At 38.9% G+C, this 60,948-nt stretch overlaps 2 protein-coding genes across 4 annotated transcripts; both read right to left on the bottom strand.

The window, feature by feature from the left end:
- Positions 1-4,326: 4,326 nt before the first annotated feature.
- Positions 4,327-29,861, bottom strand: LOC142856435 (uncharacterized). Its single transcript, XM_075983891.1, has 4 exons — positions 28,316-29,861; positions 10,871-10,997; positions 10,616-10,676; positions 4,327-9,507 (listed from the first exon to the last, which is right to left on the bottom strand). The coding sequence occupies exons 1-4, from the start codon at positions 28,349-28,351 to the stop codon at positions 8,058-8,060; spliced, it is 1,674 nt and encodes a 557-aa protein (XP_075840006.1). The 5' UTR covers positions 28,352-29,861; the 3' UTR covers positions 4,327-8,057.
- Positions 29,862-37,653: 7,792 nt separating this feature from the next.
- Positions 37,654-60,745, bottom strand: LOC142856432 (uncharacterized). Of its 3 annotated transcripts, none has more exons than XM_075983888.1 (5): positions 59,808-59,935; positions 47,509-47,735; positions 42,666-42,792; positions 42,407-42,467; positions 37,794-41,268 (listed from the first exon to the last, which is right to left on the bottom strand). In XM_075983888.1, exons 2-5 carry the CDS (start codon positions 47,557-47,559, stop codon positions 39,435-39,437), a joined length of 2,073 nt encoding a protein of 690 aa, XP_075840003.1. In that variant the 5' UTR covers positions 47,560-47,735; positions 59,808-59,935; the 3' UTR covers positions 37,794-39,434. The 3 variants fall into 3 exon arrangements, with proteins under 3 accessions (XP_075840002.1, XP_075840003.1, XP_075840004.1); XM_075983889.1 differs by having other exon boundaries at positions 47,509-47,820; positions 59,808-59,931; XM_075983887.1 differs by lacking the exon at positions 47,509-47,735 and having other exon boundaries at positions 37,654-41,268; positions 59,808-60,745.
- Between the last annotated feature and the right edge of the window lie 203 nt (positions 60,746-60,948).

Raw genomic sequence — 60,948 nt, forward strand, 5'->3', positions numbered from 1 at the left:
AGAATATCTTCACCAACCCCGCAACAAAGGCCTGATCTCCAAAATATATAAAGAACTTAAGAAACTAGACATTAAAATTCTAATTAACACAATTAAAAAATGGGGTACTGAAGTGAACAGAGAATTCTTAACAGAAGTTCAAATGGCCAAAAGATACTTAAGGTCATGTTCAACCTCCTTAGCAATTAGGGAAATGCAAATCAAAATAACTTTGAGATACTATCTTGCATATGTCAGAATGGCTAAAATAAAAAACACCAATGATAGCCTTTGTTGGAGAGGTTGTGGAGAAAGGGGTACACTCAATCATTGCTGGCAGGAATGCAAACTTTTGCAACCACTTTGGAAATCTGTGTTGCAGTTTCTCAGTAAATTGGGAATCAACCTACCTCCAGATCCAGCAATAGCACTCTTGGGAATATACCCAAGAGATGCCCAATCATACTACAAAAGCATTTGTTCAACTATGTTCATAGCAGCATTATTTGTAATAGCCAGAACCTAGAAACAACCTAGATGCCCCTCAATGGAAAAATGGATAAAGAAAGTATAAAACATATACACATTAAAGTACTACTCAGTGGTAAAAATACAATGACAACTTGAATTTTGCATGTAAATGGATAGAAATAGAAAACACTATCCTAAGTAAGATAACCCAGACCCAAAAAGATGAATATGGTATATACTCACTCATTCGTGGATTCTAGCCATAAACAAATAACATTGAGCCTATAGTTTGTGACCTAGAGAAGCTTAAATAATGCAGTGAACCCAATGAAAAACATATTTAGATCCTCCTGGAAATTGGAAGCAGACAAGATCGCTGGGCAAAAGTTGGGAGCATGCAACTTCCCTAGCGATCAGGGAAATGCAAATCAAGACAACTCTAAGATACCATCTTACACCTGTCAGAATGGCTAAAATAAAAAACACCAATGATAGCCTTTGCTGGAGAGGTTGTGGAGAAAGGGGGACACTCACCCATTGCTGGTGGGAATGCAAACTTGTGCAACCACTCTGGAAAGCAGTGTTTCAGTTTCTCAGGAAATTCGGAATCAACCTACCCCTGGATCCAGCAATACCACTCTTGGGAATATACTCAAGAGAGGCCCTATCATACAACAAAAGTATATGTTCAACTATGTTCATGGCAGCATTGTTTGTAATAGCCAGAACCTGGAAACAACCTAGATGCCCTTCAACGGAAGAATGGATGAAGAAAGTATGGAATATATACATATTAGAGTATTACTCAGCAGTAAAAAACAAGGACTTCTTGAATTTTGCATACAAATGGATGGAAATAGAAAACACTATCCTGAATGAGGTAAGCCAGACCCAAAAAGAGGAACATGGGATGTACTCACTCATATTTGGTTTCTAGCCATAAATATAGGACAATGAGCTTATAATGCATGTTCCTAGAGAAGCTAAGTAAGAAGGTGAGCCCAAAGACAAACACATAGTCATCCTCATGAATATTAACCTTCATCAGGTGATGAAAGGAGACAGAGACAGAGGAGCACGGGACAGAAATCTCAAGGTCCAAATCAGGAGCAGAAGGAGACGGAGCACGAGCAAGGACCTCAGGACCGTGAGGGGTGCACCCACACACTAAGACAATGGGGATGTTCTATCGGGAACTCACCAAGGCCAGCTGGCCTGGGTCTGAAAAAGCATGGGATAAATCCGGACTAGCTGAACATAGAGGACAATGAGGAATACTGAGAACTCAAGAACAATCGCAGTGGGTTTTTGATCCTACTGCACGTACTGGGTTTGGGGGAGCCTAGGCAGTTTGGATGCTCACCTTTGGAGACCTGGATAGAGGTGGGTGGTCCTCATCTTCGAGCAGATGAGGGAGGGTGACTTGATCGGGGGAGGGGGAGGGAAATGGGAGGAGGATGAGGGGGGGAGGCAGAAATCCTTAATAAATAAATAAATAAAAAATAAACAGAAAAAAAAAGAATAAAAAAAAGTTGGGAGCATGGAGGGTGGAGTGGGGGTAAGGGGAGAGAGGGGGAGAGAGAAGGGAGAAGGGAAGGATTGGGGAGAATTTGAGGGAGTGGGAGGGTTGAGATGGAGGAAGGACTGATATAGGAGCGGGGGAAAAAGATATCTTAATGAAGGGAGCCATTTTAAGGTTAGCAATAGACTTGGTTCTAGAGGGAACCTCAGGTATCCATAAAGATATCCCCAGCTAGGTCCTTGTCAGCAGAGGAGAGAATGCCTGAAGTGGCCTTCTCCCATAGTCACACTGAATATCTCGAATATCACCATAGAACCTTCGTCCAGCGATGGATGGAGATAGAGACAGAGATCAACATCAGAGCACTGGACTGAGCTAACAAGGTCCAGTTGAAGAGCAGAAGGAGGGAGAAGTTGAGCAAGGAAGTCAGGGCCACGAGGGATTGGTCCACTCACTGATACAGTGTGCCTGTTCTAATGGGGGCTCACCAAATCCAGTTGGACTGGGACTGAACGAGCATGTGATTAAATTGGACTCTGCATGTTGCTGACAATGGGGGCTAACTGAGAAGCCATTAATAAAGGCACTGGGACTTGTTTCTACTCCATGTACTGGCTTTTTGAGGCCATAGTCTGTTTGGATGCACAACTTCCTAGGCCTGGATAAAGTGAAGAGGGCCTTGGACTTCCCAGAGGGTAGGGTCTCTCTTAAGACTGGAGAAGGAAGGAGGCTGAGTGGGGAAGTGGGGGAGATGGGAGGAGGCGAGGAAGTGGGAATTTTTTAATGGAAATATAAAAAAAACTAAACAAGCAGCCTCCTACAGCAAATTGGCATGCCAACATGGGGCTGAATACATCCACATAAAACCTGAGAAAGCTTGGAAAGAATTCTAGAAGAACAGAGTTAAGCACATCTTCTTGGTAGGAAGCATTTGGGGGGGGGCTCTGTTTGCTAACAGCATCCATGGTTTCTCAATAGGGGGTTCCTCGTCCATGCTGTCAGCATGACGTCTGGCTCTTTCAGGAGGACAAGCACTTCAATGAGGTTTGTGGGCAGCATGGGCCAAATGGTTACCAAATCTGTGGTGGTGAGCTTCTGGAAGTAACAGGGGCAGTGAATGAAACTCCACCATGTTGAACTGATCAAAGCCAAAAGGAAAATCAGCCTTAGTCCTAGCCAAGCTGGTTTGCAATTTAAGTGGTCCTGGTCACAAAAGGATTATAGATATGCCATAAAGACAGACTCAGATTTTAAAAATACCTTTTAAAGGGTCACAGTCTTGAATAAATGCTAGTAGGCTTAGAAGAGGGAAGAAAAAAGTATAGAGAGCTATAAAAAGTAAATAGTTTTTTAAAGTAAAACAAAATCTTTAAATTGACAGAGTCAATTTGTACAAAAATTAATACAGTAAGAAAAATAAGCCACATAAAGTGTGATATACACAGAGAGTATGGATTATGTATATAATTGTGTGCTTTGAATTTTTTACTGTGATTGAGCTAAGTACAGAGAGAAATTTCATTGTACAGGCTGCTAAGCTAAACAAATATATATATGGCATCTTGACATCAAAATTTTGTTCTAAGTATATGTTGCTTTGAAAGTGATGTTCTGCATTTGTTTCCACAGATGTTAGAAAGCTGTGGACTCCTCACCAGCTAATATGGTTTGATGAACCAAGAACTCATGAAAGGTCACCTCGTACACTCCCTAAATTGTCTCAACAAAAAGCAACAGTTTGGAGAGATCTATGCACAAACTCCAAAATATTGATTATAAATGTTGTTTACATTTAAAGGGGGATATGATACAGAGATCAACATTTTGCATTGATATAGGTTTTGATCTATTTATAAACATTTTAGGTCTATTTTGTTATATGTATATTTCTGCTCTTCATTAAAGTATTGTGTTTGTGCGCTCATTTAAAAATGTAATGCATAATTAAGAAATATAGGTTAATAGTCATCCATAATAGCCAAGCTTGTAGTCATGTTAGTTAGGTTTTCTAGATATATAGAGATATATTTCAGCTAGATAGGTTTTCTTTAAACCTTTCAGAGACCCTCAAAATATTGCATTTAGAATGTTTAAGATCTTAGCCTTTTCATGACAATGAGACACATCTGCTCCTGGCAGCACGAATCTAAGTCAAGAGGATGATGAGCATCAAAGGTCATTAAGGAGTTTTCTAGTCATTTGGGCAAGAAACTGCTCTTGCCTGAAATACATGATAGTCTGCTGTATGAACTGGACATGACCCACAGAAAAATGGCTACTGAACTTGCCTAAAGGCGAGACGGCTCAGAAACAAGTCCTGGGTGGCCAGGAAACAAACAAGCAGCCTCCTCAACAGAGGACATAGACATTTATTCAAAAGGTTACAGCTCAATCCTTTTATACAAAGTTCTCAAAAATATGTCAGAGAAAATACAGACTCATTTACAAATATCAAAACTATATATCCAACAAACAATAAGGCAACTCATCTTGATCTCTCACTTGATATAAAAATTATGTCAAAATGGATCAATTATATATTGGTCTAACAATTAAAATATTAATTGATAGAAGAAAAAAGTTAAACCCTTTATACCTGTAACACCAGCTTCACACCTCAGGCTCAGAGAACAATTCAGAAGAGTGTGTGGAAGAGCAATGAAACCAGGATGTCCTCTCTGAGAGTGTGTCTTATAAAAAGGAAAGAACTACGATCATAAAAATTCAACAATATGGCTTCTTAAGAAGACCTGAATGATGACAAAAAAAATAGATATACCAATTGGGATGGTGGAGCTCTTGTAGAACCCTGCCACTAGGTGAAGAGCTATCAGTAATTTTTAACTGTCCAGAGTGAGAAAAGTAGTTTTTTCTAGAGATGAACCCCATAATTTATTCTCCAGTGCAAAGTAGTGAGCAATTAAGTATACATATATGAGCCCACTAATGGCCTCAACAGCCATATTTATACATACAGTTTGAAAAAAGGTATCGGTGATGAGTACGACTGAATTGAGTAAAGAAAATGTGCCCCTAACCTGTTTATACTTCTAAGATTGTGCAACACACATATTCCTAGGTAATGTCAAGGAACACATAAAAATAAATTTTGAGCTATTAAAAAATATTGCCACATACCAATGCTCTTTCCTTTTAGCCCCAAGAAACTTGTATATTCTTTGTAGAAAAATACAACCTCATTCAGGCAGGACGCACCTTGGGACCCTGACCCTTGCTGAGTCCTTAGAGAAATGTGTCAGTTCAGTAACTGTGCCCAGGTACCACAGATTTCCATGTCCTGTCTTGAGGTCTTCTCCATTGACTGACCATACCCTTAAAGGAGTCATTTGTCATCAGGACACAGCATGGCCATGTGTTTTCCCAACCATGAGGTTGCTGTTGTGCTAGCTCCCAGATAAGAAATGACATCTGTGTGTATTTGCTTAGCTATGGTCAGTGCTGTTGAGCTTTTAAAATAATGAGTACTTTAGGAATGTTAGTGATTTGTAAGTATTTGTTTTCTATTTTTAATGCCAGGTGTCTGTCACACGTGATGTGAAGACAAACCAGACTCCATCTTTTCTCTTTGTATTTCTGGGAAAACATGATGAAAACTTGACAGACTAGTGAGGAAACTGAGTGTTTATTAGCTTGGTATCATCAGAAGCAAGAGAAACCTCCCACGCACTACTTGGGAGATAAAGACCCTTCAAAATCAGTGGCAGTGGATCTGGCACAGACTATTCTTGTGGGTTCCCTCGCATACTATCTTGTACACCTGGCCACACTTATGTTCATTTCAGGGTTCACTAGTTAGCCCCACATTGTGGCACTATATGTTAGTGACCATCCTACGTTGGGCACCATATATTGGGAACTGGCCTAAACAAAAACACCTCTTACTAGGGTACAGGCATGGGGATTTAGATATATTAGTTAAAAATTTCATATTTTTCAATAACAAAAATTAATGAAAGAGAAGCCATAAAAAATACTGGGAGAGCATTCCAATGAATATTGAAACTGTCCATGTTTAATTTTCCATAAACTACTATACCCCAATACAAAAGCAAGGAGAATGTTAAAAAAAAAAAAGAAAAACTTCTTTAACATGATACATAGGACAACTTGAAGAGTCAATTGTTTTAACACTTTGAGGCATCAAGTCATTAGCATTATGTTGCTTAGGTACTAAAACCACTCTAGCCCAAGTATCCCAAAGGCAACCACTTGGCAGGTAACCTCATATTACAAAAAAAAAAAAAAGGAGAGAGAGAGAGAGAGAGAGAGAGAGAGAGAGAGAGAGAGAGAGAGAGAGAGAGAGAGAGAACGTTTAGATTATTCTGAATATCTGTTAGGATAAAAACAGGCTCTAATTTTGGGCCTTCACAAGCAGTTGAGAGGGAGCCTTCATGTGTCTATAGCAATTTGATATAGAATTACATCGAAACAGGGTATGAGTAAACTATTGAATTCTCAGTGAGTGAAATGAACACATGGTAATTCACAGAGTATGTGTTCTCCAGTTTGTACTGTGACTTGATAATGAATTACATCAAGACAGAGTATGAAGAGAATATTAAGGAGTTCTCAGTGTGTGAATACATGCTAATCCTCAGATTATGTGTTCTCCAGTATGTGTTCATTTTTTCTTTTATAGACTTTTGACAGGCAAAGGTTTGACCACAATGAGTACATTCATTGGGTTTCTGGCCAATACAGGTTCCTTAATGTATTCAAAAGCTATTGTGACATAAAAGGCTGTAACACACTAAATATATTCATAGAATTTCTCTCCAGTATGTGTTCTTTTATGCCTTTGAAGACCATTGATATATGCAAATGATTTACCACACTGATTACATTCATGTCTTTCTCTAGGTATGTGTTCTTTTATGCATTTCAAGATGACTGGGGCATGCAAAAGCTTTACATTATTGATTACATACATAGGGTTTCTCTCCAGTAAGAGTACTTTTATATATTTGATGATAACTACCACATGCAAACTTTTATCACACAGATTATATTTATAGGTTCTCTCTCCATATAAGGAGATGGCTGTGGCATGCCAAAGACTTTACCACACTGAGTATGTTCATAGGGTTCCTATCAAGTATGTGCTCTTTTGTGCATCAGAAAGTGACCATGACATTCAAGGCTTTACCATCTGATTACATTCATAGGGTTTCTCTCTAGTATGTGGTCTTTTATGCATTTGAAAATGACAGTGACATGAAAAGGCATTACAACACTGAATACATTCATAGTGATTTTCTCAAGTATGTATTATTTTATGCCTTTGGAGAACGCTGCAATATCAAAGGCTTTATTACATTAATTACATTTATAGGGTTTCTCTCCAGTATGCCTTTGAAGACAAATGAGATATGCAAAGTCTTTACTACATTGATTTTATTCATGGGGTTTCTCTCTATTATGTGTTCTTTTGGTTTTGAAGATGACTGTGACTTACAAAAGATTTTACCACAATAATTACATTCAAAGGATTTTTCTCAAGTATGTGTTTTGTGCCTTTGAACATCAATGTGAGATGCAAAGACTTTACCATACTGATTACATTTATAGGGTTTCTCTCCTGTATGTGTTCTTTTATGCCTTTGAAGACAAATGAGATATGCAAAGTCTTTACTACGTTGATTTTATTCATGGGGTTTCTCTCTATTATGTGTTCTTTTGGTTTTGAAGATGACTGTGACTTACAAAAGATTTTACCACAATAATTACATTCAAAGGATTTTTCTCAAGTATGTGTTTTGTGCCTTTGAACATCAATGTGAGATGCAAAGACTTTACCATACTGATTACATTTATAGGGTTTCTCTCCTGTATGTGTTCTTTTATGCCTTTGAAGATGATTATTACTTACAAAGGCTTTACCACACTGATTACACATACAGGGTCTCTGTCCAGTATGTATTCAGAGATTATTCTTATATACAAAGGATTTACTACACTGAGTGCATTCATAGGGTTTTTCTACAGTTTGTGTTCTTTTATGAGTGAGAAGATAATCCTGACTGTTAAAGGCTTTGCCACACTGATTATATTCATAGGGTTTCTATCAAGTATGTGTTTTTATATGCCTTTGTAGAGTACTGATACATGCAAAGACTTTATAACACTGAACACATTGATAGGATTTCTCTCCAGTATGTGTTTTTTTATGCCTTTGAAGAACACTGCGATATGTAAAGGCTTTATCACACTGAGTACATTTATAGGGTTTCTCTCCAGTATGTGTTATTTCATGAATGTGAAGATGACTCTGACTTGCAAAGCATTTACCACACTGAGTACATTCATAGGGTTTCTCTCCAGTATGTGTTCTTTTATGCATTTGAAGATGACTGTTACATGTAAAGGCTTTACCACACTGATTACATTCATAGGGTTTCTCTCCAGTATGCATTCTTTTATGTATTCGGAGACTACCGTAATATACAAAGGCTTTACTACACTGATTACATTCGTAGGGTTTCTCTCCAGTATGGGTTCTTTTATGTATTTCAAGATTACTGTGACGGGCAAAGGCTTTACCACACTGATTACATTCATAGGGTTTCTCTCCAGTATGTGTTCTTATATGTCTATGGAGAGTACTGATACCTGAAAAGGCTCTGCCACACTGAGTACATTCATACGGTTTTTCTCCAGTATGTGTTCTTTTATGAATTTGAAGATGACTGTGACATGCAAAGGCTTTACCACATTGATCACATTCATAAGGTTTCTCTCCAGTATGTGTTCTTTCATGTATTTGGAGACTATTGTAACATACAAAGGCTTTACCACACTGATTACATTCATAGGGTTTCTCTCCAGTATGTATTCTTTTATGTATTTCAAGATTTCGGTGACTGGCAAACGCTTTACCACACTGATTGCATTCATAGGGTTTCTCTCCAGTATGGGTTCTTATATGAGTATGAAAAGTACTGATATATGCAAAGGCTTTACCACACTGAGTACATTCATAAGGTTTTTCTCCAGTATGTGTTCTTTTATGCATTTGAAGATGACTGTGCCTTGCAAAGGTTTTACCACACTGATTACATTCATAGGGTTTCTCTCCAGTATGCATTCTTTCATGTATTCGGAGACTATTGTAACATACAAAGACTTTACCACACTGAGTACATTCAAAGGGTTTCTCTCCAGTATGTATTCTTTTATGTATTTCAAGATTACTATTACGGGAAAAGGTTTTACCACACTGATTACATTCATAGGGCTTCTCTCCAGTATGCGTTCTTATATGTCTATGAAGAGTACTGATACATGCAAAGGCTTTACCACACTGAGTACATTCATAAGGTTTTTCTCCAGTATGTGTTCTTTTATGCATTTGAAGATGACTGTGACGTGCAAAGGTTTTACCACACTGATTACATTCATAGGATTTCTCTTCAGTATGTGTTCTTTTCTGCCTTTGAAGATGACTGTCATATGCAATGGCTTTAATACTTTGAGGGTCTACATAAGATTTCCCTCCAGTTTGACATTTTTCATGCCTGCAAGAATAATGGCAAATGAAAAAGTGTTATCACATTTAATACACTGTTGAATCTTTATAACTATATCAAATAATTTTTAAATTTGTTCCACATTTAAAGAGGAATTAGATCTTAAGTTTTTATCACTGTGTTTATACTCATGCAGTTTCCATTTACTAAGGATGTTTTACAACTTTCAAGATACCTTTGATAATAAAATCCTTTATTACATGAGCCACATTTACATAATTATTTTTATACAAAATTTTCCACATATTTAAAGAGAATTGGAAAAGCTCAGATCTTTAATATCCTTATTGCATTTATCAATTTCCCTATACTATTAAAGAAACTACATTTGGTAAGTGAGCTAGGACAAACAGAAGTATTACTTATGTCTGTTACTCATGAGGATTTTCTATAATGTGCATTTTTTGATGTATTAATGTTGAAAGAGTCAATTACTTGAATACTTGACTGATATTCCATAAGCATTCTTAACATAGGGACTGCTATATGTCTTCTAATTATTCTGAGAAGTATGTCTTTCCATATCCCTATGCTCATTAAAGCTTGTATTCAGCATGACATATGATATACCTGGTCAAGGAAAAATGTCACATGGTTTGATCCTCTGTCATCATAGACTTGTGGTACAGAGATTAAGGTTTCTCCATAACTGCCCCTTCATTCTTGACTCTAATTGTACCCTCAATAAACTTAGCATAATCACATCAAGTATATAAATCACACAAGCTTCAACATGGACAATTTGCATGTTAGAAAGTCTTGGAGACATACTTATCACCACTTCAGTGTTTATAATTTTTGTAATATGAGTGGTATAGAAGAAATTGATTGAAATTTTACAGCATAGATCTCATGATGCTATGACTAAATTGGTGATATCTGTTAAGACAGTTTCCTTAGCTTCTTTCTTAAAAGTGTGGCTTTCAAATGCAATTCATCCAGCTGAAACTGAGGTATATGGATTTATGACAATATAATTATCATTCATGCACTCATATAAAGTATCATTATTTATTATGTTGTTTTTGTTTAAAACTTCCATTACATACCACAGTTTCTATAGAGGAACATTTATTAGCTTGCACATGAAAATTACCTTTCATATCTTCTAGACCATGGAGAATGCTTTTCAATATTATGGTCTTCCCAACTGTATCCTAAAATATAATATCAGAAAATATATATAATATTCAAAATTATGCAAAATGTTAGTTGCTATCTTCTCTGAACCTTAGAACCATGCCTCATTTATTCACCCCATTGCTTTTCTTTCTTTATCAAATTGGAGAACATAAATAACCAATGAACTGTTGTCCCCTTATTTGAAACATAAAAGAAAATTCAGTCTTACCTATAGTAGTGAGGTTCCTGTAGGTCTCCAACATAACATCTTCGTAGAGATTCTTCTGGAAAGGATGCAGCAAAGTCCATTCTTCCCAAGTGAAATCAATATACACATCATCAAAGGTCACTGCATTCTAAAATTTCCAGTGCATATGTACAATAGAAAGCATGATGACAACATTGTAAATATATAATTCTTTGACAGTATACTCACATAATTCTGGGACTTCCCCACAATTATTCCATATCATAGACATTATGATTTAGTTACCAAATAACTTTTGAAAGAAGCTAAATAGGAGGTTCACCACTATTATTTTTTTTTAGCCCTTGAATGGGATATCACCTGCAAGAGAAATGCCTATAAACAAACATGGAGAGACAAGTAAACAGATCAGCAGTACAGAGGACACGTAGGAAAAATCTGTATGACCAACTAATAAGTGCCTACAAAAACAAGCAACAAAATGGGTAAACTGGGTACATTGGATCATGCCTCTAATTCCAGGACTCAGAAGGCAGAGACCTCTGAATTGAATGCCTGACAAGTCTATTCAATCATGTCTAGGAAAGTCAGAATTATATACTAAGAACCTATTATCTATGTATAAATCAGCCAAAAAAAAAACCACTAAAAGAACAAACAAAAATCATAGAAAAAAAAACAAGAAGTGTTTGGTAAAGTTCCTATACAGAACTGTGCATTCACTCCAGGCTTGTATTCATCTTACAAAAACCTGAAGTGTGCCAGTTTAAACTCTAACATTAATAAAATTTTACTAAAAGGCACTGTATATTTTAAAAGTTAAAAATTGAGACATGAAAACCTTAGCAATATAAATGTTATCACAAGTAATCAAAACAGGGTAGGAGAGAGGGCACAAACTAAGGAGAAGTCGCTAGCTTGCATATAGGTGGGCTCAATTGTCAGTACGTTTTTTTTTTTTATTTTCAATTACAGGCAGAAAGAAGGTGATGCCAATCCAATGAATCAGAAGGCTAAGGCATTATTGTCATAAATACATGCCATTTGGGGAAACAAAATGATACCTTCTTCCAAATTTTACATTCAAGATAAGGGGGAATCTCAGTACAATAGCATATGTTTGACAGAGACAAAACCATCGATCAGTAATATAAAAGCAAAAGAAAGGAATGTTAGCCCACCTTTAGTCACAGCACTTGGGATACAGTCAGAGGAGCTGAGACTAAGGCCAGAGTGGTGTGCAGAACTATTTTTCAGTACAGCTAGGGCTACATGGATAAATACTGTCTCCAAAAAATTACAAACAAGAAGATTCAAACAGAAGGTTACTAAACTGCTTTATCACAGAATATCATTATTCTGTATTATTTATACTGACTTTTATGTAACACTACTATAATGGTGGTGAAGGCATGACAGCACAAGAAAGAAAGTTACTGATTAATATCAAACATAGCACAGTACACAGAGAACAGGAAATAGATTGAAGCAATAGGGACTCATATCACATTCCCCATGAGGAATTTCATCCAGAAAGTCTCCTCCTACTAATGATTTCACAAGCAATCAGCAGAAAGTCCCTGAGAAATGATACACGCTCAAATGCATCTTCCTGTTTGGGGAGGTTTTTAATTTAATCAACAACATTTTGACCCAAGTCATTAAAGGCTCAAGGTCATCCATGAAGAATATGCTTTAGTTACTTCAATGATCTTTATAGTCGGCAAAAGCCCCTACAAAGTTTAAATGCCCAAGTCTTTTGTGAAACTGAAGACAATCACTTGGTAGTGACATCTTCTAAAAGAAAAAAATGTGTTACATCTTTCTAACATACAATGGCAGAGTACCACTCACATTCCAAAAGAGAAAAATGGAAATATAGTGAGGGAAGATTGGACCAAGGCAAGACTGAAGCACCACAGAACAAACTTCAAATCCTGATGCTCTATCTCAGATGCATGCAACTTCAATTTCAAAGGACTGCGATAGCCCTATCCATGTAACTTCTCATACATCTCTCTCTTTGATTACCTTCAATCTATGTAGATAGCTTGCTCTCCATGGAAGATGTCTCATTGCTTAGGTATCTCAACATAATGTGGTCTCAAAATGCAACTCAGGTAGGCTATTGCAAAATTTATTATTTTAAGACGTGTTATATTTACTTATGCAGTAGATAATTTCTTTCAATAATGCAAAGATCTGTTGCATTCCTTTATGTTGCATTTTTTAACTCTGGTGAAGCTCCAATGCTTTGCCTGTCTTGAGCACCTGATTTTGCTAACAAAGAGATGAACAGCCAATAGCTTATCAGGAAAAGATATGAAAGTCTGGAAGGCCAAGAGAATAAAAGTGAGGAGAAATCTGGGAGAAAAAAAGGAAGGAGGAACAAGAAAAAGATGGGACACCAGGGGCCAGACATCCAGCAATACAACAAGCTAGAGGGTAAGAAGTAAAGAAAGGTATAGAGAACAGAAAAAGACAAAAAGCTAGATGCAAAAGGTAGATGGAATAACTTATGTTCAAAAAAATAGCTAAAAACAAGTGAAGTTAAGGCCAGAGATTTTTAAATAATAATAAAGCTTTGGTTTATTTGGAAGCTGGGTGTCTTGTTCCCAGAAAGACAGAATCAACTGAATACATTTTGGTGCCCAATGTGGGGATCAAAATTCATGGCTCCTTTAAGAGTTTCTGCATTACAGAAGTCCTTGAGCAGTAGGTACATAAAAATTCTAACCAAATAAATAAATAAATAAATGGCTACAGAAGAACAAAAATCAGATTCCCAGTGATATGAAGGTAGAATGTAATTCCTGAAACACAATTTCTAACTGGCTGCAAGCTTAGTGCTTGGTTTTTGTGAACAGAGAAGCAGGAGCCTACAGCCAAAGTTAATAGGGGAAGTAAATGTTGCACAGCAGTTTAAAGACTTTTGTTGTGAAAAAAAAAAAGCTAAATGATATTCAGTTGAACAGGTTCAGACTGAAAAAAATCTGTAAAAAAGTTTCCAATGTATTCTATAATTTGCATAGGCTTAAGAAAGGAAAGAAAATAGGTATAGGCATTTATAGAAAGAAATAGATTTAGAAAATAGTAAAGTCTTTTAAAAAGACAGCAACACTGATAGAAATTTTAAGAAAAGCATGTAAAGATAAGAAATATCCAGGGAGTCAGGATTCTGAATAGTACTGCATTGATTTTGAACTTTTTGATCACTGATAGGCAAGAGGCAGCTGGTAGAAGACATGGGATTATAAACCGCACTGTAAAATGAACCAATTCAAGTACTTTGGATTATATTTTTGTTACTATGGTTTTTAATGAGCTTTACATTTTTCTCCACTCCACTCCCTTCCCCCCCTCTTCTTCTACCTTTTCATTTGACCCCCACACTGCTGATTTAGTCAGAAATCATGTCATATATATAACCATGTATATCTTGCTTAGGGTCTTCTGTTGTCTAGTTTCTCTGGTATTGTAGCTTCTAGGCTGGATTTTCTTTACCTTATGACTAAAAGACACTTATGACTAAGTACAAATTATATTTGTCTTTCTTGGTCTGGGTTACCTCACTCAATATGTTGTTTTTCTAGATACATCAATTGCCTACAGATTTCAAGATGTCATTATTTTTTATCTTTGTGTAGTACTCCATTGTATAACTGTACCACATTTTCTTTATCCATTCTCTAGTTGAGGGGCATCTGGGTTTGTTGTTGGAGGCATTTTGTTGGTTCCTAGATGCTCAGCGCCAAAATAAACACCAAGAAGTGATATTATTTGCAATACTGTTTGGCCAATAGCTTAAGTGTATTTTTAGCTCATTCTTATCTCTTAAATTAACCTGTTTTTATTATTTTATATTTTACCATGAGGCTAGTGGCCTACCAGCAAAGTTGTGGCTGGTAGCTTGCATCTTTTTCCTCCGGTGGTTCTATGGTGTCTTTCTGACTCCACCTTCTTTCTCACAGCATTTAGTTGAGTTTTCCTACCTAGCTATATTTTGTTAATCCACTGGCCAAAACAGCTTCTTTATTCATTAAGTAATAAAAGCAACACATATGCAAAAGGACTTCCCACACAATAGGTTGTTGCCAGGTTCTGGCTATTACAAATAATGCTGCTATGAACATAGTTGAGCACATGTTTTTGTGGTATGATTGAGTGTCATTATGGTATATACCCAACAGCAGAATTGTTGGGTCTTGGGGTAAATTGTTTCCTATTTTTGTGAGAAATCACCATACTGATTTCCAAAGCAACCTCACAAGTTTAGAAGACCACCAATGGAGGAGTGTAGCCCTTACCCCATATCCTCTACAGCTTAAACTGTCATCAGTGCTTTTGTTCTTGGCCATCCAGACATGCGTAGATCAAATCTCAGAGCTGTTTTGATGTGCATTTCTCTGATAGCTACGCATGATGAGCATTTCCTTACGTATCTCTCAGCCTTTTGCAATTCATCTGCTGAGAGCTTTCTGTTTAGGTCTGTACCTCATTTTGCTAAATGATTTACTCTTTTATTGTCAAGTTATGTTAAGTTTGAAATATATTTCAAATGTATCTGTTAAATGGAAATAAAAAAATATTTTTGAGAAGAGGTTTTGTTTCCACAGAAGAGTAAATGCTGTGGATTTCTTAAGGAATGACATTGGTCAGATTTGATCAAGGAAGACTTCCAAAATCTTGACAAGTGATCACTATCAGCAAAGACATTCTACAGGACACAAAGGGAAGTGACTGATGAACTTTGCCAATGCAAGGTAGGATAGTCCTTCAAATTTCCCACTTCAGAGAAAAGCCTTCCTTTATGCTGAAAATGAGTAGTTCAATATTGTAAAAGAACTTTGGGTGATGGTACAGGTGTCTCTGTTGTTATGGAATATTAATTCCATTTCAGGTCTTGGATGGAGTTAAACACTAAATATTTAGAGTTTCAGTTTCCCATAGCTATGATAGAAAGTAAGTTAAGTAGTTGGGTGGTGGTTGCCCACGCCTTTAATACCAGCACTTGGAAGGCAGAGGCAGGCGGATCTCTGTGAGTTCGAGACCAGTCTGGACTACAAGAGCTAGTCCAGACTGGGGAAACAGGATGACTGGGATAAAGAAAGGTTGGATAGGGGAGCAGGGAAGCACATATCTTAATTAAGGGAGCCATCTTAGGGTTGGCAAGAGACTTGAACCGAGAGGGGCTCCCAGGTGCCCAAGGCGATGTCCCCAGTTAGTTCCTTGGGCAGCTGAGGATAGGGAACCTGAAATGACCCTATCCTATAGCAATACTGATGAATATCTTGCATATCACCATAGAACCTTCATCTGGTGATGGATGGAGATAGAGACAGAGACCCACACTGGAGCACTGGACTGAGCTCCCAAGGTCCCAATGAGGAGCAGAAGGAGGGAGAACAAGAGCAAAGAAGTCGGGACCACGAGGGGTGCACCCACCCACTGAGACAGTGGGGCTGATCTATTGGGAGCTCACCAAGGCCAGCTGGACTGGGACTGAAAAAGCATGGGATAAAACCGGACTCTCTGAACATGGCGAACAATGAGGGCTGATGGGAAGCCAAGGAAAATGGCACGGGGTTTTGATCCTACTTCATGTTCTGGCTTTGTGGGAGCCTAGCCAGTTTGGATGTTCACCATCCTAGACATGGACGAAGGGGGAAGGACCTTGGACTTTCCACAGGGCAGGGAACCCTGACTGCTTTTTGGACTAGAGAGGGAGGAGGAGAGGAGTGGGGGGAGGGAGAGAATGGCGGGAGGAGGGGGAGGGAAATGGGAGGCTGGGAGGAGGTAGAAACTTTTTTTTCTCAATAAAATTTTTTTTTAAAAAAAAAAAGCTGACCATATACCCGGTAACAAAACAAACATCAACAAATACCAAAAAATTGGAATAACCCAATGTACCTTATCAGATCACCATGCTTTAAAACTAGAAGTCCACAGCAATACTAATTCCAGAAAACCCCCAAACACATCGAAATTAAACAATGCTCACCTGAATCATCAATGGGTAAAGGAAGAAATAAAGGGGGAAATTAAAGACTTCCTAAAATTCAAGTAAAATGACCACACAACATACCCAAATTTATGGGACACAATGAAAGCAGTGTTAAGAGGAAAGTTCATAGTACTAAATGCCTACATAAAGAAGGTGAAAAAAATCCCACACTAGTGAATTAACAGAACACTTGAAAACTTTAGAATAAATAGAAGCAAACTCACGTAAGAGAACTCGATGGCAGCAAATAATCAATTTGAGAGCTGAAATAAAAAAAAGTAGAAACAAAGAAAACAATACAAAAAAATCTATGAGACGAAGAATTGGTTCTTCGAGAAAAATCAACAAAATAGACAAACCTTTACCCAAACTAACCAAAAGGCAGAGAGAGAATCCCCAAAATAACAAAATCAGAAATAGAAAGGGGGACATAACAACAGACATGGAGGAAATACAGAGGATCATCAGGTCTTATTTTGAAAACCTGTACTCCACAAAATTGGAAAACTTAAAGGAAATGGACAACTTCCTGGATATATTACCAAAATTGAATCAAGACCAGATAAGCAAATTAAACAGACCTATAACTACTGAAGAAATAGAAACAGCCATCAAAAGTCTCTTAAGCAAAAAAAAAAGCCCAGGACCAGATGGTTTCAGCTCAGAATCCTATAAGACTTTCAAAGAAGAACTAATACCAATCTTCCTCAAATTATTCCACACAAACAGAGGGAACATTGCCAAACTCTTTTTATGAGGCTACAATCACCTTGATAACCAAACCACAGAAAGACAATATTAAAAAGAGAATTACAGAGCAATCTCACTCATGAACATTGATGCAAAAATACTAAATAATAGCAAATTGAATCCAAGAAGACATCAGAACCATCATCTACCATGACCAAGTCTGCTGCATCCCACAGATGCACAGATGGTTCAACATGTGAAAATCTGTCAACGTAATCCACCATATAAACATGCTAAAAAATAAAAGCCACATGATCATCTCATTAGATGTCGAAAAACCTTTTGACAAAACACAACATCCCTTCATGAGAAAGATCTTGGAGAGAGCAAGGATACAAGGAACATACATAAACATAATTAAGGCAATATACAGCAAGCCAAAAGCCAACATCAAACTAAATGGAATGAAACTCCCAGCAATTCCACTGAAATTGGGAACAAGACAAGGTTTCTACTCTCTCCATATCTATTCAATATATAGTTCTTGAGGTCCTAGTTAGAGCAATAAGACACCAGATAGAGATCAAGGGGATACAAATTGGAAAATAAGAACTCATACTCTCAGTGTTTGCTGATGATATGATAGTTTACATAAGTGATCCCATAAAATCTACCAAGGAACTTTTACAACTCAAACACTTTCAGCAATGTAGCAGGATACAAGATTAACTCAAAAAAAAATCAGTTGCCCTCCTGTACACAGATGATAAAAGGGCTGGGGAAGAAATCAAAGAATCAACACCCTTCACAATAGCCACAAATAGCATAAAATATCTTGAAGTAACTCTAACCAAAGAAGTGGAAGACTTGTATGACAAGAACTTTAAATCTTTGAAGAAAGAAATTGAAGAAGACACCAGAAAGTGGAAATACCTCCCATGTTCTTTGGTAAGCAGAATTAACATAGTAAAAATGGAAATCTTACCAAAAGCAATCTACAGATTCAATGCAATGCCCATCAAAATCCCAAGAAAATTCTTCAAAGAATGGTATTCAACTTCATTTGGAAAAGCAAAAAGCCCAGGATAGTCAAAAGATTCCTGTGCAATAAAAGAACTTCTGAGGCATCACAATCCCTGACTTCAAACTCTATTACAGAGCTACAGTACTGAAAACAGCCTGGTATTGGCATAAGAACAGACAGGAGGACCAATGGAAACAAATAGAAGACGCAGATATCAATCCACACATCTTCGAACACCTCATCTTTGATAAAGAAGCAAAAAAATATCAAATGGGGAAAAAAGCATATTTAACAAGTGGTGCTGGCATAACTGGATATAAACATGTAGAATAAATGAAAATAGACCCATATCTATCACCATGCACAAAACTCAAGTCCAAATGGATCAAAGACCTCAACATAAAGTCAGCCATACTGAACCTCATAGAAGAGAAAGTGGGAAGTACACTTGAATGCATTGGCACAAGGAACCACTTCCTAAATATAACCCCAGCAGCACAGACACTGAGAGACACAATTAATAAATGGGACCTCCTGAAACTGAAAAGCTTCTGTAAAGCAAAGGACACAGTCAACAAGACAAAACGACAGCCTACAGAATGGGAAAAGATCTTCACTAACCCCACATCAGAGGTCTGATCACCAAAATATACAAAGAACTCAAGAAATTGGACACCAAAAGATCACATAATCCAATTAAAAAATGGAGTACAGACCTAAACAGAGAACTCTAACAGAGGAATCTAAAATGGCTGAAAGACACTTAAGGAAATATTCAACATCCTTAGTCATCAGAGAAATGCAAATCAAAACAACTCTGAAATTCCATCTTACACCTGTAAGAATGGCCAAGATCAAAATCACTGACAACTTATGCTGGACAAGTTGTGGGGGAAAGGGAACATATCTGCATTGCTGGTGGGAATCCAAGCTGATACAACCCCTTTGAATGCAGTGTGGAAATTTCTCAGAAAATTAGGAAACAACCTTCAAGACCCAGTAATACCACTTTTGAGTATATATCCAAAGGATGCTCAATCATGCCACAAGGACATGTGCTCAACTATGTTCATAGCAGCATTGTTTGTCAGAGCCAGAACCTGGAAAACCTAAATGGCCCTCAATCAAGGAATGGATAAGAAAAAATGTGGTACATTTACACAATGAAGTACTATACCACAGAAAAAATAATGACAGCTTGAATTTTGCAGGAAAACATTATTTTGAGTGAGGTAACCCAGACACAGAAAGACAAATATCACATGTACTCACTCACAGGTGGTTTTTAAACATAAAGCAAAGAGAGCCAAACTATAAAACACAATCCCAGAGAACTTAGACAACAATGTGGACAGTAAGAGAAATTTACATAGATATAATCTACACGGGAAGTAGAAAGTAGAAAAAGACAAGATCTCCTGAGTAAATTTGGAGCATGGGGACCTTGGAGGAGGATTGAAGAGGAGACGAGAGAGGCAGGGAGGGGAGCAGAGAAAAATGTAGATCTCAATAAATATCAACAAACTTACATGATAATTAATAAAATCAGCAACATAGATAACACCACTGACAAAACAATACACAAAGACAGACCTACAAACATATGGTCACTTAAACAAGAACAACAAGATACTAATAAAAATTAAACCATAAGAAAGTACCAATCAGGATTCATTCTGTGCACTCCAGTTGTGAATTTTGCTAATAACAGGAAATGGAATGGACAAGGAGAGCTGTTCCAACAAAACTGGAGAGTCACTGAAAGATTTCTGATGATTTAACTTTGTACAAAATAGTTTTGATCATGAAAAGAATGTCATTCACTTATAATGAAGAAAATGACATTTGTTAAGATCACTTAGGCATCATTTTGTTACTGTGACAGATGATTGCCTGTAAGTCTGTGGCAGAGTGAGAAAATGAAAACTTTTCTAAACCTAATGCAAGATGGCAGACTTTTAAAGAAACAGTATATGATTTATGTTATATACGTAAAGAAATATGTTTTGCTCTAAGTGCTTTATGAGTCATAAGAACTTTTGAAAAACAATTCTATCTACACATTTGGTATATTTTCTTTGTCTGAGAGAGAATGCCTTCCATGTATATACAAGTGACATACTAGAGAAGAGGATGTCAAATTCCCTGAATCTGGAGTAGCAGGGAATTATGAACCAACTTGGGTATTTGGATACGAGCAGGCCTAAGAACTTCAAGTCACTGAAAAATTCTTAAATTTTAGACTGGCATGAGCTGATCAACACTTCAATTACATCACTCTGGTTCTTGTATGGGGAATAACTTTTACAAACTTTTACAGCTACTGTGGAAATCAAAATGGCAATTCCTCAGAAAACTGGGAATAGATCTACCCCCAGGATTCTACTAAACTGTTTTGGGGCACATGCCCAAAGGATGCTCCATTTTGTAGCTGTTTGTTTTTTTTTTCTTCTTTGCTCTTTTGGAGTTTCACCACCCAGCTCCCAAATAAATCAAATAGGGACTTATTCATATATATGAATACCCAGGCTGAACTTGGTTTCTTTCCATACAGCTTTTCTTAACTTAAATTATCTCATCTACATTTCATCTTTGGTCTTTCATGTTTCTCTAAGATAAATACTTTTCTTTACTTCTTCCTTCTTGGCTCGCTGTGCAGCTTTACAGCTGTGTCCCTGCTGTCATCCTAGCCTCTTCTTCCTCCTAAGTTCTTCTCTCTTTCACCTTCTATTTATTCTCTCTGCATGGAAGCCTTACATATCCTTCTCCTGCTTAGCTATTGGCCATCCAGATCTTTATTAGACAAATCAGGTGTTTTAGGCAGGCAAAGTAACACAGCTTCATAGAATTAAATAAATGCATCATAAAAGAATGCAACATATTCTTGTATCATTAAACAAATATTCCACAGCATCACTGAATGTAACACATCTTCAAACAATATTTCACAAGATTTCCCCCTAGGTGTAATTTCCTTTTCATTAGAATTTGAAATATTTCAAGTCAATAAGCTGCAGTGAAATCAATCTCTGAGGATCTTAATTACCCCTTGCTGCTTATTAAGCATGTCTTTCAGTATGCCAGACGAAGTGTTAACTAATGAATCTTTATCAAGAAAATACAGGGATTTAGATATCAGGGGAAAGAACCTGAAAGATTAGAGAAGCAGCAGAGTAGTCACCTGTGTGATTCAAACCTCTTCCATTCCTCCATCCACAAAAGGTCAATATTCTCTAACAGCCCCACCTTGATACTTTATGTCGCTTATCTTTCCACAGTATTGTAAACCTCTATGTTTTTGTGTCAGCTAATAGCTATTTCTGCTCTCTGACTCCAAGCAAGCTTTATAATCAAAATATGACCAACATATCACACAACACCCTGTAAGTTCTCATATATTTTACTCGTTTGCAAGTTTTACTCCCCATATGCAGCTTGCCTTGACAGATGTCTCATTGCTTGGGTATCTCGATATCCTGTGGTTTCAAATGCAACCCAGCTTCAACTCCATTGCTTCATGCAATGAACTCTTACAATCTCTTCACTGGGACCCTGACTTTGCCAAACATAGATGGGTACAACAGTGATGTACTGACCACAGAAGAATCCATGACCTTTACATTTTACATCTTTTCTGTTTCCAGAATCAGTACAACATATGTTATCCCGCCAAAATATAATGGATGCTACCAAGCTAGACCAAATTTCGTGCAGTATGTATGATGTTGCTCCTGGGACAAGGAATTACTTTGTGTACTCTTTCATGAAATAAGGACTTAGAGGGATGGGCACCTTCATAGGCTTCAAATATAGAGCAAGATTCTTCCTTCTAATGGAGCTAAAATACTTGACAATCCCTGAATCTTTTTTAGCATTATATTGCCATCTGAAACTACCTGGTGTTATTTTTTTCTCATCAAAATACAGACTTATTTGATGTGGGGTATTCTTCTATATAGTGTAATTATGTGTTGCTTTTTATGGTTAATGAATAAAGCTCTTTTGGTGTATGGCAGGGCAGAATATAGCTAGGTGGAAAAAACAAACAGAGATACAGAGAGAAAGATGGAAGATTAATGGAGACACTAAGAGCTCCCAGAGAAGCAAGATGTAAGGTAACCACAGGACAGAAGTAGTCCATAATAGTCTGAGACATTGGCCAAATATTTATAATTAATATAAGCTTTTGAGTGATTACTCAGAAATTGGTGCGTAGGAGAGAAATGTCCAACTTCATTTTTCATTTCTTTCTCCTTGTTTCCTTTTCCCTCTTGATGCAAATGTATCATCCATCAGTAATAACCATCCAGTAGAAGAAATATTTTGTCGAAAAAAAATCAGACTGTTAGGTTTTAATACTGCCTTATACACTTTCTTGGGGTATGGAGAGAATAAGAAGAAATTTGGGCCAAAATATCACACAAATGACCCCTCGCTAAATTTTTCATGATGTCTTCTAAGCAACTGTGCTTACTCACCAATCAATTGATAGAGCCCGAAGTAATCTCAGGCTTGGACTGGAGTCACTACAGTAAGAGGACGCTATGACTATTTTATGGAGAGCAATTAGATTTTTTATTCTTAATAAGAAACAGAAGATAATGAAAATTTTCAGAATAAATATAGTTTAGTTGCCAAGATAAAACAAAGTTTGCAAGTCATACAGGGTACAGAAAACTAATGTGTAAGATCAATGGTCCTATTAAACTTCTACAATTCCTTGACTACTAAGTGATCATATACAGAAACACATATTAGCCTGAATGTTTCACTACCTGAGGGAATGCATCAGTGTTTCAGGAACTGGAAGGCATATTCTTCCCAGGAGTCATGGAAACTCACCTGAAAAACCTTTGACACACAACTCTCAAGATAGACCAGCCCAACTCCATGGTTTCCTATAGAGCCTATTGCCCACTGCAATCCTATGACCTTGGCCATCAGTGCCTACCATTACTCTCAACACCCCCATCTTTCAGTTAGCCACATATTGTGATCTAGGCACCCTCTCAGTTGTTGTACGCTCAGATGAATCTAGGCATTGTCATGTTGAAAGCTGAGGTTAATTAGGAAAAAGTGATAATAATATATCAAAAAGCTTTAAAGATCCAAAGCCAATTTCCTAATCATATCAATCACTTTAGAAGCAAAAACACATACATGAAGATAGCAGCAACTATAAAGCACAGATATGACAGGTAATGGGAAGAGGCAATTATCTAAGATCAAAAAGAGAAAACTATCTCTATACAGAAACCTCCCAAACCAACAAAACTTAGGAACTCATAAGAAATTTCCTAAAGCCGGGCCATGGTGGTGCACGCCTTTAATCCCAGCACTCGGGAGGCAGAGGCAGGCGGATCTCTGTGAATTCGAGACCAGCCTGGTCTACAGAGCTAGTTCCAGGACAGGCTCCAAAACCACAGAGAAACCCTGTCTCGAAAAACCAAAAAAAAAAAAAATTCCTAAATACAAAATTGGTGAGGGGATCATCATATTCCAGAAAATGAACAATATAATTAGACAACAATTAATAAAATCAACAACAGAGATGGCATCACTAATAAAACAAAATACTAATATATTTTGTTTAATTAATACTAAACAAACAAATATATTTTGAGGTCCTTTAAACAAGAACTACAAGATTCTAATCAAAATCAAACTCCAGGGAATCACTAACAGCACTCATCCTATACACTCCAATTCTGTCTTTTACCAATTGAAGAAACTGGGTTGGGCAAGCAGGGCTGTTCCACCAAAATAGGAGAGATTCACTTGAAGCCTTCTCAAGTTTTAACTTTGTAGAAAATAGTTTTGACTACTAAAGGATCTCAGGCTCTTATGACAAAGAAAAGTATGTCTGTTAGGATCATCATTTGACACCATTTTGTTTCCTATGATGAATGATAGCCCTGTAAGTCTGCATCAAACTGAGAAAATGAAAACTGTTTAAAACAAAATGCAAGACAACAGATTTTTAAAGAAGCAGTGTACACCAAAGGCAACTTGTTTTACCCAATTTCTTCATAAGTCACAAACACTTTTGAAAACAAGTTTGTTATTTTTTTCACATGTTTATACATGTGCGGGAATGTTTTCCATATATATATATATATTTATGAGTGACATACAAAAAGGAATTTCAGATCCCCTGGATTTGGAATAGTAAAAGTTCAAAGCTTCACAATTTGAGTGTAGGCAATGGAACTCAGGTCAGGCCCAAAAAAGAATATGTGCTAAATCACATACCAAGACCCATAATACCTTCTGTCCAATAAACCAAGTCTTTCACGGAGTAACAAGAACAAGACAGCCTAAATAAATAAAGAAGTGAATAAATGATCCTTGGGAAAATGACACACTGGTGAAGAGAAACAGAGATAAGGGCAGTAATGCACTTAAAGAAAATATTTAAAACTGGTACCAAAAATGATTTTTAAAATGATAAAAAATGTTGTATTTTTAAGATTAAAAAGCTTAGGTATACTAACTTTGAAAAACAGTAGGACTTTCCCTAGTAGAGGGAAAGTCATTAATAAGAGATAGACTGATTAGGCCCGTACATCTATGTTGTCTGCTGAGATCTGTAACCTGAAACATAGAGTTAAATTCAATAGACTGTTTCTCAAACCTCTGAGCTCACATAACTTTATCAAGCAGGACTAAAATATCTGCATAGGATCTCTGCTTAATTACACCTACAGTATTCATTGGCACAAGATAACCTTACCAAACTGTACACCTACACTGATCTGTGTTCAATCATATGACATGAATTAAAACATGCTGGGAAATTACAGAAACACTTCCCTGACCATAGTCAAGTCCTTTATCATAATAGTGACTCCAGGAGCTGGTTGCCTACCCTGTTTCCCCTGCAATGTACAGAATAAATTCTTCCCCCTATTTTGGTCAGAAGACAGAAGCAATGTTCCATATGTGGATCCTTTTCCTGTGACTGCACTGGAGAGCTGACTAAATGACTCAAAGAGATTACTTTAAAACTGAGATGGTATAGTCATGCAATTTAAGAATTTTGAAGGTGTAATATAGAGGATAACACGGCCATTCTCTAGTGCAACAGACTGTAATCAAGGTCACCCAAGTCAGCCTACGAGACCTTGTCTCAAACACAGTTCTCCAACAGGATGGAATACAACACTTATAGAATTAATATACCTTCCTTTTGATAAATCACTTCACACAAAGAGGATTAACAAAGAAAAATATCTCTGACGATGGTACACATCCATCTCAGACTAATACTCAAAGAGGAGCCAACTGAGATTACATTCCACATTTGCTATCATCCTTATATGTCTTTTGTGTTCATGCTCCATGTCAGACTTTGAACAGTTTAAAAGAGATAAGCAATTTGTAGGTCTAGCCACCCAGGCAGATGGGTGGGTTAGATAGCAAAGTTATTTCCGGCACACTTTCTTAAGTACACCCGTGACCTGACACAGTGACAGGGTCCTATGGTGAAGGTCACAGGGGATGAGGAAGATAGGACAAGTAGAAGGTAGAGAAGATAAAAGCAATTGAGCAGTGGTGGCACAGGCCTTTAATCCCAGCACTCTGTAAGCAAAAGCAGGCAGATCTCTGGGAGTTTGAAGCCAGCATGGTCTACAAGAGCTAGTTCCAGGACATGTTCTAAAGCTACAGAGAAACCCTGTCTTGAAAAGAAAAAGGAGAAAGAAAGGAAGGAAGGAAGGAAGGAAGGAAGGAAGGAAGGAAGGAAGGAAGAAAAGAAGGAAGAAAAGAAGGAAGAAAAGAAGGAAGGAAGGGGAAAAAAAGCCAGGCAGTGGTGGTACACGCCTTTAATCTCTGCACTCGGGAGGCAAAAGCAGGTGGATCTCTGTGAGTTTGATGCCAGCCTGGCCTATAAGAGCTAGTTCCAGGACAGGCTCCAAAGTCACAGAAAAACCCTGTCTCCAAAAACCAAAAAAAAGAAAAAGAAAAAGAAAAGATAAAAGCTAGGGTGGGGATTTCTTGCACATGCTAAGTTCCATGCCAAGTAAGTTTCTTGAGAAGAATACAGTCTTGTTTCCAACTTCCTGGGAAAAATGGAAGGAAATGAAAGACTTCAATGAAGTCAGTAGAAACCCTCACACTTAGTACAAATTCAAGGGAAGGCTAATAAAACAATGTTACACAAGGGGAATATGGGGCCTTAAGTGATCATTACTAAAATCAAAAGGCCTTGGGATTGACAACCATAGCTCTGATGGGTTCTCAGGATCTACAGCAACATTTCCACAAAGGCCCTGACCCAAGGTGTTTACCAAAGGAGCTATGTTCAACTGTCAATACATCAAGACCCTAGGAAAGCTTCCAAAGCCTAGGCCCCAAGCTGTTATTCTCTCTCCCAAAAATGTCCCTCCACCCTGCTGGAGGACCTAAATAAAATCCTTAGTGGATCAGGCCAGTCCTTAACACAACAGTGTTTTATTTTTCAAACAGCTGTCACCTGGTGTCATATTACCCATCAGGCAGAACTATGCTTTTCTCTAAGAGAAAATGAAACTTGAATGGCACATCAAGCCTTAAGGTTGGTTGTGACCCTGTTATGCCCCCTTGAGCAGCTTGTTATAGGCCTGTTCTTTGGTATGCAGATGGTCTGGTTGTAAACCAGGGAAAGATTCTTTGTAAAGGTTTGGAGCCAAATGTCTGAAAAATCCTGTTTATTCAACATTTAGTATCCTAATCTCTAACAGGCCTGGTCATCACATGCCCTCTTCTCTGGCAGAAAGAGCTCCTGACAGTATAGAGCTTCCTTACCCTGGCCACCAATCTACAGGGTTCTCCTGCAGAAAGAGCTGGGGCAGAGCAGGAACTGCCAGACTCTTTGTGGGGCTGAAAGGAATGACAGTCAAAACTCAACCATCCTCCCAACATGGCCACCAAGGAGAAACACACCCACTGAGTCGGGAGTGTGTCAAAGGAGAAACTCCCTTATTTGTATCAAGCAGGGACTTATATGGGTTGTGATGGTGGGGGAGAAGCCTAGGATGGGCCAAGGAGGAGTAAGAAACGAGGGCCAATAATACTATGCCACGTTAAAGGTAGCTAGGCAGAGACAGGTCTTCATACTCTAGACAGGCTCAGGAAGTTACACTAGGCCTCAGGCCAACTCAAGTTAGGCTCAGGAAATTACACTGGGCCTCAAGCCCAGGCCTCATGAGGCCCAACAAGCATACACGTATAATTTTATGTGTTTTAGAGACAGTCCTACCTGTGTTAAATTCTACTTTTTGCGACTTAATATTTTCTAAGCATTGGTAAATCCTTTATATTTGCAATTCTACTCTTCTACATCACGGCATAGAAGTGGAGGGCTACCTAACATATAGAAGATTTTATAACCTCCATAAAATTAACAGTAAATGGATCTCACACATGAAGGTTTAATGCACAGTGCTTAACATCTAGAAGATACTAGAGAAACTAGACCTCCATGAGTTTGGCAACCTGCTTTCCATGAACGCACTAAAGTATGATGTTGACTAGAAAGAGGTTTCTCCAAACAGCTCCCTGCTCCCAATGCTCTGAGCAGATTCAGCCCACAGTGCCAAGTTATTCAGAGGCCTTGCCCTATTCAGGGAGTTGCAGGCACAGCACTGAACTTGAAAGGTTGGGAATCTGGCTGCAGTTTCTCAGGCAGAACTGGAGAGGAACCACCTCACTGATTCCCGCACCTCACCATCTGTTCCTCCCAGTCCAGAGACAGCAGCCCCTCACTCACCACGTCGCGGTTTCCTTGCTTTCCCAAGCGCTCCATGCAGTTTCCTGGAGGATTTTTAGTTGAACAGCACAAGCGACTGGCTCCACTTTCACTTCACTGCCAAGCCGGAACCAGGAAAGGCCCTGCCACCACTTCTGACTGGCAAGTTACCTGGAGAGCCTGATTGGCTAGTGATACCTGAGTGACAAATGCACCTCCCATAGGGTTAGCCTGTTCTTAAAGACACAGCACAAAGTTTCCTGACCCTGCTTTATAAATCAGGCAAAGACCTTTTCTAAATCAGCAGAGACGTGCATTTCAATAGCACTTGCCATTGGATCCAATAGCAGATCCTACTATCTTCCTGTAGGCACTTCTTCTTCCTTCCTTCTGGAGTCTAGGTGGCTAACCATTTTGCACAGCCCACTATACTTTGTGAATAGAGTAATTCCTTGTCACACTTGTGGAAGGATGTCCAGCAGAGATTTAAGGACACAAAAGGGGGATATTTGTTCTGTGGTTTCATGCTGAAGTAAGATGAACTAACGGTGCTTTTTTTTCCCTGGTTGTCACATGTACTTTCTAAAAATCAAGAAAGAAAAGCAGGAACCAGATTTCAACAAGATGTCTTGGTGAGGGCACTGGGCAGGTGGCCTTGCAAGCAGGGAGCCAGGGCAGGAGGTGGGCCTGGCGGGGCGTGGCAGGGGAAGTGACTCAGGCCACAGGCCAAAGGCTCCCGCAAGGAGGGGCGGAGGGGCGCGAGGAAAAGGAGACCATGACCAGGCGAGCTGCAAGCAGAGGGTACAACGGTGTCAGCGTCCCCAGAGTGTCCAGGGTGGAGCGTGGCGGCGGGTCCAAGTGCGGGGCCCTGAGGGGCAGGGGTCTGATCTCTGGGCACGGAGAGAGCAGCATCCAGACCTGGGGAGTCAGGAGGATCCCAGTGGCGTCCAGCTGAGGAGCGCCAAGGCGACCCAGGGTAGATGGGCGAGAGTGCTGCTCCAGCCGCCGCCCGGGCGCCCGCGCCGTTGCAGGCAGTGCCAGCGTCAGAAAGTTGTTGCAATCAACAGGCGACCGCGGGAGCTTCTAGCCGGCAGCCACGGAGTGGTTGGACGGGCGAGACGGTGGGGAAGGCTGGTGGACGCCGCCGCGAACTGGTGGGCAGACTCGGAGTCGCCATGTAAGCGCGCCAGCTAAGTGCCTTGCGACTGGAGCGGCTGTGCAGGAGCAGAAGTCCTTTGTTGCAGCGCTGTCCCTGGCACAGCCGGAGTGTCTCCGCACAACCCAGCCCCTCGCCTCCGCTTGCCCGCCGCTCGCCCCAAGGCTCGGGTGAGTAGACAGATGCCAGTCGTCGGGGAGATTTGCGCAACTTTGACCCGGGCACGACCGAAGGCCTGGCGTGGACTGTTCAGCCCGTGGCCTCCCCGTATCCGGGACGAATCCCCTCTCCAGACGATTTCCCAAATTACTTATTTGTCCCTTTATTTTGGGAACGAGGCGAGAAGGTGGAGGCGGGAGGCCGCGGTTGATTGACAGGCCAGGAGCACGCTTAAGTAACTTCCTGCTGTTGCTGAGCAGTCGGTGGGAAGGGAACTTCCGGGAGCCTGAGGCCGCCGACGTGGGCGTGGTCGTGGGAGGAGGCTGCTGGGCCACGCATATTTCTGATTCGCTCTTTCCCACCCCCTCTCCTCAGCACAGTTCAAAAGTGCTATGTTTCAAGAGCTAGTTCCAGGACAGGCTCCACAAGAGCTAGTTCCAGGATAGGCTCCAAAACCACAGAGAAACCCTGTCTCGAAAAACCAAAAAAAAAAAAAAAAAAAAAGTGCTATGTTTGGGGCTGGAGAGATGGCTCAGTGGTTAAGAGCATTGCCTGTTCTTCCAACGGTCCTGAGTTCAATTCCCGGCAACCACATGGTGGCTCACAACTATCTGGAATGAGGTCTGGTGCCCTCTTCTGGCCTGCAGACATGCACACAGACTATTAAATAAATAAATGTTGAAAAAAAAATGGTACGTCTCTGGGGTTTAGGGGTTTTTCTGTGGACGAGATTTTTTGTTCTTTCACCCCCGAGTCCTGAAAAGAAACTGCTTTTTGCCTCCAGTGGTGGGCTTTTACAAGTACAAGTTCTGAGAGAGGCGGTGAGCCAGTTGGGTGGCAATCAGGAGCCCTTGTGGCTGGAGCATGCAGGCATGGGTCTGAACTCAGCGACTGCCCCTAGCTGCCTCTCCACCTGAGCCTCCCGTCCACGTGATCGCAGAGCTTGACTGTAGTAATATGGAGCGGCGGCTGGGCTGCGTCCCCAATACCCCAGCCGCCCGGCTCCGGCTCGGCTAGCTTATGCCCCAAATAATTACACGGACACTGTATTCTTTTAAACACTGCTCTGGCCCATTTCTAATAATCTATGTAGCGCCCCTAGGTGCGCTTACCGGGAAGATTCTAGCCTAAGTCCATCCTGGGTCGGAGCTGGGGCATGGTGTGCGTCTTCCCTGGAGCAGGTAGCGTCTGCTCCGGAGAGGAGAGCTGTGGAGTCTGACCTCACTGCCTCTTCCTCCCAGCGTTTTGTTCTGTTTACTCCTCCCACCTATCTCCTAACCAATGAGATGGGCCGAGGCAGTTCCTTTATTGCTTAGCCAATGAAATCAACAGATTGATATATGACACTCCCACATCACTTGACAAGACATTTTTCCAACTCTGGACGTTGTCAGGAGCAGGTCTGATTACTAGAAGATGGCGAAGCCCGGCCACAGCAGCTATGTCCTTCAGGAGCTCAACAACCAGAGAGAATGGGGTTTTCTCTGCGACTGCTGCGTTGCTATCGATGACATTTATTTCCAGACACACAAAGCGGTCTTGGCTGCCTGTAGCTCCTATTTTAGAATGTTCTTAATGAACCATCAGCACAGTACTGCACAGCTGAATCGCATCAACACGAAAATAAGCGCTGAGTGTCTTGATCTCATTTTGTAGTTCATGTGTTTTAGGAAAGATTATGACTGCTCATCCCAGTTTTGAGCAATTCAAAGTGGCAATGAACTACCTTCTTCAGCTGTCTGACTGCTTGGAAGACTTACAGGATGCAGATTGTTCTAGTTCAAAGTGTTAGTCTTCTGCTTCAAGGAAACAGAACAGCAAGATGATCTTTGGAGTGTATGAAGACACCGTGGCTAAAAATGGCACTGAAGCCAGCAGGTGGTGTGCAGAGCTCAGTTCGATGGTGCAAACACCACATAGCAGAGAGCCCAACTAAGAATCTCTACAGTTAGATAATTTTTCTGATTCATACATTAAGCTAATTTTCTGAGCCAATATTTGATGTGTGTAAATAAAGTTCTATGTCTAAATAATCTACTCCAAAAGAACATGGGCATAGTTTTATCATAATGTGATATTTGTGGATTTGGCTTCGGCTGTGAAAAGTTACTAGATGAGCATGTGCCGACCTGCACTAACAGACATTCATACCACAGTACTGCGAGAGCTTACCACGGAATAGTAGATATTAGAGATGGCAAAGATAGTAACATCAAAGTGGAACTTGCACAGGATTCTTCCAAAACATTTTCTGCACAAACAAATACAGAGAAGACGCCAGCCAGGCACCTGTGATTCAGCTTCAACTACTGGAAGCAGAAAGGCACAGTGGAGTCTGGAATGGCGGCTGGTGAAGACAAAAGTTGAGCCACCAAGACAAAAAGAATTATTATCAAGGTGGAGCCTGAAAATATTGACCAGTCAAGAATGTGCTGTGATGTCGTACTTCAATTGGGTAATGTCGGTACCTCATTTCCATTACAAAGTCCTATTAGACTCAAGCAATTCCTTTGTGCATGGAGAAAATCATTGAGGGGTGTGTAGTATCATCTACCCAATTACCTTGAGGAAGCAATAACTTATTATAATATGTAAATTGCTTATCATACACGATTATTAGTATTGGAAATACTCCAAGAAATCCCACCAAGGCAATATTCTTTGCAAAATAAAGGAATTTCTGTCATGCCAAACATAAAATTTTTTTTTGAGCAATCAGGAACTCTGCAGTGGCAGATCAATTTAAAAATCATATATCCTTGACTGTGACCACAATTTCTTTTTTTCCCAAACAGCAAGATCAGTGTACCAGGAGCATAGGCCAAATATGTCTCACTCTGACTTTTCTGAATTATCATTGGCAATTTTAGGATCAGAATATCTCAGCTCCACATACTGCATCTGTGAGCTTCATTTCATTCATTTCATTTATTGTGTTCTTTCAATTTGTTGACTGTGATTGAGCTAAGTACAGAGATACATTTTATTGTATAGGCTGCTAAGCTAAATGAAGATATATATTTTAAAGGTATCTTGACTTCAAAATTTGGGTCTAAGTATCTGTTGTTTTGGAAAAGATGTTCTCTCTTGTTTCCATAAGAGGTAGAAAGCTGTGGATTTCTTACCAGCTAAAATGGTTTGATGTACCAAGACCCCCTGAAAGGTTTCTGTGAATACCCCCCAAAATCACTTCACACACAAAGAAAGCAGGAAATAGTTTGGAGAGAACTATGCCCAAATTCCCAGATATTGTTTATAAATGTTTGGTTATATTTAAAAGGGTATATGTTACAGAGATCAATATTTTGTAATGGTTTGGAACTTGGTGTACTCATACATATTTCAGGTTGATTTTGTTATATGTCTATTTCTGCTCTTCATTAAGATATTGTATTTGTGCAGCTCATTTAAAAATGTAAAGCATAATTAAGAAATAAAGGTCAACAGATACTCATCTATGATAGTCAAGTTTGTAGTCATGGTAGTTATGTTTTCTAGATATATAGAGATCTATTTCAGTTAGATAGGTTTTCTTCAAATCTTTCAGAGACCTTCAAAATATGGAATTTAAAATGTTTAAGAACTTAGCATTGGCATGACAATGAGACACATCTGCTCCTGGCAGCATCATTTTACCTCAAAAGAATGATGGATATCAAAGAAGTCCTTAAGAATTTTCTAGCTTTTTGGGCAAGAAACCTCCTTTGTCTGGACTGCTTCATAGTATGCATATGAATACTATATCCTGGACATGCAGGACCCACAGAAAAATAACTTTGGGAGAGTTACTTCTCTCTGGATTGTTTTGCCCACCCTATTGCGCTGGGCTACTCCTGCTGTTCTAATCTGTCAAATACTAACTCTGCAAGGAGTTATTGCTCAATTATTCCTGTGTTCTGAACATTCTGACTTTTCTGTATGTTGCAGTTAGAGACTTTCCACCTGACCATTAGACAGTGATTAGGTTGTCTAGTTACCCATATACACATGAAGAACTTTCTCATTTCCCCTACCCTATATTTACCTTGATTGTGCCCTGAATAAACAAGACTTGATCAGAATCTTGTCTTGTCTCCATCTCTCATGTCTCTTGTCTCTTCCCATTCTTGCCCTGTCCCCGGGTCTCCATTGACTCACCCATGGGCAGGGGCAAAGTGGCTACCAACATGGGGCTCAAGTGCAGGGGATTCAGTGAAGAACACTGTTCAGAGAGGCTGGCATAAAGTGAAGTACAGTTAGTTGAGAGGAAGAGTAACACAGGAGCCTGTTGTGTCTTCTTAACTTTGGTAAGTAGAACAGCAATTATGGGACAAGCAATTACCAAGCATGAAATGCTTATTAGTGGATTAAGACATGTTTTTAAGGCATAAGGTGTAAAGGTTAAAATTAAACAGTCATGTGAATTATTTGACTATATTAAAGATGTTTGTCCCTGGTTTTCAACTGATGAAACTACAGATGAGGAAAAAAAAATGAAAGAGAGTCGGAGAGGCTCTCAAAGATCATTATCAAGCATATGGACCAGAAAAAATCCTGTAACTGCCTTTTCTTTCTGGAATTTAATTGATGAACTTTTGTCTCAGAGGTATCAAGATTCTGTAGTTGCAAATGCTATTGAAACAGGTGAAGAAATATTATTAAAAATGAGTTAGACAAGATGCACAAAAAAACTTAATCAAAAGAATGACACACAAGGTGTCAAGAAGAATAAGGAAAAAGGTGAGAACTTTATGTCCTTTGATAGTGATGTTAAAACATCTGACAAAAAGAATCCAAACTTAGAGGATCCTAAAGTTAAGTCTTCCCTGCAGGAAACTAAAGAGTCAAATAAAGATCTTCTCCCCACATCTAAGTCAAAAGCACAAAAAACCTCCAGGAGTTAGATCTAAGACTAAGAAATTATATCCATCTTTAAAAGAATTCCTTCGTTTACAGGATGATCTGAGTGAGAAGGACTAGGATGATTTAGAGGAGGAAGCAGCCAGATATCACAATTCATGCTGGCCATCACTTGCATGTTGCCCTCTGACATATAGCTCAGTCCCAACAGCACCTCCATTGGCTTGTTCAGTAGTAGACCCCCCAAAAAAACTTCATGATAAAATAAAATTCTTAAGAGAATAGATAAAATTAGAACAGGAAAATCAGGATTTAGTAATCAATTGAAGGGATTAAATACAGGAAAAACTAATAATGAAGTCCCATGAGACAGTTGGCTTAACCATCAGACACCCGTGTGAGGGGCTACACCCAGGCTCTCTCCTAAAATAAACAAATCACTAAAAATAGATGATCTAGAATCCTTCCTGGACACACAAACTGTGGATACTCAGGGAACAGTGTATAAATTTTGATTTTAAACTGATTAAAGATTAAAATTAGCTGTTTTGCAATATGGAGCTTCAGCTCCTTACACCACAGCAATTGTTGAGTTTGTGGCTGAAAAATTGGCTTATGCCTGGAGACTGGCAAACTCTAGCTAGAGCAACCCTTACTGGAGTTGACTATCTCCTTTGGAAGTCTGAGTTTGTTGAGGCAACCAAAGATTACCAGATGTAATGTACAGGCTGGAAATGGGTGGACCTTGGATATGCTAATTGGGAAAGATAATTATGCTACTACTGATGCTTAAGGTAATTATGCTATGGGACTTTTTGCCCAGATTCAAATCACAGCTACATGAGCCTGGAGAAAACTGCCAGTTAAGAGAAACATGAGCTCTACCAGATGAGCCTTTTGCTGATTTTGTCCATAGGCTAATCACTGCAGCAGGAACAATTTTGGCCAATGTTGAGGCACAAATTTTGTTAAACAATTGGCCTTTGAAACTGCTAATGCTGCATATCAGTTGGCTATCCATCCATATAAAAAGAAAATGGACCTGACAGGATATATAAGCTTTTGCTCAGACATAGGAGCTGCCTATCTTCAATGTCTTGTAATGGCTGCTGTGATACAGGGATTTGTTGTAAATCAATTCTTGTCACAACAAAATAAAAGCAAATGTTTTAATTTGGAGAATTTGGACATTTTGCCAGAGATTGCAAAAATAATACAACTGCTGCCCCAAGAACATCTATTCCAGAACTGTGTCTTTGATGTAAATGAGGAAAACATTGAGCCAGTAAATGTAAGTCCAAGAGGGATGCCCAGGGTCAACCTCTGAACCAGTAAAATGGGAACAGGAGCCAGCCCCAGGACCCAAAACCCAAACAAATCTCTGGGACAGTCAACTTTTATCCAACAAAAAACAATCCATTTCAGACCTCTTCAGAGCCACAACATGGAGCACAGAACTGGACCTTAGTTCCATCACCCATACAGTACTAATGCCTAAGATGGGAGTTCAAGTCCTCTCCATAGGCATTTTTGGCCCTTTACCTAAAGATACTTTTGTTTTTATAGTAGGTCATATCATCTCTACCATCAATCACCTTCAAGTTTTCCCAGGAGTTATTGATAATAATTATCTGGGAGAAATTAAAGTTATGATGTCATCCCCCCCCAAAAAAAAATATTGTTACAATTCCTTCCAGACAGAGATTCGTTCAATGACTACTTCTTGCCTTACTACCCACTTCAAATAAAGTTGTAATTCTAGAAACAATAAATGTTGTGGGTCTTCAGATGACTATTGGTCAAAAGTAATATCTGCACCAAAACCTCTTATGACCTTATGGTTAAATGAAAAGAAATTTTCAAGATTGGTAGACACAGGGGCAGATGTCACAAACATCAAAAAGGATGACTGATCTGATACATGATCTCTAGATGCTACCATAAGTCATTTAAATTGTATAGGTCAGAGCCAAAATCCTCAAAATGATTTCAAAAATCTTAAAATGGAGAGACCAAGAAGGCAATCAAGGCACCACTCAACCTTATGTAGTTGCAAGACTGCCTATCAACCTTTGGGGCCATGTCTTACTTTCTCAATTAGAGATCATTATGTTCAGTCCAATTGAGGTTGTCACTGTGAACATCTTTTAAAATGGATATCTCCCTGGCAAGGAACCTGAAAAAGACACTTCTGGAATGCTGCAACCTGTTGAGGTCATGCCTAGAACTCCTGGATTGGTGTTAGGACATTTTTCATAGGGACTGTTGATCCTTGGCTTATTAATTTTCCTTTCCAATGGATCTTTTCTCTTATGTTAATTTCATTTGTAAAACAATAGGTGAATGAGGCAACTAAAATGCAAACCATACAGGTCCATAATCATAAACTGGACATGGGTGGCACTAAAGAATATGAAAATGTTTAGCTGGTAAGCTCATGTACACGAGGTACATAAACAATTGTCTTTAAACATGGTATGCGGGGCTCTATAGCCAGAGATGGGTAACAGGAGAATGTATACCTATGTTAAAAATGTCACCTAAGACAAAAACAGAAACAGAAGCTGTTGTCTTCCTATGAAAAGTAAGGGTGGGACTACAGGAGCTTTCCCGACCAAAGACAGAAGCTCCAAAGTGACTTTCAGCACGTAAAAATTAATAAAAATCAAAAGTGGGACCTGTGGAAGACTTACTGCTCCCTGAGTCAGTTTTGCCCACCCTATTGTGCTTGGCTTCTGCTGTTCAGATTTGTCAAATACTAATTCTGCAGGGAGATATTGCTCCATTGTTACTGTGTTCTGAACATTCAGACTTTTCTGCATGTTGCAGTTAGAGACTTTCTACCTGACATTGGACCATGGTAAGGTTGCCTAGTAAGTTGCCTAGTTATGCATAGACACACAAAGAACTTTCTCATTTCCCCTACCATATGTTTACCTTGATTATTCCCTTTATCAGAATTCTATCTTGTCTCCTTTTCTTGTGTCTCTTGTCCCTTCCCATTCTCTCTCCCTTGCCCCCAGGGTCTGTGCTGACTTAGCTGCAGGCCAGGGCAAATGATGACTGAACTTACCTAAACGTGAGATGGCTAGGAAATGAGTCTGAGCAGCCAGGAAACAAACAACCTGCTCCAACAGAGGACATAGAAATTCTGCAAAAAGCTACAGCTCAATCCTTTTATACAAAGTTGTCAAAAATGTCAGAGAAAATGTAGACTCATCTATAAATGTTGCTATCAAAACTAGATATCTAGCCAACAATAAGGCAATTAATTTTGATATCCCATTTGATATAAAAATTAACTCAAAATAGATCAACTATATGTGGGTGTAACAATTAAAATAATAACTGATAGAAGAAAATAGTTAAAGCTATTATACTATCTGTGAGTAGTTGCTTAGCTCTGGTTAGTGCTGTTGAGCTTGTAAAATAATGAGTAGTATAGGGATGTTAATCATTTGTAGGTATTTGCTTTCTATTTTTAATGCCAGGTGTCTGTCACATGTGATGTAAAGACAACTCAGACTCCATCTTTCCTCTTTGCATTTTTGGAAGAAAACATTACCAAAACTTGACAGATGAGTGAGGAAAGTGATTGTTTATTAGCTTGGTATCAGCAGAAGCAAGAGAAACCTCCCATGCACAACTTGGTAGATAAAGTCCCTTCAAAGAGCAGTGGCAGTGGATCTAGTACAAAGTATTCTTATGGATTCCCTCACATACTCCCTTGTACACCTGGCTACAGTTCTGTTCATTTTGGGGTTCACTAGTTAGCCCCACATTCTGGCACCATATGCTGGTGACCGCCCCATGTTGGGCACCATATATCTGGAACTGGCCTCAACAAAAAACACCTCTTACCAGGGTATGGGCATGGGGATGTAGAAATATTAGTAAAGAATATGAAGACAAAATAATAAAACAGCAACCATAAAAATATTGGGAGAGCATTCCTCTGACTATTGAAATTATTCATGCTTAATTTTCCATATAGTACTATACCCCAAAACAAAAGCGAGAATGTAAAGAAAGACTTCTTTAACATGATTCAAAAGATAACTTGAACAGTCAATTATTTTAACACTTTGAGGCATCAAGTCATTAGCATTATGTTGTTTAGGAACTAAAGCCACTCTAGACCAAGAATTCCAAAGGCAACCACTTTGTAGGAAACCTCATATTACAAAACAGGAGGAAAAGAACACTTAGATATCCTGAATACCTGTCAGGATAAAAAACAGGCTCTAATTTTGGCCCTTCACAAGCAGTTGAGAGGGAGCATTCATGTCTCTGCTGCGATTTGATATAGAATTATGTCTCAGAACAGAGTATGACTAGACTATTAAATTCTCACTGAGTGAAATGAATAGAGAGTAATCCAGAGTATGTGTTCTCTAGTTTGTATAGTGACCTGATAATAAATTACATCAAGACAGAGTATGAATACAATATTAATAAGTTCTCAGTATGTGAATTCATAATAATCCTCAGAGTATCTGTTCTGCAGTATGTGTTCGTTTGTTTATTTTTAGATTTGTTGACATGCAAAAATTTGATCACAATGAGTACATTCATAGGTTTTCTCACCAATACAGATTGTTTAATGTATTCAGAAACTATTGTGACATTAAATACTGTAACACACTAAATACATTCATAGAATTTATCTCCAGCATATGTTCTTTTAAGCCTTCAAAGATCATTGAGATATGCAAAGAATTTACCACACTGATTACATTCATGGATTTTTTAAGGTACATGTTCTTTTATGCATTTCAAGATGACTGTGACATACAAAGGCGTTATATTATTGATTACATACATTTGAAAATAACCACTACATGCAAAGCTTTACCACACTGATTAGTCAGATTTTCTCTCCAGTCTGGGTTCTCATATGTATAAGGAGATGGCTGTGACATTAAAAGACTTTATCACACTGAGTACGTTCATAGGGTTTCTCTCAAGTATATGCTCTTTTATGCATCAGGAGGTGACCATGACATCCAAAGGCTTTCCGATCTGATTACATTCATAGGGTTTCGCTTCAGTATGTGTTATTTTATGCCTTTGAAGAACATTGCGATATCCAAAGGCTTTATCACACTGATCACATTTATAGGGTTTCTCTCCAGTATGTATTCTTTTATGCATTTCAAGATTACTTTGGCATGTAAAGGATTTACCACACTGATTACATTCATAGGGTTTCTCTCCAGTATGTGTTCCTTTACGCTGCTGAAGACCACTGTGATATCCAAAGGCTTTAGGACATTGATTGCATTCATAGGTTTTCTCTTCATTATGCATTCTTTTATGTTTTTGAAGATGGATGTGACGTACAAAGGCTTTACCACACTGATTACATTCAAAGGGTTTTTCTCCAGTATGTGTTCTTTTATGCCTCTTAATAGCACTGCGATGTGCAAATGCTTTACCACACTGATTACATTCATAGGGTTTCTCTCCTGTATGTGTCCTTTTATGTATTTGAAGATGACTGTGGCGTGTAAAGGCTTTACCACACTGATTACATTCAAAGGGTTTCTCTCCTTTATGTGTTCTTTTATGCCTTTGAAGATCACCATGACATGCAAAGGCTTTACCACATTGATCACATTCATAGGGTTTCTCTCCTGTATGTGTTTGTTTATGCAATCGAAGATGACTATTACATGCAAAAGCTTTACCACACTGATTACATACATAGGGTTTCTCTCCAGTGTGGGTTCTTTCGTGTATTTGGAGATTTTTGTGACATACAAAGGATTTACCACACTGAGTACATTCATAGGGTTTTTCTCCAGTATGTGCTCTTTTATGAATGTGAAAATAACCCTGACTTGAAAAGGCTTTACCACACTGATTACATTCATAGGGTTTCTCTCCAGTATGTGTTCTTACATGGGTTTGAAGTGTACTGATACATGAAAAAACTTTACCACACTGATTACATTCATATGGTTTCTTTCGAGAATGTGTTCTTTTATGCCTTTGAAGAAGACTGGGATATGTAAAGGCTTTATCACACTGATTACATTTATATGGTTTCTCTCCAGTATGTGTTCTTTTATGAATGTAAAGACAACTTTGACTTCCAAAGGCTTTCCCACACTGATTACATTCATAGGGTTTCTCTCCAGTATGTGTTCTTTCATGTATTTCAAGATAACTGTGACGTGCAAAGACTTTACTACAGTGATTACATTCAAAGGGTTTCTCACCAGAATGTATTCTTTTATGCCTTTGAAGATCACTGTGATATGCAAAGGCTTTACCACACTGAGTACATTCATAAGGTTTCTCTCCAGTATGTGTTCTTTTATGCATTTGAAGACCGCTGTGACATACAAAGGCTTTATCACACTGATTACATTCATAGGGTTTCTCTCCAGTATGTATTCTTTTATGTCTCTGAAAACCACTGCGATATGCAAAGGCTTTACCACACTGAGTACATTCATAAGGTTTCTCTCCGGTATGTGTTCTTTTATGCATTTGAAGATGACTGTGACATGCAAAGGCTTTACCACACTGAGTACATTCAAAGGGTTTCTCTCCAGTATGTATTCTTTTATGTCTTTGAAGATGACTATGATATGCAAAGGCTTTATCACAGTGACTACATTCAAAGGGTTTCTCTCCAGTATATGTTCTTTTATGATTTGGATGTCTTTTGGGCTTCACATATTGCTTACACTCATATGTTTTCTCACTAGGATTAGTTCTTTTATGCCTTTGAAGATCACTGTCACATGCAATGGCTTTAATACTTTGAAGGTATATGGCAGTTTTCCCTCCAGTTTGACTTCCTTCATGCCTGCAAGGATAATGGCATATTTAAAAGTGTTACCACATCCAATACACTGTTAAATCTTTATAACTGTAACAAATAATTTTTAAATTTGTTCCAATTTTTAAAAGGAATTAGATCTTAGGGTTTTATCACTGTGTTTATACTCATACTGTATCGATTTACTAAGGATGTTTGGAAACATCGAAGGTACCTTTGATGGTAAGATCCTTTATTACAGCAGTCACATTTACAGAATCATTTTTCTATACAAAAATTTTTACATATTTGAAGAGAATTTGAAAAGCTCAGATCTTTAATATCCTTATTGTATTCATATATTTTCCTATACTGTGAAAGTTACTACATTTGCTAAGTGAGCTAGGACAAACAGGAGTATTACTTATTTCTAGTATTTTTGGGGATTTTCTGCAATGTGCATTTTTTGATGTATTAATATTGAAACAAGAAAACAAATTACTTAAATACTTGAATGATTTTCAACAAGCATGCTTAACCTGGGGACTGCTACATATCTTCTAATTACTCTGAGAGAGAAGTATGTTATGTCTTTCCATATCTCTATGCTCATAAGCCTTGTATCCAGAGTGACATATGATATACCTAGTAAAGGAAAATTAAATAAAAAGATTCCAATTGAATTAACAGAGTTTGACCCTCTGTAATCATTGACTTTTAGTATAGCGATTAAGGTTTGGCCACAAGTTCCCCTTTACTCTTTACTCTAATTGAACCCTCAATAAACTTAGTACAATCACATCAAGCATATGAGACACATAAGCTTCAATATGTACTATTTGCATATTAGAAACTCTTGGAGACATACTTATCACCACTTCAATGTTTATAATTTTTGTAATGTGAGTGGTATGAAAAAATTGATTGACAGTTCTATAGCATAGCTCTCATAATGCTATAACTCAAATGGTGATATCTCTTAGGACACTTAGCTTCTTTCTTAAAAGCATGGTGTTCAAATGCAATTCATACAGCTGACATTGAGGTACATGGTTTTGTGACAATGTAATAATCATTGATGCACATAAAGTGTCATTATTTATTACATTGTTTTTGTTTAAAACTTCCAATACACACTACAATTTCTTCAGAGGAACATTTGTATCAGCTTGCCCATGAAAGTTACCTTTCATATCTTCTAGACCATTGAGAATGATTTTCAATATTATGGTCTTCCCAAGTGTATCCTAAAATATAATATCAGAAAATAAATGTAATATTGAAAATGATGTAAAATTTTAGTTACTCTCTTCCCTGAACCTTAGAACCATGCCTGATTTATTCAACCAATTGTTCTCCTTTCTTAATAAAATTAGAGAAGAACATCAATAACCAATAAACTGTTGTTCCCTTATTTTGAAACATAAGAGGAAATTCAGTCTTACCTATAATAGTGAGGTTCCTGTAGGTCTCCAGCATAACATCTTTGTAGAGATTCTTCTGGGAAGGATTCAGCAAAGTCCACTCTTCCCAAGTAAAATCAATATGCACATCATCATAGGTCACTGCATCCTAAATTTTCCAATATACATGTACAATAGAAAGCATGATGATGACAACATTGTAAATGTATAATTCTTTGACAGTATACTCACATAATTCTGTGGCTTACCCCCAATTATTTCATACCATAGACATTTTAATTCAGTCACCAAGTAACTTTTGAAGGAAACTAAATAGGATGATGTTCACCTCTATCATTTCTATACCCTTTGAATGGAATATCACCTACAAGAGAAATTTCTATAAACAAACATAGAGACAAGTAAACAGATCAGAAGTACAGAGGACACATAGGAAAAACTGAATGAACAATTAATTACTGCATACAAAAACAAAGAACAAGATGGGCAAGCTTGCCTTTAATTCCAGCACTCAGAAGGCAGAGGCCTCTCATTTAAATGCTGTAAAAGTTTATTCAATCATGTCCAGGACTTCAGGATTACATATTAAGAACCTATTATCTATGCAAAAATCAGCCAAAAACAAACAAACAAAAAATCATAGAAAAAATACATAGGTGTTTGGTGAAATTCCAAAGAGTTATGCATTAACTCCAGCTCTGTATTCCTCTTCCCAAAACCTGAAGTGTGCTAATTTAAACTGTAAAATCAATAAAACTTTACTAAAGGAACTGTATATTTAAAAAGTTACAAATTAAGACATGAAAACATTAGCAATATAAATGTTGATAACAAGTAAGCAACACAGGGCAAGAAAGAGGGCTCAAAATAAGGGGAAATCACTTGCTTGCATATAGGTGTCTTCGATTATCCGTACTGAAAAGGGAACCACAATTATTTATTAGTTCAAGCTCTGAGTTTCTGGGATCATGTTTTGATCACTGTGAGAACCAGGTACCTCTATGGTTCATATATATGCATACAGGAAAATTCTCATATACAATAAAAAATTTCAAAACAAACATTACAGGAATCCAGTGTCTCAGACAGTTCATGCATTATTAATATCATAAATACATGCCATTCAGGAAAACAAAATGATACGCTCTTAAAACTTTCTATATTCAAGATATGGGGGAGTCTCAATACAACGTCATATGTTTGACAGAGATAAAACGATCAATCAATAGTATAAAAACAAAGTATGGAATGTTGGCCCACATTTAATCACAACATTTGGGATCCAGAATCAGAGGAACTCTGAGATTGAGGCCAGCCTGGTGTACAGAACTACTTTTAAAAAAGTTAGGGCTACATGGACAAAAACCTACAAACAAGAAGATTCAAACAGCAGGCTACTAAACTACCTTATAACAGAATAACAATAATTTATACTGAGTCTTATGTAACACATTATGTACTGTAATAGTAGTGAAGGCATGACTGCACAAGAAGGAAGCTTACTGATTAGTATCAAATATAAAACAGTACACAAAGAACAAGAAATAGGCTGAGAGACTCAGATCACATCTCCAATGAGGAATTCCATCCAGAAAGTCTCCTTCTACTAATGATTTCAAAAACAATCAGCAGAAAGTCACCAACAAATGGTACATATTCACATGCATCTTCCTATTTGGGGAGGTGTTTAATTTAATCAATTACTATATGACCATGGTCATCCATGAAGAATATACTGTAGTCACCTCAAAGATCCCCATACTCTGCAAATGGGGCATACAATGTTTAAATGTCCAAAGTCTTCTGTGACACTGAAGACAATCTCTTGAGACTGGCATCTTGTAAAATCAGAAAATGTGTTACATCTTTGAAACATATAATGACATCAAATACCATTACCACATTCCAAAAGAGAAAAATGGAGACACACCGATGGAAGATTGGACCAAGGCAAAACTGAAGCACAGCAGCACAAACATCAAATCCTGATGCTCTATCTCAGATGCATGCAACTTCTGTTTCAAAGGACTGAGATAATCTTATGCCTGTAACTTTTCATAAATCACTCTCTTTGATTACTCTCAATCCCTATAGATAGCTTGCTCTCCATGGAAGATGCCTCATTGCTTAAGTATCTCAATATCTTGAGGTCTCAAAATGCAATCCAGGCTATTGCAAAATATTATTTTAAGGTAAGTTTTATTTACCTAAGTTCTGGAAAAATTCTTTCAATGATGCAAAGATCTGTTGTATTCTTTTATGCTGAAATTTTTAACTCTGTGAAGCTCTGATGCTTTGATTGTCTTAAGCACCTGATTTTGCTAACAAAGAGATGAACAGCTAATAGCTTATTAGGAAAAGATATGAGGGTCTGGAAGGCAGAGAGAATAAAAATGAGGAGAAATCTGGGAGGAAGTAGGAAGGAGGAACAAGAAAAAGATAGGGCACTAGTGGCCAGCCACCCAGCTACACAACAAGCTAAAGAGTAAGAGGTCAAGAAAGGTATATAGAATAGAAAAACATAAAAAGCTAGAGGGAAAAGATTGATGGAATAATTTATGTTAAAAAAATGTCTAGAAACAAACCAAGTTAAGGCCAGAGAGTAATAAGTAATAATAAAGCTCTGTGATTTATTTGGAAGTGGGTGTCAGGGTTTCCCAAAGAGCTAAATCAACTGCGTACATTTTAGTGCCCAATGCGGGGCTCAAAATTCATGGCTTAAGAGTTTCTGCCTTATAGTAGAAACCCTTGATCAGTAGGTATATGAAAATTCTAACCATAAAAAAAGTCTGCAAGCATCACAAGAATCAGATTCCCAGCAATATGAAGGTAGAATGTAGTTCTTGAAACACAATTTCTATATGGCTTCAAGCTTAATGGTTGGTTTTCATAAATAGAGAATCAGGAGGAGCCTGCAGCCAGCGTTACCAATGGAGGTCAATGCTGCACAGTAGTTTAAAGACTTATGTTGTCAAAAAGGCTAAATGATATTCAGTTAAACAGGTTCAGATTGAAAAAAAAACCTGTAAAATGTTTCCAGTGTATTTTACAATTTGCAAAGGCTTTAGAAAGCAAAGACAATAGGTATAGGCATTTATAGAAATATCTTTAAAAGTAGTAAAGTCTTTAAAAGATAATAACACTAATAGAAACGTAAAAAGTCATGTACAGATAAGAAATACACAAGGAGTCAAGATCCTGTACTGTATTGTGTTGATTCTGACCTTTTTGATGGCTATGGGCACCAGATAGCATGGGATTATAAACAGCACTACAAAATTGAAACAATTTAGGTATTTTGGGTTATCTTTTTGTTACTATTGCTTTTATTGAGCTTTACATTTTTCTTCACTCCCCTTCTTTCTACTCCTCTCTCCTTCTACTCTCTCCTGTGACACTCACACTCCTGATTTACTCAGAAAATTTGTCTTTTCCACCATCCAATGTAGATTCATGTATGTCTTTCTTAGGGACTTCTGTTGTCTAGTTTATCCGGGGTTGTAGATTCTAGGCTGGATTTTCTTTGCTTTATGACTAAGAGCCACTTTTGAGTGAGTCCATATTATATTTGTCTTTCTTGGTCTGGGTTACCTCACTCAATGTTTTTTCTAAATCCATCCATTTACCTGCAAATTAGAAGATGCCATTACAATTTACCTTTGTGTAGTACTTTATTGTATAAATCTACCACATTTTCCTTATCTATTCTTCAGTTGAGGGGTCTCTAGGTTTGATGGTGGAAGCATTTAGTTGGTTTCCAGCTCCTCAGAACAAAAATAAACAGTCAGAAACCATATTATTTGCAATACTGTTTGACCAATATCTTAAGTGTATTTTTAGCTCACCATTATCACTTAAATTAACCAAATTTTATTACTTAAATTGTTTCCTAATTATCTGAGAAATCATTATACTGATTTCCAAAGCAATTGTACAAGTTTACAAGACCACCAATGGAGAAGTGTTGTCCTTATCCCATATTCTTTTCAGCATAAGCTTTCAACAGTGTTTTTTTTTTTTTTTTTGGCCATTCTGGCAGGTATAAGATCGAATCTCAGAGCTGTTTTAATTTGCATTTCTCTGATAGCTAAGCATGCTGAGCATTTTCTTATGTGTCCCTCAGCCCTTTGAGATTCATCTGCTCAGAGTTTTCTGTTTAGGACTGTACCCGATTTTTAGATTATTTGATCTTTTGTTGTCAAGTTATCTTAATTTTAAAATATGAGTCAAATCTGTTAAATGGAAATAAAAAATATTTTTGAGAAAAGGTTTTGCCTTTGTTTCCACAGCAGACTAAATTCTGTCAATTTTTTAAGGAATGACATTGATCAGGTTTAATCAGGGTAGACCTCCTAAATCTTGAGAAGTGATGACTATGAATAAAGATTATAGATGCTTTTCCAAGTACTTGGGCATTATCTCTAATTTTCTCAGAGAACCATAAAGATGTCTTCACCCATATTTAGCAAGAAGTAATCTAGAGAACATGACACCCACATTTCGAACAGATAAAATAGGTAGGCTTTTGGTTATTTGGTGGGCTATACATGCATGTTATCATTTAGGGGAACCCAGTATTTTGATAAGTATTTAAGTTATTTTTGTTACTGTGCATATATATTTTTATTCTTATTTAAGGTATGATATCTGTGAAACACATTTAAAAGTATACGATAAAGTTCTAGTTTTTGAAAGCTATTATTAAAAACTATTTAGAATAATCAGGAAACTAAGGTTAGTAGTTAAACACTTATAACAATCAAATATATTAATGTTAGGAATTTTTTCAGAGTCCTACCAAGATATATTTAGATAGACAAATGGTTTCCGAACACTTAAAAGATGTACAGAATATGTTACTTACTTGCTTAAAAGATGATGGGTTTTGAAGAATCTCCACTGGAGTTGCTTTCATTCTGGCAAGCCTAATCACTGGTTGAAAAAAAACCCACTACTACTTTGGGCTGCTCAACGGTATGCTGTGCAGATTTTACAGGCAGGTCCAACAGGAAAGTGATTGCTGAACATTTTCAAAATAAGGCAGAACGATGCTTTGGGATTTCTGCTTCACAGAAGAGACGGCCAGACATTCTGCAGGACTCAGAGGAAGGTAATTGATGAGCTTGGCCACTACAAGGATAGTGCTTCACATTCCCCACTTCAGAGAAAAGTCTTCCTGTATTTTGAAAATGGATGGTTTAATGTTGCAAAGGAACATTGGTTGAATGTTCAGATAGCTCAGTATCTCTGTTAGGGAATATTAATTCCATCTCGGGTCTAGGATGGAGTAAAGACTAAATAATTAGAGTTTCACTTTACTGTAGCTATGATAGCAAGTAAGCTAAGTATCAAACTTTGAAGTCACTAAAATGGGATGGATCATGGAGTGTTTTCTCTGAAATTGATAAATACAAATGGACTGAATATTGTAAATGTAATTCTTACTTGGTAACTGCTTTTGTTGTACATAGTTTTAGTAAGTTAAAGTTAAAATATTTCATTTTTATTTAGACAAAAGGGGGAGAAAGGTTGTGAAATATTATTTTAAGACATGTTTTATATTTTTGGATGTGGAACATGCGTTACAATGGTGAAAAGATGTGCTGCATACTTTTAGGTTGCATTTGTTTAACTCTGTAAAGCTGCGATATTTTGCCAGTCTAAAATACCTGATTGGCCTAATAAAAAACAGAACAGCAAATAGGTTGGCAGGAAGGATAAGAGGTCTGGAAAGCAAAGAAAACAAATGAAAGGAGAAATATGGGAGGAAAAAAAGAACAAGGAGCAAAAAAAGAAGAGGACACCAGGGGACAGCTACCTAAGTAAACAACAAGCCATAAAGCAAGAAGTAAAGAAAGGTATTAAGAGTCGAGAAAAATAAAGGCCCCAAAACAAAATGTCAATAGGATAATTTAAGAAAAACTGCCTAGAAGCAAGCCACAGGCTGGGAACTTATAAGAAGGGATAAAACTTCTTGTTTATTTGGAAGCTCCCTTGGCATGCTTCCACGAACATAAAGGAAGAGAGAGAAAAAATTACAACAACCAGGCTTCATCCTCACAGTTTCATGGAATGAACTCTCAGTCTCTTCACTGGGTTTCTGATTATTCCAAACAAAGATGCCTGCAACAATGCTGAACTGTAATTACAGACTAAGAACTCATTACATTTTTATTCTTTCTTGTTTGCAGGAAAAACACATGATGGGAGATACTGAAAAGTTCAACTCTATTTTGTTGTTTTGTTTTGATTTTCGAGGCAAGGTTTATTGGTAACTTTGGAGCCTTTCCTGGAAACAAGCTCTTGTAGACCAGGCTGGCCTCAAACTCACAGAAATTCTTAAGTTTGACTTTGTAATTGGCGTAAATACTAACACACTTGAATCACAAGTGCAGCAGGTTTGCATGAAGCTGCTTCTTGGGACTAGGAAACACTCTGCTTACTCCTTTCATACACTGAAGGTTTAGATAGATGGAGTCTTACCCTTAAGGCACCTAGCAAAGTTTCCATTCCATAGCAAGAGCCTTTTCTATAGTGGTGATAAACTCCTTAAAAATAACCACCTGTTTCAGCAATTTATTGTGATATGAAACTATCTTTTCATTTTCATTTATTTTTGCCCAAGTTGTCCCTTTCTTTTTACTGATGACCTGAATGAGGCATCAATAATAGCCATTCAACAGATTCAGTATTCCATTTAAGGAATTAGCCTATTATTTTTAATTCTGCTGTACTAAATTTCCAGGGCATAGGCAGAATATGAAAGACTGTGGGCTCAATATATCATATAAATGACCTCAAGTATAATTTTCTATGGTGCCTATTTAGATTGAAATCCTATAATATCAATCTCCTCTTTCTGCTCTTACTCTTAACATTCCCATTTTCCTGGTCCTATAAGAACAGCCAATTAAGTTCTAAGTACAACTTTCTACGGTTTTTGCCACCTAAAGTCATGATATATACAATGCCTACGTTCCCAAATATTGTTTATATATGTTCTTTTACATTTAAAGGGGGAAATGATATAGGTATGAATAATTTGCATTGATATAGATTTTAAGGTCAATTTTGTTATATGTATTTCTGATCTTGATTAAGGTATTGTGATTGTGTACTTCATTTAAAAATGTATTGTATAATTAGGAAATATAGGTTGTTAATGGATAATAGTCAAGCTTGTAGTCATGTTAGTTAGATTTTCTAGATATATAGAGATATATTTCAGTTAGATAGGCATTCTTCATATCTTTCAAAGACTGCAAAATATGGCATTTAAAATATTTTAATAACAGGGCTTTTCATGACAATGAGACACTCTGCTCCTGGCAGCACCAGTCTACTTCAAGGAGATGGGCATCGAAGAGGCTCCTTATGGAGTTGGTTAGCCATTTGGGCAAGAAACTGCTCTTGCCTGGACTGATGCATAAACTGGACACAAAGAAGCTGCAGAAAGAGGACTGCTAAACTTGCCTAAAGGTGAGATGGTCTTTCGTGGTTCCTGACTCATGAAAGAGTCTGCGAGACATTCTACAGGACACAGCAGATAGTGACTAAACTGTCTTTGTAATTTCAAGCTTCATGGAAATGTCTGCTGGATACTATGGGCCTGTAGGCCAAAGATGGATGCCCCAACGGTACAGAGAAACTTTGGGTGACTGTCCAGGCAGCGAGATGTCTCTGTCATTTCTAGAGTTTTCTTATTTCTTGTTTACTTAGGTAGTATTATATCCTTCTGGAGTCTGATGGAGTTGAAAAATAGATAGTTATAGTTTTCCTTAGTTATGATACAAGATAAAATAGATATAAATATTATAACTGTAATTCTTGCTTAATAACTGTTTTGTTATATGTAATTTTACTATGTTAAAGTTAAAGCCTTTCTTTTTTGTTTAAACAGAAAAAGGGGAAATGATGGAGGAGTTACTTTCATTTAATAACGAAACTGCCTTGGCCCATTTGATAGGACAGAAAATTAGGTAGGCGGAGTAAACAGAACAGAATGCTGGGAGAAAGAAGCTGAGTCAGGCAGTTGCCATGATTCTCCTACCCGACACAGCCGCAGGTTAAGATCTTCCCTGGTAATCCACCTTGTGGGCTATACAGAATATTAGAAATGGGTTAGATCAATATGTAAGAGCTAGCCAATAAGAGGCTGGAACTAATGGGCCAAGCAGTGTTTAAAAGAATACAGTTTCCGTTTAATTATTTCGGGTATAAAGCTAGCCAGGTGGCGGGGACGCAGCCCCGCCACTCCTATTACAACATCTCCTCTTTCTGCTATTACTCTTAACATTCCCATTTTCCTGGTCCTATAAGAACAGCCAATTAAGTTCTAAGCACAACTTTCTACGGTTTTTGCCACCTAAAGTTATGATATAATTACATTCTTACAAAAGAAACATTCCAGGTTCTGCATAGGAAAAACAAATCCCTTTTGTTGTTTCTTTAATTGTGGTATAACTTGTGTTTTTGCTGCTGTGATTAAATCTGATAACCAGAAGCAGCTCAGGCAATGAATAGGTTTATTTGACTGATTGTGTCAGATCACACTCCATTATTTTGGGAACTTAAGACACTAACAATTAAAGGCAAACTCCTGGGCAATGATTGTTTCCTGGCTCTATCTCTTGCCTAGTCACCATCTCATGTGGAGATAGCTTCCATTTCTAATTCAGGCCCACTTTCTTAGGGAAAATGCCACTCACAACGGAGAAACCTGACTGCATGAATTATCAATCAACACAATCTCTCAGAGACACATTTTCTGGCTATTATGAAAAAAGTCACTGTGAACATACTTGAGAAGGAATCCTTCCGGAATGATCTTTTGGTATTATATACAAGAGTAGTATAAGTGGGTCTGGAAATAGACTGATTCTCAGTTTTGTGAAGACTGAATATTGTTTTCCACAAGGCTGTGCAACTGTGTACTTGCAAAAGCAATAAATCCCCTTGTTCCAATGTCCTTTCCAGCATTAATTTTCATTGCTGTTATGTACTTAACCATTCTGACAGGATTAAGATGAAATCTCACAGTAGTTTTAACATGTAATTCCTTGATGGCTAAGGGTGGTGAAAATTTCTTCTTGTGTTTCTCAACCACTTTAGAAATGTCTACTGAGAATTCTGTTTGGAGGTGGACACAATTATAATTGGATTATAAGGTTTGTCATTGTCTTATTCCTTGAGTGTTCTTTATTAACATAAGTGAGGAAACCCAGAAGCACACAGACAAACATATACTCAGAAATGTAAATTAGCAGTTAAACAAGTGCAATCATGGTAATCACAGTTAATCCGAGTACAAGATATAGATACACAGAGGCTATGCAACAAGAACAGATCTAGGGGAAATGCAGGGAACTCCCTGGGAAGATAATCTATAATAGATTTTGTGGGTGCACTAGAAGCCAGTGGGGATGGGAACAGTAAAAGTCAGGTGAGTGAAGAAGGTATGGAGGAAAAGATGAAAAAGAGAGATGATGGGAATAGGAGAGCTCTCAAGAGGGGATATAAAATTAGTGCAGTGAAAACGTTATAGAACCTATAACCCTCATTAGGGCTGGTAGTGATCAAGATTCCAGAGGCTAAATCTTCTGTAACTATATAAAGCTCACAGTAGGTCTGGGACACCAAGCCAGCCATAAAACATTTGATACACGTATTTCCTGACTGTAAAATATGCAGGGGAAATGGTGGCTCAGAACTGCTATAGTGGCTAATAACTGGTCTAACTTGAAGCTCAAATTCTGAGAATAAGTGAATGTCTGACGCTGCCTGAATGGCCAGGAACCAGAATTTAAATGACTCAGAAAACTATGGTAGAATCAAATACAACTAAATAAGAAAAAAAATCAATGAATGGTTCAACCTATTTTCAGCTATAATCATAGATTGGCACTTAACCCAATATTTATCAGAGAGTCTTCTTTTGGCAGCTCATGAAAGAACCTGCAGAGATCCCTACCCAAACATTAGCTTGAGCTATAGAAATTCTATAGAAAGAGGGGTTAGGATTGTAGGATCCAGAGGGGTTGACGAAAAACATGGCCCAAAGAATCAACTAAGCAAGACTTGTAAGGGCTCAGAGAAATGTAAGTGGCAATCATCGAGCCTTCAAGTCAACGTGCCAGGTCTTCTGCACACATGCTGCTATGGTTTTCTAGTTTATGGATTTGTGGTTGTCCTAATAGTAGGAGTCCTATTGTCTGTGACTCTATTGCCTCCTCTAGGTACATTTTTCCTCCTATTGTATTGCCTTCTACAGCCTTGATATAAGAGCTAGTACCCGGTGTTACTGCACCTCGGAATGATGTGTTTGGCTGATATCCCTGGAAGACATGCTCTTTTCTGAAGGAAAATGGTAGCAGTGGATCTTGGCGAATGTAGATCTGGTGTTGGGGAACAGAAAGCAGTGCAAGAAGGGGACACTGCAGTCAGGATGTTTTGTATGAGATAAGAATACAAAAAATAAAGAAAAAAATGAAAATGCATTTAGTCTAAGTTCAATGATTCTCACAATCTATAACAACCTAAACAGTACAAATGTCCAATGTCCCTTCTGCAATCTTTTAAACTGTCACACCTTGTAAAAAATCAAGAAACAAATTAGTGATTTCCAACATATAATGGCACAGTATATATTCCCATTCAGAAAGAGAGAAATATGACTCTGTTCCAGATCCCAACTCAGGCAAACATCCCCTGCTCATATGCATGCTACAGAAGCCACAAGAACAGGGAGGCAGTCCACCAGCCCATGAAACTTTTACATTCCCTATGTTCTCACAGACACAAAATCCTCCACCAACCCTACAGTTGCTATCCCAAAAGCATGTCTCCACCCCCGAATTGAAAGACTTTCCTGTGTTCAAGTGAAGCCCACATCAGCAAGAAAGGTAGGCCAACCTGACTCCCTGCTGGATGAGAGGACATGACAGCCCCGTCCCAACACTATCCCCAATCCTTCTTCCTGGCTCATCTCTGTGTCGTAGCCTCCAAATTGGGTGGAGACCATTCACTCATATAAAAAACACACCATCTGCCAGAAGTCCATTTAGGTCACCTACCCACTGGCCTCTCCCACTCTCCCAGTGTTCTTCTATACTATCCCCAAACTCCTTCCCCTCTTCCTTTTTTATATCCTCAAACTTTGACAGTTGTTCCCACCTGAAACAAATGTCACACCTACTACAAAATTTTCAATCACCAACTTTGGTTGAGAACCCATGATCAACTATAGGCCACACAGAACAGAGAAATCGGAAAGCAAGAGAAACTAAGGAACAAAACACCCATTTAACAGAGACAAACTAAAAAATCAGCACATAGAACCACAATCACCTCAAACTCAGATACCTGGACACCAGCATAAGAACACAAAATCAGGATCAACCAGATCAATATGTCACTACCAGTTTATGATTAGTTTTATGAAGAAGACATATGTCCTTAAAAAGGAAGTGAATGAAGACACAAAGGCAACCTACTGACTGGGAGAAGATCTTCACCAACACCGCAACAGACAAAGGTCTGATCTCCAAAATATATAGAGAATTCAAGAAACTAGACTTTAAAATGCTAATTAACCCAATTAAAAAATGGGGCACTGAACTGAACAGAGAATTCTCAACAGAAGAAGTTCAAATGGCCAAAAGACACTTAAGGTCGTGCTCAACTTCCTTAGCAACCAGGGAAATGCAAATCAAAACAACTTTGAGATATCATCTTACACCTGTCAGAATGGCTAAAGTCAAAAACACCAAGGATAGCCTTTGCTGGAGAGGCTGTGGAGAAAGGGGTATCCTCATCCATTGCTGGTGGGAATGCAATCTTGTGCAACCACTATGGAAGTCAGTGTTTCGGTTTCTCAGGAAATTCGGGATCAACCTACCCCTGGACCCAGCAATACCACTCTTGGGAATATACCCAAGAGATGCCCTATCATATGACAAAAGCATTTGTTCAACTATGTTCATAGCAGTATTATTTGTAATAGCCAGAACCTGGAAACAACCTAGATGCCCTTCAATGGAAGAATGGATGAAGAAAGTATGGGATATATACACATTAGAGTACTACGCTGCGGTAAAAAACAATGACTTCTCGAATTTTGCATGCAAATGGATGGAAATAAAAAACACTATCCTGAGTGAGGTATCCCAGACCCAAAAAGATGAACATGGGGTGTACTCACTCATAATTGGTTTCTAGCCATAAATAAGGGTCACGGAGTCTACAATAGGTGAATCTAAAGAAGCTAAGTAAGAAGGGGAACCCAAGGAAAAACATATAGTTATCCTCTTGGCTAAGGGAAGTAGACAAAATTGCCGGGGAGAACATTGGGATCTTGGGGCTGGGGTGGGATGGGGGTAAGGGGAGATGGGAAGAGAAAAGTTAGAAGGGAAGGAGGTGGGGCCTTGGGGAAACAGGAGGATTGGGATAAAGGAAGGTTGGACAGGGGAGCACGGAACCACAATTCTTAGTTAAGGGAGCCACTTTAGGGTTGGCAAGAGACCTGACCCTAGAGGGGCTTCCAGGTGCCCAAGCCGAGGTCCCCAGTTAGTTCCTTGGGTAGCTGAGGATAGGGAACCTGAAATGACCCTAGCCTATAGCAATACTGACGAATATCTTGCATATCATCATAGAACCTTCATCTGGTGATGGATGGAGATAGAGACAGAGACCCACACTGGAGCACTGGACTGAGCTCCCAAGGTCCCAATGAGGAGCAGAAGGAGGGAGAACATGAGCAAAGAAGTCGGGACCACGAGGGGTGCACCCACCCACTGAGACAGTGGGGCTGATCTACTGGGAGCTCACCAAGGCCAGCTGGACTGTGACTGAAAAAGCATGGGATAAAACCGGACTCTCTGAACATGGCGAACAATGAGGGCTGATGAGACGCCAAGGACAATGGCACGGGGTTTTGATCCTACTTAATGTGCTGGCTTTGTGGGAGCCTAGCCAGTTTGGATGTTCACCTTCCTAGATATGGACGGAGGGGGGAGGACCTAGGACTTACCACAGGGCAGAAAACCCTGACTGCTCTTTGGACTGGAGAGCTTGGGGGAAAGGAGTGGGGGGAGGGGGAGAAGGGTGGGAGGAGGGGGAGAGAAATGGGAGGCTGGGAGGAGGTGGAGGTGGAAACTTGTTTTTTTCTTTTTTTCTCCTTTTCTCAAAAAAAAAAAAGGAAGTGAATGAATCCCTTAAAGAAAGCAAGGTAAAAATAATGAAATATTTTCCAAAATTATTAATTTCCTTAAAGAAAGCAAAAAAACAAAAACAAAAAACCAAGCAATTGATAGAAATGAATGAACGTGTTCAACACCTAAAATTAGAAACAGAAACAATTTTAAAAATGGAAACTGAAGGAATTCTGGAAATGAAATACCAGGTTATCATAAAGAACCTGGAGAGGCAAGCTTGACCAAAATAATATAAGACATGGAACAGAGAATTTCTATCAATTGAACATATGATAGAAGAAATGGATTTATTAATCAGGGAAAATACCTGGAAAATCCTGCTGACAAACATAGGTCAGAGTCAACTGTTGTTAAAGAAAAAGAAGTCATAAATTAGAAACCAATGAAGTGTCATGGTATGCTTGGAAGCAAGAAGAGAATATGGATATGATGGAGTTATAATCTCAAAATTAATTTTGAAATGTTGAAACAGACTTTATAGCCATGTGGTCCAGACTAGGGATTAGAGCATATCAAAGAGTTCTCGCACCATTTCTCTAAGGTGCACATCTTAAACAAGAAAAATAACAGCTTTTTTAGGCAGGGTCAGAACATTCTGCTTCTTTGTCAAGCAGAACTAAAATATCTGCATAGGATATCTGCTTAATTACACCTTCTGTATTCATTGGATCAAGATAACCTTTCCAAACTGTACACCCACACTGATCTGTGTTCATTCACATGACATAAATTAAAACATGCTGGGAAATTACAAAATCACTCCCCTGACGTCAATCAAGTCCTTTATCATAATGCTGACTCCAAGAGCTGGCTGCCTACCCTGTTTCCCCTGCACTTTACAGAATAAATTTTTCCTCCTATTTTGGTCAGAAGACAGAAGCAATCTTGCATATGTGGATTTTTTTAATGTGACTACACTGCACAGTTGACTAAATGACTCAAACAGATTATTTTAAAACTGAGATAGATGGTACAGTCATGCAATTTAAGAATATTGAAGGTGAAATATAGACGAAAACATGGCCCATTTCTTGAGTGCAACAGACTGGAATCAAGGCAACCCAAGTCAGCCTAAGAGAGCTTGTCTCAAACACAGTTTTTCCAACAGGATGGAAAACAAGAGTTCTACAATTAATATGCCTTCCCTTTGAGAAATAACTTCACACAAAAATAATTAACAAAGAAAAAAATCTCTTGGCCGGGCAGTGGTGGCGCACGCCTTTAATCCCAGCAACTCGGGAGGCGGATCTCTGTGAGTTCGAGACCAGCCTGGTTTACAGAGCTAGTTCCAGGACAGGCTCCAAAGCCATAGAGAAACCCTGTCTCGAAAAACCAAAAAAATAAAAAAAAGAAAATATAAAAAAAAAGAAAAAATCTCTTTATTGATGGTACACATCCATCTCTGCGTGAAGCTTAAACAATTCAAAAGAGATAGGGAATTTGTAGGTCTAGAAACCCAGGCAGAGGGGAGGTTAAGCAGCAAAGATATACCCAGAACACTTTCTTAAGTACACCAGTGGCATGAAACCATGGCAGGGTCCATGGTGAAGGTCCCAGAGGATGAGGAAGATAGGACAAGTAGAAGGTAGAGAAGCGAAAAGCAGCTGAGCAGTGGTGGCAAAGGCTTTAATACCAGAATTCTGGAGGCAAGACAGGCAGATCTCTGCAAGTTCGAAGTCAACATGGTCTACAAGAGCTAGTTCCAGGACATTTTCCGAAGCTACAGAGAAGCCCTGTCTCGAAAAACCAAAAAAATAAAAGAAAAAAGAAAAGATAAAAGCTAGGGTGGGGATTTCTTGCACATGCTAAGTTCCATGCCAAGTAAGTTTCTTAAGAATAAAATCTTGTATCCAACTTCCGGGGGGAGGGGGGGTGGAAGGAAAGAAAGACTTCAATGAAGTCAGCAGAAACCCTCACACTTAGTACAAATTCAAGGGGAGGCTAATAAAACAATGCTACACAAAGGGAATACGGTGTATTAGGTGATCGTTACTAAAACCAAAAAGGCCTAGGGATGGTAATGCCTCTGGACGATGAATGGGGGCCAGCTGGCCTGGGTCTGAAAAAGCCTGGGATAAAACTGGACTTGCTGAACATAGCGGACAATGAGGACTACTGAGAACTCAAGATCAATGGCAATGGGTTTTTGATCCTATTGCACGTACTGGCTTTGTGGGAGCCTAGGCAGTTTGGATGCTCATCTTTCTAGACCTGGATGGAGGTGGGTGGTCCTTGGACTTCACACAGGGCAGGGAACCCTGATTGCTCTTTGGGCTGACGAGGGAGGGGGACATGATTGGGGGAGGGGGAGGGAAATGGAAGGCGGTGGCAGGGAAGAGACAGAAATCTTTAATAAATAAATAAATTTTAAAAAAAATTTAAAAAGGCCTTGGGATTGACAACCACAGCTCTAAGGAGTTCTCAGAATCCATAGCAACCCTTCCACAAGGGCCCTGACCCCAGGGGATTACCAAAGTTGCTATGTTCAAATGTTAATACATTAGACACCAGGAAATCTTCCACAGCCTAGGCCCCAGGCTGTTATTCTCTCTCCCAAGAAGGTCCCTTCTCCCTGCTGGAGAGCCTAAACAAAAGCTTTAGTGGATCAGGCCAGTCCTTAACACAACAGTGTTTTATTTTTCAAACAGCTGTCACCTGGTGTCATATTACCCATCAGGCAGAACTATGCTTTTCTCTAAAAGAAAATGAAACTTCAGTGGCACACCAGGATTTAAAGTTGGTTGTGACCCTGTTATTCCCCTTGAGTAGCTTGTTAAAGGACTGTTTTTGTGGTATGCAGATGGACCTAGTGCCAGGCTATAAACCAGGGAAGACTTCTTTGTAAAGGTTTGGAGCAAAATGTCCGAAAAATCCTGTTGAACAAATGTGCATTTAGTATCCTAATCTCTAACAGGCCTGGTCAGCATATGCCCTGTTCTCTGGCAGCAACAGCTCCTGACAGGATAGAGCCTCCTTACAAGGGGCACCAATCTGCCTGGTTCTCAGGCAAAAAGAGCAGGGGCAGAGCCTGACTTGCCAGACTCTCTGTGGGGCTGAAAGGGGTGATGAGGGTCACAATTCAGCCACCCTCCCCACGGGGCACCAGGGAAAAACACACCCACTGAGTAGGGTGTCTGTAGAAGCAGAAACTCCTTTATTGGTATCAAGCAGGGACTTATATAAGGTTGTGATGAGGGCAGAGAAGCTTGGGATTGGGCAAGGTGGAGTAAGGAACAAGGGCCAATAATACTTTGCCATGTTAGTGGTAGCTGGGCAGAGGCAGGTCTAGGTCCGGTAGTCAGAGACAGGTCTTCAAAAATCTAGCTAGACTCAGAAAGTTACACTAGGCCTCAGGCCAACTCAAGTTAGGATCAGGAAAATACATTGGGAAATATTCAAGACCCTGCTTCACGAGGCCTGACAAGTATACAGAGACAGCCCTACCTCCCTTAAATTCTACTTTTTGAGACTTAATATTTTCTAAGTATTGGTAAATCGTTTATATTACCAATTCTCTTCTACATCACGGCGCAGAAGTGGAGGGTTACCCCACATATGGTTGATTTCACAACCTCCACGATATTAACAGTAAATGGATCTCACACATGAAGGTGAAATGCACAGTGCTGAACACCTAGAAGATACTAGAGAAACTAGACCTCCATGAGTTTGGCAACCTGCTTTCCATGAACGCACTAAAAGTATGATGTTGACTAGAAAGAGGTTTCTCCACACAGCTCCCTGCTCCCAATGCTCTGAGCAGATTCAGCCCACAGTGCCAAGTTATTCAGAGGCCTGCCCTATTCAGGGAGTTGCAGGCACCATATTCAACTTGAAAGGATGGGGAATTTGGCTGCAGTTTTCCATGCATAACTGGAGAGGAACCACCTTACTGATTCCCGCACCTCACCATCTGTAACTCCCAGTCCAGGGACAGCAGCCCCTCACTCACCATGCCGCGGTTTCCTAGCTTTCGCAAGCGCTCCACGCAGTTTCCTGGAGGAGTTTTAGCATACAACACAGACTCCACTTCCACTTCACTGCCAAGCTGGAACCAGGAAGGGTCCTCCACTTCTGACTGGCAAGTTACCTGGAGTTCCTGATTGGATAGTGATGCCTGAGTGACAAGTGCACCTCCCATAGGGTGAGCCTCTTCTTAAAGACACAGCACAGTATTTGCTGACCCTGCTTTCCAAACCAGACAAAAACCTTTTCTAGATCAGTGGGTCTGTGGTTTTTGATAGCACTTGCCCTTGGATCTGGTTCCAGACCCTACCATCTTCCTGTAGGCACTTCTTCTTCCACCTTGACACGCTTGGCTGTTTCACAACCCATTTACTATTCTTTGTGGATAGAATAATTCCTTGTCACAGGCGTGGAAGGATATCCAGAAGAGATTTAAGGACACAAGATGGAATATTTGTTCTGTGGTTCAATGCTGAGGTAAAAGTGAACTAAAGGTGCTTTTTTTCCTGGGTGTCACATGTACCTCAGAAAATCAGGAAAGTAGGAACCAGGACTTGGTGAGGGCGCAGGGCAGGTGGTGAGCGAGGCGGGAGCCATGGCAGGAGGTGGTCCTGGTGGGGCAAGGCGGGGTAAGTGACTCAGTCTACAGGCCCAAGGCTGATGTGAGGAGGGGTGAAGCGGCGCCGGGAATGGGCAAACCGGAGCAAACGAGCTTCAAGCTGACCAGATGAGGGTGTCAGCGTCCCCAGAGTGGAGCGTGGGGCGGGTCCATCTGCAGAGCCCAGCGGGCCAGGGGTCTGATATCTGGGCACAGTGCGAGTAGCTTCCAGCCCTAAACTTGTCCACAACAGGCGACCGCGGGAGTGAGTGGGCGGGCGAGAGGGAGGGGAAGGCTGGAGGACGCTGAGGCGAACCGGTGGGCAGACCGGGAGTCGCCTTGTAAGCCGGGAGGCTCAGTGCCCTGCGTCAGGCGCGGCTGTGCAGCAGCGGAAGTCCTTTGCAGCAGCGCCGTTCCTGTCACAGCCGGAGTGACTCTGGGCAGCAGCCCGCGACCCCCGCCCCGCCCGCTCGCCCGAGGCCCCTCCCGGAACTCCCGGAAACCCCCTCAGCTGTCGTCCCGCCGCGCC

The sequence above is a fragment of the Microtus pennsylvanicus genome, chromosome 8 (genome assembly GCF_037038515.1).
Source record: "Microtus pennsylvanicus isolate mMicPen1 chromosome 8, mMicPen1.hap1, whole genome shotgun sequence".
Lineage (NCBI taxonomy): Eukaryota > Metazoa > Chordata > Mammalia > Rodentia > Cricetidae > Microtus > Microtus pennsylvanicus.

What these genes read in the sequence shown, in the direction of transcription:
- LOC142856432 (XM_075983887.1), bottom strand. Translation starts at nt 59,996, where the DNA reads ATGGGAGGTGCACTTGTCACTCAGGCATCACTATCCAATCAGGAACTC. An exon ending in CAGGAACCTCACTATTATAG is followed by an intron (nt 42,468 to 42,665) that starts GTAAGACTGAAT and finishes ATTATATTTTAG; the next exon opens with GATACACTTGGGAAGACCAT. An exon ending in TGGTCTAGAAGATATGAAAG is followed by an intron (nt 41,269 to 42,406) that starts GTAACTTTCATG and finishes TTATCCTTGCAG; the next exon opens with GCATGAAGGAAGTCAAACTG.
- LOC142856435 (XM_075983891.1), bottom strand. Translation starts at nt 28,351, where the DNA reads ATGGAGCGCTTGGGAAAGCAAGGAAACCGCGACGTG. An exon ending in AGCAAGGAAACCGCGACGTG is followed by an intron (nt 10,998 to 28,315) that starts GTGAGTGAGGGG and finishes TGGAAATTTTAG; the next exon opens with AATGCAGTGACCTTTGATGA. An exon ending in TGGTCTAGAAGATATGAAAG is followed by an intron (nt 9,508 to 10,615) that starts GTAATTTTCATG and finishes TTATTCTTGCAG; the next exon opens with GCATGAAAAATGTCAAACTG.